At 39.6% G+C, this 72,089-nt stretch overlaps 1 protein-coding gene across 1 annotated transcript; it reads left to right on the top strand.

The window, feature by feature from the left end:
- Window positions 1-22,780: 22,780 nt before the first annotated feature.
- lingo1a (leucine rich repeat and Ig domain containing 1a) lies at window positions 22,781-48,089 on the top strand. Its single transcript, XM_040131946.1, has 2 exons — window positions 22,781-22,865; window positions 44,122-48,089. The coding sequence occupies exon 2, from the start codon at window positions 44,134-44,136 to the stop codon at window positions 45,979-45,981; it is 1,848 nt and encodes a 615-aa protein (XP_039987880.1). The 5' UTR covers window positions 22,781-22,865; window positions 44,122-44,133; the 3' UTR covers window positions 45,982-48,089.
- Window positions 48,090-72,089: the final 24,000 nt, after the last annotated feature.

Genomic DNA, 72,089 nt, shown 5'->3' with positions numbered 1-72,089 from the left:
TGGGAACTGGGTGCCCCGGTGTGCTAGATTACCTTAACCTGAGGAAAGTGAATATAATGGTTTTAAACGATGCAGAAAATACAATCAACTGACCATCCATGTATAATCTGATTTCCTATAACTTCTTCAGTTGCTCCAGATGAATGATCCATTAAACCTTATTGGGACAAAAATGCGCATTAAAATACTTTTTTTTCTCATTTCCATTTCCTGAATAGATTTTAAGATGTTACAACTTACATGTAAAGAATTTTTCAAATATAAGTGACTCATCTGTGCATATGTTCTGTATGTCATAATAGGGTTTATCATGAATAAATATATTTGGCTCATGCACGCAAAGTAATTTAAAAGTTTTGATTTCATGACATTTTTGTGAAGTGCCTCCTGTTTCGGTTCTATCAGTCCTGGGTTTTGATGATTGAAGCTGATGACAGAAAAATTTGTAACATATGATACACAGAGCAAAAACAAAACCCTTTCTCTCTGTGTCTCACTCGCTTACATACACAGAGAAAGGAAAACAAATAACAGCCAGTATTCAGCCCAGCAAGCTTTGCTTATTGCTGTAGCCCATTTTCTGAGGCCAGAATAGATGGGTGGGAATAAAAGAGACAATGATCGCAGAGGTATTCCTCCTCAAGGTCAAGATTAGATGTGTAAGAGAGAAACAGAGAAGTCAAGAAATTGCTTTTTCGTCCCCAGTAGCAAACATAAATCTCCTATGGAAAATTAAAATTTTTTTTTTGATTCTTAACATTTCCTTTACTTTCAGTATACAAAAGTTCAATCAGAAAAGACTGACATTTGCTTTAAAGTGGCAGACTTTGATTAAGACAATACATTTTTTCTGGCAGCTGCAGATTCCAAGGAGAAACTATGGTACAATAAAGTAAATTTGCCAGAATTAAACTAAATAGTAACCATGCTACTTATACTTAACAGGTTTAATTCACAGTAAAAAACAATCTAAATTCAGAGATGTCTGCTGAAAAATTACAGTTGTCGATGGGTAAGGACTTGAGTGTATCTTAATGATCAACATAATTTGTTCTAAAATTGCCGCTTGGAGCTTTACTCAGGTGGAGCTGGACATCCTTTATTCTTTTTCACCCTGGAGAGCAGTGAAGTTTACCAATGCAATGGTAAGACAGTAATCAGATCTTAATTGATACCACCAATTATTCTGTCTGCTGGCAACAAAGTGTTGCACGTTACAGTGAGCAGCACATTGGTTTAATGAGACCAGGTGACCCAGTACTGGTTTCAGTGAGTCTGATTAGGACAACCAACAGGGAGAGTACTGTGGTTGCCTACAAAGATACAAGACACAGATCACAGGAAGAATCCATTAGAACCACAGCCATTGGAAGACCATACAAGAATTCCTACAAAGTAAGTGTGGGAATGCTTGTGGGGTCTTCAAGCACCCCTATCAAGTTGACATCATCTAAGGCACCTGCATGCAGAAGATTTATATGTTCTTTGTGAGGCTCTTTGTGAGTGTTTAATCGCACATGTAATGTTAGATTCTTTATCATGCCCGCTTTAATGTTGAAGTGAGCCTTCAGTCTCTTTCCCCCTTTTCGCTGGGAAACCAATACAGCTTCACTGAAAGCATACATGAACCAGCTGTTTGACAAATAACCTGCCATGGTACCAAGTGGCAATAACTAATGTGTCGCATCTGAGGAAAGTAGCATTGATTGTGAAAGAGCCATTTACTCCCTACTGAGAGACGATTTGTTGGGTGTTGTTTTTGCAGAACGTGAACGATGGTTTCTCGATGATGGAGGTGCAGGTCAGTGGGCGGGGGAAGTTGCTGTAGATGATGTGTGCCACAACAATGTTCAAGCCAAAGGTGCTTTAATGATGTGGAAAAGGGATCATTAAAAAAGGGTGAAGGGCAGTGAATCATTTGCAAAAGAGAAGCATAAAGGTGATCACAGACCAGAACAATCTGAGCATGGCTTCTAATCTTTTCTTCTACCCATGATTGCTTGCAGCTCTGAGCATATCACGGTAGGAAGGTGAAAGTAATGTTAGATAATGGCACTATCATGGGAATTAAATTAGAGCCCTTGAGACTTCAAAATGGGTTTCATACAGAAGCAATTATGGAGCCTGTTTGTCTTGAAACTCTTTCATGCCACAACATTGTGTCGATAGCGTTAAAAGTGAAGTGCTAAGTAGGACTCAAGGGACTGTGCAAAAATGTCACTGCAAGGTCACATTTAGACCTTCCTGTAGTGCAAAGGCTAGTTCACAAGTTGGTAGAAGAACTGAAAGTGTTCTGCTCTATCTGGGAAGTGGAGATTAATTTCAGGGTCACATTTGAGATTGGCACAGCGAAGCTTCAGTAGACACACAGTGCGGAGCCACAGTCCTCTGGAACAAACATCTGCGTAACACAGTGGGAGAGCTTCAGGATAAATTACACATTCAGCCGTTTAAAAGCCACCAATTCAAACAAAAATTTCACCGCTATGTATAACGGACAGTTAATTACATTACTATTTCAATACAGCACCACTATTTTTGATGCCCACCTATCAAGATCAAAGGTATCGCTGTTAATATTATGAATTCCTGCAACGTGTGCACTGTAATAACAAACTACTTTAAATTGAAAAGCATACTTCCTCTCACACACATCCCCTGTATCAGTGCTATTTAGGCATGTCACGAAACCTGAAGTGAGGCATTGATGATGAGTGATTTATATAGTTATATGAAGACACAAGGATATCATTTGATTCTGGCGCAGCAGTACTTTCCAGCAAATTCACACAAAAATCTGAATGTATTTAGTGTAGGAAAAAAATAGATGGAATCCATACTTATTAATCACTCAATAGTGTTTATAAATAAGAAGAGTTTGAAAGTTTATGATGCAAAAGCACAGGAGGGATAAAAATATACACAAGGAGCTGGTTTTGAAAACTCGCAACCTTGGATCATTTTTCAAAGCAATTTGAATCACAAACAATATTGATTTTCTGCAGCAATTGCATACTGATGACACACACATATTACACAAAGGGCCCCTTATTGGCTGTGTCTGATGCCATTTTTCTACATAAATATAGTCCTCCAACCTAAAGAAACGACATGCAAACCACTTGTCATTAGAAGATGAGGGGACAGAAAAGATAAGGAAAAGTACAAGATTGACATGAGTGTTGAAAATGGAAAAATAGTGTATTAAGAGCTTTCATCAAGCAGCTGGCATTAAGCTGGACTCCTAGATTTTGGATCCCATCCAAAAAAAAAATACAGTTTCAGTGTATAAAAACTAAAATGCTATTTTTACTTTTTCAGCCTGCCATGAAGCCTACATGCTTACAGGTTTTCAAGGCACAAACTTTAATCCATTTAGCAACAAGTAGCACTACCATCAAGGGTTAGGGTTCAGTCCTTATTTAGATAGAGAGTTAGAAAAGAATGAGAGAGAAAGAGATGGGGAATGATGTGAGATGAGGAATCCCTGGCTTGTGTCCACTCAGGACATTGCAGTAATAAGTGCCTCAGTGCCCAGGCAACTAGCATGGCCCACTTCCAATTTTGTTAAATGGAGAAACACTAAATTTGTGTTATCAATTTGTGTTATCAGTCTTTACTGATCCTTACAAAGGTCTGTTTACCATTGTAATTATAAGAGTACAACAATAAAGAGTAAAATATATTATATTTGTAATTTATTATGTTTCATCTGTTAGTTAAACTCTTAAATTATATGTAATGTTTACAGTCATAAAACTATTGGTGTGGCCTTTAATACAAACTAGCAGCATAGCAAAGTGCCTTTTGTCCTGCACACTTTCAGGTAGTCTGTTAGACAAATAACAACAATATTTAGCTTCTTCTAGGGGTGCGAAACATTATGAAAGACTTATTTTCCCCTGCATTGTGTTAAAGGAATATAATCACACAGAAATAACAATAGTGTTTTCAGGTGAAAAATATTATACACCAAGGTTAATGCAGGGCGACGCAGCGTGTGTCATTGTACGCATTTTGCTGTGCCCACCTTGCCCTATCAATCGTTGAGGAGACCTTTTAATTCTGCTGCTTCCCTGTGGCATTGGCTCATCTCCAGCTGGGAGCAGCAAGTGTTTATTGGCTTTGGTATCAGAAGGATACTTGTGGTGGCTTGGCTCACTATTAATTCTGAGGTTCCTGCCAAGGCTGCGTCAAGTCCTTCTTTGACTTCAGCCATCAACTAGAAACTCTAGTGGAGTGTGGCTCATAGATAGAGTGAAGCACAGTCATTTCCACTGAATTGTACCAGAGAGCCATAATTTTTGTTCTCCGTGAATTAGAGTGATATCCTCCACAGCAAAATTTCAATTACAAGAAAACAGAGGAATTGTACATCTTTACACTGTGGTCTTCAGAGTTCCAAATACAGCGCCTGACCAAACTGAGATATTATACTTAATGTTGCAGGTTTCAACGCATACATGATGTCACTGAAAGTGTTCTGATTTGACTAACCATACCAGGAAGATAAATATTGGCACAGTCTTTTGGTCTTTACACTAATTGGTCTGATGATGCAATGTGTAATGTGTAATTAAAGGTCAAAACTGAAATTGAAAGGCCTCAACCCTCTTAGCCAGTCATCTTTCCCAGATTGGCCAAATGAGGTTGAGTTATGGCATATCTGCATCATATTGGGGGATGACAATTGTAAATATTTGTTTCCTCCCTGTGAGGGAAAGACAGGGATTTTTTTTCCCAGCAGATTAGTGCTGAGTCAGGACTCCAGTAAGACGAACTCGTGCACGTCTGAAGCTATGAAGCAGTGTGAGAGAACCCATTAAGGAAAAGTGATGGTATTATATTCTGTTTGTTAGGAGACCTGGTTCTACATCATACATATAGGAGTGGGGGAATTTGAATACAACTGGAGAGGAAAGAGAGCTTGAAGTGTTTTTCTGTCTGGCGAGTGACGCAGCAAGGTTGGTTATGTAATGATAAGTGGGCCAGGGTTAGGCAGGAGATTTTTTGGGGTGCTTTTTTGGCATTGTAACATGCCCTTGTCCAACTGAGTCATGCAGCTTTCCTTGGTTACAATACAAGTGTTACTTACTGCTGCCCAGTTCTGCAGTGATTAGACTGACTGGACACAGATTCAGTAACATCACAACCCTTTCAATGACCCCTTCCACTCAAGTGTTCTCTTAAGCAATTTCTTACACAATGTACAACAACATCAAATGTCCTATTGGGTCACTATGTGATAGCTTCAACACTTCATTTAAGGTATGATGCTAATATTTAGTGACATAATGAAACCTAAGTGTTTTTTGTTGCAATGCCACTACATCAAATGTATATATTGTAGATGCTCTGTGATTCACTTTACACACATTCCTAAAAAATCATTGTGACATATTTTGATATCCTTGAGAACTTTGGGCTTATGAGTGGAATTTAAATTAAAGTTATGTGGGATAAACTTACAACCAAATTATTTAAATTTAATCTTAAGGGTAGCCCGTGCTTCCATGTCTGCCAACCAAAAATTAAAGTGATTGATTATTGACTGTTTTCTTTCATACTGAAAGACAAAAAAAAAAAACATGCATAATATCTTGAACAGCATTTACAGAATTTTGACAGACTTTCAGGAATGTGTGTCATTTTTCCTTAAAAACACTTTTAAAGTGTTACCATTACACAGTAATATACATTTTCTTTAGTTTCTTCTATGTTATATGCAATATCTTCATTACTACATATCAACCATTTTCACTTTGATTAAACTTCCATGCATTCCATTACACCTTTCTGGTGCAGTCAAATGTGGACTGATATTCCTAAGAGAGAATCCATCGCTTGTGGTGGATGGCATGATTTCCTTTTCTTGGACTGGTTTAACTTGGTTTACCACTGAGGCCGAGCGTCGAGTATCGCAGGTGCAGTTGTTGGAGCAGAAATGGTTGAATAGTTACATGGCCTCCATTGGCCTCCCCAGTCTTGGCATGTAATTAACCTTCAATCATCGTTTCTCTCATCAGTGTCAACCATAACTCTATAAATGAAATGTAGCACCACAGGGGTTTCCTTGTGCAGGAGAAGCAAGCTGCTATTTTATTAATAGCTCTTCTGAGGCAGGAAACAGTAAATATGTGCTAGATCCTCCTACGATGAAAGGCTTTAATATTTGACAGCATGTGCTGCCTGAGCTATTACTTTAGAATACGTCTACTCACACAACAGACCAGTGAACCTCCCCACTATATACTCATGGGAACATAATACTTTTGATGTCAGAGTCACTATGCCATGCATCAACAATCGTGAAAAATTAGGATCACACCAGGACTGATAAGGCCAAGTAAAATGTACAAAATGTACTGTTAATGTAATGCAAAGTGCATTTTGTGGTGTTAAACATATACCAAGTGCATCTCACAACGTGTTTCTCCAGGGTTTCTGTGCTGCAAAAAGATTCAGAAGAACAAGCTCTCCTAATTTTACTCTAATCATTAATAAACCACAAAAAACAATCATGTAAAACATAATGTAAACAATATATTTGTAAATTAGTTCCTGTGTGTTTTGCTGATCATTTCCGCCCCATTGATATCATGCCCCATTTTTTAACTGCCTGCCCAGCTGTATGTTCATTGGCCTCTTACTATACTGTATACCTGTGTATATCAGTTGTGGTTTCCTGTATCTGGGAAGCCTGTTTGTTCCTGTTTCCTTGTGGTTCTGGCAGCATTAAGTAAAAATCTTTTTCAGGCAACCTCACCTGTCTTGAGTCTCAGTCCGAACCTTGTATTCTACAGTATATTCTGTGACATCACGTGTTATACCCTCGCTGAAACCAAGGAAAAACAACCTGATGAAAGCATGTCTTTACATTTTATAATAAGAATAAACAGTAGAATTGACTGTCGTGTCCGTACTCACTTGCTCCTTGTTTTACCACTTTGTGTTTGACTTTACCACTTCTCTATAATCCACTGATGAGAAATTTTTTCACTTAGTTTGTGTTTTAAGACTTCCTGGGCTTATTTTCTGCACTTGAGGTACAGGTTGTAATTGAAATCAGTCAGACACTGAAAAGGGCATATTTTTCTTAACAGGAACCACGTGTGGGGAGGAAACATTGGTAAGGAACTTCATGACATAGCACACACACAGTGAAATTTCAGCAATTACATCAAGTGTTTCTAAAATATGCAATCTAAAAGCTTCCACGTTTCCTTAGGACTCAAAATTAAATCAACTTATATTTATTCCACTATTGCTGTTGAGGCAGTTCTGTGAATAACTTGAGATGGGTTCAGTTAACAGCCATTATTTTTAGTCCACGATTAAGTTGTTAGTGATATTCTTATCCCCACAAGTGAGCACTACCAGGCAAAATTATCTTCTCTTCTGACATTGGACTGCACTGGGCCCCTCTGAATGCTGAGGAAAGTAATACATCAGAAACTTGAGGAAGGAGCGGGGGTCAGAATGAAGCTCCCTGTATTGTTTCGGGCTAAGGTCTGCTCAGTGTGGTTTAGTTCAGCTCTCTCTAAATACCAGATGAAAGAAAAAGGAGAGTCCTCTTTGACATTTGACCCCTATGTCACTTATTTAAAGTCCAAGCATTCCTTTCAGCATTGGCTTTTCATCACGGAAACGGCTAATGATCCGAATGCATCCAAACCCACTCACTCACACACACACACACACACACACACACACACACACACACACACACACACACACACAAAAACACACACACACACACACACACACAACATCAAGCACACACCACAAGGGGACTGGCAAGTTACTCGGAGTCACACATTGAGAAATGGCCATAACCCTGGAAAAAATAAAGCCACCCAATAGAGAGCTAGCATTCCCCCCCTAATAATTGCCTCAGAAACTGCATGGAAATAATGAGATTCTGCTGACACAATGCGTTGGCCAGACTGAATGTAATATGCAGTATATTGTATCCAGCCTCTCCACAGTTTGCTCGCTTGGCTGTGCCTGTGTGCAGTTGCTCGTATATGCCCAAACATTCATGTACGCATTTGCCTTATGCCTCTACAGGGTAGACAGGTTGAGAGGTTAAATGGTTTTATTTGCCATTGCCTGTTTGGTCTCCTAAAACTCCTATTTCCATGCTCCTGTGAAATTGCTCTTGTATCATAGCTGTATCTGTCCTCTCACCTGTAAAAAGCTGGGAAAAAAACGTTACAATAACAGATTTCATCCCGCTGCTTTTTACAGAGCCTCACGAGACAAGCAAGCCATTATAACACTAGTAGTGTTTCTGAACGGAGAGTGAACTCTGCAAGATTCCTCTAATTCCTCTATTCAAATTCTATATTATTCAAATACTAGCTTTGGCTATTAAATTATATTTTAAATATATTGACTGACAGTTCAACAGCTACGTGAAAAGCTGAAAATGCTAAAAGCGGCACTCTGCTATGGATGATGCAAGTCTACAAACTGATAGTTCTCAGCAGTTATGGGACACACTTTTTTGAATCAGTGAGGGCAGCAGGGACCTGAAGTGAATAGTTTCTGCCCCTCAGTCAGAAGGTAAGGGTTCAAGCCTGAAGGTCAGCAAACAGCTGGACTGCTAAGTGTCACTTAGTGACTAGCATAATGTTCTGTCACTAATAATGACCCTTGTCCTGTCTGTAGATGGGGATAATTAAAAAGAGAATTGTTCTATGGAGATCAATAAAGTGCCAATAAGGTTTTACTTTTAACACTTGTGACGCCTCTGGTAACCCCAAGTTGTAAAAGAATATTCCCTCAGGGTGATTAAAGAAAAACTGTTGTTCTCAGTTGTGTAAATTCTACTGGTTTGTGTTCCAAACATTTCCAGCAAATGTTGGCAGATGCAGCTCTGTTTGACTGTGTTCCTGACAGACTTTGGATCACAGTGGGTTGTCTGTGCTGGAATGTGTATTGTTGTAAATCAAACAAGAAAGGACTGTGGATTTTGTTTTCATATGATTCTTTGTGATTAATGAGCCAGGCACCGTGTTTTTTTTGTTTTGTTTTTTTTTGTGTTAAACTCAGATAGTGGCTAGTAGACTTCTAGCAAGGTCAAAAAAAGAAATACTCAGGGACTTTCAGTAATTTCCCAGATTAAAGATGAAGATGCAACCTAGATGAGCAAACCCTAACTTAATTGCAGGATCTTAAACAACACATTACACTAATCACCAATACAGTAAAATGCCCATACCAGTACCCTAGGGGGTCCGGTGTACTCCAAACAATATCAAATTTGGTTCTCTTAGTGTATGTGCTGCCAAATACTGCGCAGTATATCCAGTGTGACTGCACATCTGTATGTCCAAATCTGAGAGTGGAGTTTGTGAATTGTGGTGAAAGTTATGATAAATTCAGTCCATGAAATCTACTGTAGTGACAAAAATTACTCTCAGTAGTGGCTTATAGCTGATAGATGGGGAGGAAGATGATTATTTAGACCACAGCACAGTACAGATTCGTAAACTCAGAGGGGAAATATGTAACCACCCACGATGCTTCAAAGTAAACTACACTTTTTCAAACTAATCCCTACAGTATTAAGTGAATTCTTAACCCTGAGTTAAGGTTGCAATGCTTTCACCGTGACCACTGGCAGTGCGTCGTTAGCTTAAACAGATGCTACGAGTAAGCGGCAGAAGGTAAGGGTTGTTGTTAGGAGTGTGGGAGGGTAAATTCACTGGAGACAGTACATAACACTGCAGACCCAGAAGAGTCTGTAAAAAGGGGTTCTTCTTTAGTTCTTATCTGTCACTATTTGCAATGCGGCACTTCCTTATGGTCGCAAACCCACTGTTTTACCTTTTAGAACACGGCAAATTCATTTTGTTAAAATTTAAACTATGAATTGCTATATGTTTCGCATTGTATAAATAGAACGGAATAGAAGCAATACACAGCTATTTAATTATACTTTGTTGTTTAGTTTATATTTGATTTTATTAATTCATTGTTATTGTCTAATCTACAGTCCTGGTTGAAATTATTGGCACCCCTGAATTTTAAGTACATTAAGTGTTAAGTACATAATACTGAAAAAATAAACACAAACACAAAATCTATCTGAGACACAGATATCGGCACCCTTCAGTTATATTTGGTTGCAGAACCTTTGGTAACAACGGTCGCCTCAAACGTTTCTTGTAGCCATCTAGAAAGCTTCTTACACCTGTCTGCTGGTAGTTTCTGACATTGCTATGCATTCAAGCTCTTATAAGTATGCTGCTGGAAGTTGTACTTTGGGTCATTGTTCTGCTAAAAGACCCAAGACCTTTGCCTCAATCCTAGTTTTCTGACACTGGGTAACACATTTCGCTCAATAAGAGCCTTGGTAGTCTTCTGATTTCATCATTCCTTTGATACATTCAATGCCTCCAATACCACAGTCAGCAAAGCAGCCCCACAGCATGATAGAACCTTCACCTTGTTTTGCTGTAGGTAGGGTCCTCTTTTCCTGACGGGCTTCATTTTGTCACCTGTAAACAAACTGAAGCACTGCACTTCCAGAGAGCTCTACTTTGGTTTCATCTGTCCATAGAGCATTATCCCAGAACGACTGTGGCTTATCTAAGAAAGTTGTTGCAAACATTAGTTTTGCCTTTATGTGCCTTTCTTTCAATAGTGCTGTCCTCCCTGGCCTTTGCCCACGGAGCCCTACTTGGTTTAATGTGCGGCGTATGGTACGGGCTGAAGTCACCACTCCAGATTGCTCCGGGTCAGCCTGAAGCTCTTTAGTGTCTTGCGTGGTGTTTTTTCCACAATCTGCATCAACCTTTACAGACTTCTCTCATTGAATTTCTTCTTAGCACCCAACTTCTTGGAAACTAGAAGCCTGTTAACAGTTTTATGACTGTGAAACTTCTTGTTAACATTACAGTCCTGTTGAAACAGAGATTTCAAGTTCTTTGGCGATTGCCTTGTAGCTGTTATGTTTTTTGATAATAGCATTTCTGGTGCTGTCAGACAGCTCTCTTGTCTTCGTCATTGTGAAAAATAAACTGGAAACAATCAGCCCCTTTTTATGCAGTTGAATCATCATTCATTGGCTAAGTTAACACTGGAAATTAATCACAGGTGCCACAGGTTTCATTTTATTATTTTGTTTGAGGAAGTAATTTAAATTCATCAAAAGGGTGCCAATAATTGTGTCAAGCTTACATTTTATGTCTGTATTTGGTATTTCACTATCTGGGTTTTTTTTTTTATGTTGTTCAGTAACTTTGGATTTTTTATTAAATATTATGATTTGGTTAATTTGCATTTATTTATGAATACTATTTTAAATTCTGTACTTAAAATTCAGGGATGCCAATAATTTCAACAAGGACTGTATATGTTGTGCACAACTGGTCATCTTTTTTAAGCTCACATCGTGTTTTCCGGTCCTCCAAAATTAATTTGAAAACATTAAAATAGAAGCTGACGTGGTTTTTCAGGGGGGAAAAAAAGTTGCTACGTGAAAGACCTATAAGACATTACGTCAGTGTATTAGGGTTAATGGTGCTTGCCCTAAGAAATGAAATGACAGAGTGGGAATATTCTTGGGCCAAGTCGCCACCTTACTTCAAATGAGGCATCAGATGCAAGCCATTAACCTTGTGCAAGCTCAGGCATTTTCACTGTGAAATGTGTGAGGGGTTAAAAAGTAAGCTGTCATTTGCTTAGTATGAAAATGTCCTGCTAAGAAAACAAATGATTTTTAAAAAGTAATGGTTTTTTGATGCCCCACTGGAGCTCTAATGTACAGCAAATGACAAACAGTTTCAGCGTGTTGAAGACAGTTTGTCATGTTGAAAAGCAATATTCAAGAGGGGAGGGTGAAACAACGATTTGGAATGATAACAATGTAATAGGACTTTGCATTCCAGCGTTGTTGTGGACAGCGTGATGATATTAAGACATCAATACATCAATTTATCTTTTAGGTATGGTACTGTATTTTGTGAGATGGTATGGGTCAACTGATAAATACTGAATGAATAGGTTGAGTGAATTTATGTTACACAAAACATAACAAACAACTTAGAATCACAAAGTAGACACTGACAAGTTTCCCCTGGGGCAGTTGGAAATGTGGCTGAATAAGTAGTTATTTGCATACGGTTACTAAAGGAATTCCAGGTATATTCTTTTCCTCACATTATTCATCAAAAGCTATACTAAAATAGATCCGGCTTGTTAGTGTCTCCCTTTTGTCTGCTAGTGCTCTGATTCATTTCAAAGCACACAATAAACAGGAGAGTGTTTGAGGCTGGTGTGACTATAATCAGTAGTGTTACAACAGTATACAACAATTATTGAACGTGTTCCTTGGAATTCACCAGTTTGGTTTTTGTTTGACATAGCCCTTTTTATGTCTATTTTTAAGCAGTGCAGCTCATATAAATTGCCTCATAAGTTTTCCATGACTCATGCTTTTTAGTGACAATATTAAATGCATGAATAGCATTAAGAGTGCAGGCTTTGGAAAACAAGCCAGAGGCACTGGGCTTCTATAAGCATTTTATGTATGTTACATCAGCAAAATCCACGAACACTGACCATGTACATCTTTATAAGGAGCCTTTGTGAAGTGCGAAGTGACTTTATTGTACTGTGTTGATGTTATAAGACCAATCCTGAATGTATCAGTTGAAAGAGGTTACACTTTTCACAATGGATAGTTTTTACTACTGTATTTAGCACTGTATTAAAGGTCCTTAAAGCTTTCTAGGTTTTAATGATGATTGGTAACTTTCCATACTACTCTTGCCAAATTTTCAACTCATAAAAGGCCCTTTCTGTATGATGAAGCATAGCATCACATAGGGGAAAATACACTGAAGACCTAAACTTTTTGTCTGCTCATTTACAGGTAGGCAGAAGCCGAAGAGAAAATGAGATTAGACCTTTCATTCGATGCAATCACTCAGCGGATTGACATGGATTTGGCTGTCAACAACTTACTAAAGCCATGGTGGCAGCTATAAAGTGATTGAAATCTCTCTACCCTTCGGAATGGTGTGGTGTTGGTGAAGAGTGGGGGGGGGTTGAACCCGAAACGGCTTGAAATAGTGATTACTTTACCAGTGTACACTACTCCCAATACCACTCCCTCACCCTCCTTTACTGTCTGAAAAACAAAAGGATGGGATTTGATTCAGGGCCAGATTAGATTTCTGCGCGTGCGCGTGTTGGTGTGCTCATGTGCTCACATGTTCGTGGCGACTGTGAGTTTGTCTGTGCAGACTTTTGTTTGTAGGTCTGTGTTGCACAGAGATCGAGGGGTGGCAACATCTTTTACAAGGAGCTCTCATGTCAGGAAGCCATTGTCTGTGCGGCGAGATGACAGGCGAGTAGCCCTGGCGATGGATGGTGCCCTGCAAATGAAAAAAATAAATAAAAATGGAGCCATTGTTTCATAGGCCATGAGCAGAATATCTGCAGGGGTCTCAGGCCAAAGTGCTGCTCGTAATAGCTTGTCTATAGGGAAATACATTTATCACATTTGTCTTGTTGGCAAAATGAAAACCCAAATTGCTTTGGTGTGGGTCCTCCCGAAGGGAAGTTCATGCATTTAAAATGCATTTCCTTAAAAATTGAATGTTTTTTTTTATGTTTAATTTATTTTGTTATTTATTTTTGACTAACTATATCTTCTATACACGAATACAATGTTATGTGCCCCGGAGCCTGGGCTGAACTATGGCCGATTTCTTCTACCACCAAAGAATGTCTACAAGTTCAACATAGAGGTTAAAAGTGGTAAATAAAGTGAGTGGCTTTGTTAATGCAATGTTCCCATTTATTTTGTTTGATAAACTGACTGCAAAATATGTACAAATGCACAATGAGGTAGATTTTTTTTCTTAACCATTAATAATTTGGTGCAAGCAGCTAAGCAGCCATGTTGGTCATGTATGCGTAGGGCCAGCTTTGTGTTGGGCTTTTTAAAATGAAGTATTTGCCATATTTGCACCTCCTGAATTACTCACAATATTTTCACAGGTAAATACTGCTTTCACAAGTCCTTACTCCAAATAATGCCATTCCTTAACTCACTTTACTTTCCATCATTGTCTGCCATCTAGGCTAATAGTTTTAGTCTATAAGAGCTTAATCACCCTTAGGACTCAATGCCAACATCCAAATATCCTGATTTAGAGGGCACTCCCCAGGGACTGTCAGCTGTTGTTGATATAATTGGACCTACAGTATTTTGTTGAGTTGCTAAATTACTCTGTCAAGGCTTATACCTCTTAAAGGAATTGAAAAGTGGGTTTGAACTTTTTTCCTAATGACTGGAAAAGATTGTTTTGAAATATCTAGTTTTCAACGTATTTCAATGTTAAACTTTGATGTTGGGTTATTTGCAAAATTTATATTTTAAGTTATATTTTAATTTACATTGTATGTAATGTGTCAGGTAAAACCAATGTTATCAGGGTTCAACCTGGTAATCCAGGCTCACATTAACCCGGTTGCGAGCACCTTTGTCTCTGAATACTGAAAGCATTTGACTACAACTGAGTGGAAATAATAATTATATAACTTTTTAATTCTGTTTGGTTTTATGTATAATGTATGAGAAAACACTATCCTAACCTCAAACTGTGTCAATAAATCCAACACCTGGGTAGTCATTCCCTTAAATCATTCGTAGAACTAATCGTAAGTGACGCTTAAAGGGACATGACACTGCATTTCTTTGTATGCAGATGAAAGTTATAGCCATTGGTATGCCTTTTGAATGTCATGGCCAAACAGGGAGCCCTGTTGTACTAGAAAGTCACCATTGACCATGATGTGTTCAATTTGGTTAATACAGTTAAAATCTCACCTTCTATGAACTGGTAGAGATCCACAAAATTGAAAAACCAATAATGATGAAAAATTTCTTCTAAGCCTAACAAAATAAACACACATTTGTATCTGTGATGTAAATAGACTCATAGGACTGTTGTGAGACTCCCATCCTGCATCAGGTTCTAAATTAATGTTATGTTGTTTGAAAAAATTGTGAAAAAATAACTAAAAACTACCTGCTCAGGAAGATGAAGGGCAGCATCCATGTCCCCAATGAGACAAATTTGTGTACTGAAAAAATGGAGTAGAAATTTGTATTAATGTAGAGCACAAGAACGCAAATTGCAGAGGATTATGCAGTCTCATTTGGGCCTCAGTGATAGATTAAGCCTTAGCATTCAAAGACATTGTATTTTGTTCAAGGGTGGAAGTGACTTTGCCAAGACATTGTGAGATAAGAAGCTAACTGTTATTAGTTTAATGGGAATGATAGTCTGCCCAAAGCAATGTGTGCAAGTGGCATGGGAGCATCATTTTTCTTTGCAGTCTTTCTTGCACAGCACTGAGGCTGAGTAGCAGTGAGGGAGCAGCAACCTGCCAATTGTTTTGTGGGAAATCTAAACCACTGAAGACAAAGTGTTGGTCATATGACCACTGGCCTAACAGAGCTAGGTCCAATTTGTTGCAATTAGTGTGAATAAGCCCCTTCTTATCCCTCTGAAAGGGAGGATAGATTCTTCTTAATGTCTATTGAAGTATTTATTCCTCATTATGCAACGGACAGTTTACACCAAACAATCTGATATAAGTTGACGATCCCAGTGCAACACTAGCGTAAGAGTTAGTAACCAAAGAGCTAGTTAGACTTCTTTCTGGGGGAACTATTGTGTAAAGGCTACTGTACTGAGGAGTTTCTTTTGCCACGATTATGGGTACTTCGATTCTGGGTAGTTAGCTGCTCATTGTCCACATTTTGTCATCTTTATAACCATCACAAAGATTGTCACCTGGTTTGCTGCCACCGTCTCAAACTAATTTTCATAATCTCGATGACTGTCATTATCACAACGGTTCGACACCTTTGCAACATTACCGTTTTGAAATGCCTGTCATTTAAATACCTTTATCCAAGGGCGTCATACAGCAAAACCAAAAGGACCACCGCCTAAACCCTATACAGTCACTGAGCAATACCTTTACAGTGGAGGTGAGAGGATGTTATTAGTGTGTATGACTTTTGGATTTTGAATCTGTATTTGGTCAGGTTATGCATTTGAAAGGATAAAACCAGATGTCAGTAATGCGATACTCCAATTCCTTGCACATTTGGTTGCTGCCTGCAAAGCCCATATCACAATGCTTATTCAGGACCTTGGCAGTTCAAAGCCCATTGAGGGTAGTTTTCCCCTCCAACCTCGCCAAATACACTGCTTTCCATTTTCACTGCACCGGGCATTTCACATAGCAGCACAATAATATAAGTCAGAGAAAATGAGTGACTGCAAGGGTGAGCGTGAGTGTCACTGAGTGAGTCAGTACAGCTTCTGGACCTGTTGGTATACGACTACAATAAGTGTATACATGTTACTGTGCAATACAAAGCATCAAATACCAATATGCTATCTATCCATATATATATATATATCAATCATCGCAATATGTGTTTTTATACATAATGTAAATATATAGACCTTTTAATGCTTGAGTGCATAAATGGCTTTGTCTCCATGTTCACTTTATTACACATGTTGGAAAAAGCATGTTGTCCGCTGTGTTGCTCTATTCCAGAAAACAAAATAGGAATGTAAAGTGCCAAGCTGCTCTTTAGGGCTAATACCAAAATTTGCTTCGGAGGCAATACTGTATTATCATACAACGAATAAAAACATTAATGTTCAAATACAAAAACTAGGCTTATAAACATAAGAAAAGAAAAGGCGATGACTAACGGTTGTGTATAACTGATTAACTGTGATTACAGTAGTGTTTTGATGAAGCAAAATTGGTCAGGCTCCAATGAATTAGTAGTACGTTGCCTGTCTGTTTGTACAGTGATAATGTGAAGTTGATTTGACACCCAAAAATGACAGAGGACGTATCACACTGGAAATCTTCACATTCGTGTGCCTGTGTACATACTGTACAGTTGGAGTAGAGGCAGGCAGAAAGAGTCTGAGTGTTGTTTTTGCCAGGAAACCCACAAGGAAGTACAAGAGTAGTTCAGAAATGCAATAAGAGGCTGTGCCACTAAAGTACATTCAATTTAAATGTCAGAAGGCTAGACGTGTTGCAAGATGGTGCTGAAACTGAGGCTTTTAGGGGGCCGCCACGAGGGGCAGAGCACGGGAACGCTTGAGTGGTCATGTTGCGACAATGCTCGGGATGCTTGTGCAAACTGCCGGTGAAGGTTTTTAAATTCAGGTGTTGATCTAACGTATGAATGAACAAAAACTGATAAAGCCTCGCACATTTTAAAGTGATCCTTGCAATTTTCATGCTGTGTGATCTCTTTAAGAAACATATACTGTGGCAAGACCTAAAAGCTATCAGCAGTGGGAATATTTGTGTTCATGTTTACCTATTTGCACAAGTGCGAGATTGCCTCTCAATTTCCAAACCGGTAATAAGAAATGTAGTGCATTTACAATATGAATCCTGCACTGAGTGTTCGTGCCAGCATCGGTTGCCTGAACGCAACTTTGACATCTACCTGCCAGGCATGAATATTTCTGAAACCTGCGGACCTCGGAAAAACCGTCATAATTTTGACCTGACCAACCAGCCAAATTTAGCATAACCCTATCACACCCGCGAGCAGGACATCAGGGTTTTCCTCCTGTCTGAGTTGCTGCTGCAGGAGGAGAGGCTCTCCTTGTTGTTGCCTGGGATAAATAAAGAACCTGATGGCAAATTATTTGGATCTAATGTATCTGGGCTTCTGTCTGTGCTGCTGTAAAAAGGGAACATGACATTCATGTGACTATGGACCCATCTGCCTCAATCTGTTTATGTCCGTGATGCTGAACAGAAACAGTGAGCAAGCCTTCTATTGTATTCCTCTGCTTTGAATCGGTGACCGGTGCTCTCCATGTTCCAGGAATCACAGCGTACACATAAGCAGCCTGTTACACAGCTACAAAGTATAGAATCTCGACATGCCCATATTATGCAGCCCGTGGCAGTGCTACTGGGAGTAATCTAGTTCTTAACTGAGTATAGAGGAGGCTCTGTTTCTTTTAGTTCCGCATGCTGATAAAAAGGACAAAATACAAAACAGAAAAAATCAAATTTTGTCAGTAAGTTGAAATATTAAAGATTTACCAGAAAAGTCAATAACATGTCTGATAAGAGACCTCGGGCATAAAGAAATTCTCATACTCTCAAAATACGGGTGAAATGTTAACTAGAAACACACCTTCATCGACACTTTCGCATCTCTCATGTCACCCCGACTTAAAAGTGACTCTTCTGTCCTCGCCCGTTCATGACGTAGATACAGCACGTCATAAACTCCGGTGTTGTAGAGTGGTCAAGTATATCAAATATTTACATATTTTAGTCCAAATGTACTAGTGATGGAAAAATATAATGAACATCCGTATAATCCAATGCACGCACATGCAAGACGGCTAGCTGCAACTCGTGGTAGGAGCCAGTCTGTCATGCTTTATTCCAAAAGATACCATGGGCAGAAAAGTGTGAATACTGCTTTCACTTCACGTCGAAGACAATTTGCCTTTCACTCTTAAGTTTCCATTTGTCACCTACTGTGGGGAGCAAATATTCATCCTGAACACCAGAATTTAATTTTGCAAAATGGGAAAATGAATTAAGCTGGAGTGGAAGCTCTCGTCTGTTGCAGAACAGTGTGAATTTGCCTGGAAATGTGTGTGTAAATGTGGCTGCCTTGTAATGATGCTGTGCAGTGTATTAATATCAGAATAGGATTGAAGCTCATTAGAAAGTGAGGCTAATCAATACAGTCCAACTGCAAGACTAACACTCTCGCAGGTTGGTATGCAAAACCATTTACCTGCAGAATAATAAGGTCACCGATTCAATCATAACAAGCAAATGGCTATTTTATCATCTCATCACAGACCCATTTATTTTTGTCCAGAGTGTCCATGTGACAGACACCCATCACACCCAGCATAACAAAAGACTAAGGACAAGCATGCGTGCCAGTGTTGAGGAACACGGCAGAACAAATTAATTATTGACGGGATGCTTTCAAAGCCAGCGGCGTCACTAGGTATCCATTGTTACCTCTGTTTTTGTTTGCAGCTCTTAGCAGGGTAGCGGGGACGGAGACGGGGCAGCCAGAGCTACAGACCGTGAATTTAGCCTCGCTCCTCGCGCCCACGAAGCGCGTCCTGTCAAAGCTACTTTTTTAAGATCATTCTCTCTGGGTTTTATTCATCCAGCAACACACTCAAGACATTGAACCGGCGCTGCTCATATGTCGATAAAGGTTGGTTTATTTGGTTTTACACAGAAAGAATTTAAAAAACCAGATGATGAATGCGTCACATATACCCAGATAAAACATGTTGCCAAACATCAATAAAACTTTAAAAACTTATTTAAATTGTTTAATATTGAATGTCATCTCCTTAAGGAAATGTAATGTCAACTGACTTGTAGTCTAAAGTAGCTGTTAATTTACCTCGGTATCTGAGTTTAGATCTGGTCACCACTAGTGTACTGATCTGGAAGGAAAGAGCCCGCGTCCCCCTTAAGGAGTGGTTTCACGGCCAGGCGTTAGGAAGCAGCTCTGAAATACAGAGGAAAAAAATACCCTGTACTCATAGCAAGGGTGCCTTGGCCATGCGTGAACTGATGCTGATGACATTCACATGTAGCTGTGATGCCTCAGTGGTTTAAGTTGCTCAGAGGGTCCGCGCAGGGAGGCCGGAGGAATGCAGGAAGGACAGAGAGACATTTTAACACGGCTAGACAAATACTTTTTGTGGCATTTCCTCTGTTGTGGGCTAGGAGTGAAAACTTACATGCGATGAGCGCGTAACATCGTCCCGGGTAAGTGTAATTTGGGTTTTAACACCCGAGTGCTGTTTCACATTTAATCTGTACAACGGTAACTGCCAATTATATCTTTCAGTTACCTGTACATTACATTACTTACAGGTCAGAGGTAACTAATCCCAAAAGACCCAGAGCACTTAACTCCCTTTAAGGTGTCAACCGTGATAAACACACGGCAATACTTCCGCCTGCATAATGTCAGCGCTGGATTTGAAAAGTTGCCGCACATGAAATATTTACCCCCCCTTGTTTTTTGAGTTCTCTGTACACTCCACTTCTCTTGATGGAAATAACATGGCAAGTACTTAATCACCCAATAAGCATTTTAAAACGTCTATAAATCCAGAGGATTATATGCTTCTAATAGCCGATATGGATGGAGGAAAGGAATTTATTTTGTATATCACAATGGGAATTCACAAAACCGACGATAAATACGTTTTCGATCAAACTGCATATCATGTTTAAGATATTCAAAGATATACACACTTTAACATCCCAGAGATAAAGAAGATGTTAAAGGTTGTACATTCAATGTTCAGCTTTAAAGAAAACAAAAGCTAAACTTAAGTTTAAATTGACAGTATAAAGTTGGACTAAACACGTGGAACTGATGCTAAAAGTGGTTGGTCTGGCTGGACTGGTATTATTTAAACCGGTATTAATTATAGGCTGCATCTCAAATCAGTCCCTGTTTACTGTGTCCCATTTTATTTGATTGTCCACATTCTGAGTATCCTCTGTATGGATAAATGTAATGTGACTATTAAGACTTTGAGGATGGAAGCACACGTAGCGATGACAGAAAATATTGATGGTTAATAAGTATCTGAAATCTCAGCTTACTTCCCACTACAGAGTAAACGACATGTCTGTTGGGGAGCAGTGAATTAACAACCGAGGAAAAGGTTTCAGCCGTTAACGCAGCGCCGGCTCCACTGCTGGACCATGCACACTTGTCTTCACAGTGTTTAGACCTTGCTAGAACCTGCTCTCTGTGGCTACTTGGCTGTGTGGTGGTGGTGGTGGTGGTGGTGTTGGGGGAGGCTACATTATAAACCTCTTTTTTGTTTTTGGAAATAATACCAATACCTGTGATGAGACTTTTTTTTATTTTAATGTTAATGGTAGTTCTTTGTATGACATTTGCTGTCGCTGGCCTAACATCTACAGAAAAACTCTGATGGGACCATTCTTGTCTTCCTCTCATCTTTCCAAATGCCTAAATTGATGAATAAAAACACCCTTGCCTTTCATTTCCTTTACCTTTTAAAGGGAATCATCTATGCAGCTTGTGTTGTGTTTCTCTGTCCTGACCCCCTACGACGTGCTGCAGACTAATGACTGACTGGGGCTTCTCACGGGCCCAGCAGAGGCTCCACCGCTGGCACACACCCACGGCAACAAGGAGCCCATCTGATTTGCTACCCTCCCACAGACCTTCGTTGATCAATGTACAACATGGGCAGCGATTACAAATGAGTTCCATCATTCACCTGCGGGAATCGACTTGAAAACGCACTTAAAAGTGACTTCGCAGAACATGAATCGATCCGGGGACACTCGCGACCTCCCCCTCCTCATCGTCAATTTAGGAGCAGCGGTCTCGTTCGCCTCTCGCTTTGGCGTCGCGTTAGAAATAAAAGTGAAATGGTGAAATGGTGAAATGACAGCGGATCGGACAAATCTAAGAGAGTGTGCACCTACGGCGGAACTTTATAGCTGCAGCCTCCGACTGAGTGCGCCCGAGACCGCCTTTAAAATACACAGCAGATAGACAAAGGCTCAGATGTGCATTAGACAACGTACTCCAAAGCCGGCCTCCTGGTAGAGACTGAGTGTGTGTGTTTGTCTGCGGTATCTAAAGACCACAGTGCCATCAGGCCCTCAAAAGAGGAACTGCTACTTTCTCATGGACCCCCCCCCCCACCCCCCCGCCCCTTCTCTGTCTCCACTCCAGTCTTACAGACTTAAATCAGATTTTATTTCTTTATTTGCCAACAGCTTGTCGGTGAAACGTTTGCCTGCTGCAAGGGTAATGTGAGCTGTTTCATTGCAGTTTATCCTCGCTAGACATTCCCCCCCCCTTTTTTTTTTTTATTATTATTTTTTTTTTGCTGCGTGTCCTCCGTGGGTGTCTCCGTGCGCGTAAACGTTTGTGTGCGGGGAGGAGGAGGAGGAGGGGGTGGTGGGGGGGGGCGAGGCTGGAAAATCGGTACAGACTAAGCTGGACCGATACGGCTGGTTGACGAAAGGCGCAGTCTAAACAAATAAAGCGGCAGAAAATGAACAGACTGCGTGCGTGCCCGCGATCAAACTCATGACGGCAAACGCAGCACACACACACACACACAAACTGTAGTTTTACCCCACACACACATGCGCGCGCTTGAGTAGGACACCGGGCAGAGTGCGTTCCGTCCCTCCCTCCCGCAAGCGGATCGCCTGTGCTCCCGACGCGGCGCTGAGAGCGCGAGGCTGCGGAGAGACCGGATCGAGGAGCGAGAGCCGCGGCGCTTGCGGTCGGGGACGGCGCGTGGGGAGTCGTCGTCCTCTCTCTCTACCTGCCATTTGCCTTCCGCCTTCGTCGTCCGCGCTCATCCTCGGACGAGTCCGGGCGCACGGGGAGTCCCGTTGCTGAGGGAGCGTCGCGCTGTATGCGTGTGTCTGCGTGCGTGTGGGCGCGTTTGTGCGTGCGTGCGCGCGCGCGTGTGTGTGGGTTGCCTCTCTTAACTACAGCTGTCATCGTAGAACCGCGGTACCGCTGTTGTGGAGAAACTCACTGGAAATCTGCAGGAAACGACCGGCTGTTGTCTGCTCTTCCTCCCCCTTTCGTTTTTCTTTTTTTTTTTTTCTTTTTTGTTGTTTTGTTTTTTTTGAGAGCTGCCTCTCAAGGCGATGGACTTGCGATAGTGCGTCTCTATTTGGGTCCTGGTTGGCTGGGAGTTGCCGTCGGGGAGAAAATGCGAGAGGATGCGTGGAAGCAGTGAAGGCTACAGCAGGTGAGTGCCCGACCAAGAAAAGGTTGAAAAGCGGGGCTCTTGTCAACGCAGATACGTTCTCGCGGTCCGCGCTCATGTTCGCCGCGGTTTGAACGCAGGCTGAGGCCAGGATCTTAGAGGCTAAGCCCCGGTTCTCTTCGGGCGACTTTGAGGAAGACGTCTTTCAGATATGCGAATGCTCGAGTGCCAGCGGCGACGTCGGTTAACGCCGGGGGCTTGTGCCACAACTTCTCGGAGCTCATTCCGATGTCAGATCGGCCAAAAAAAATAATTCCCGCGAGTCCGCGATGATTAGGGCAGGATCGGTTGACAGGACGGAGAAGCGAACGGGGGGGGCTTGAGTGTGGTTAGGCGCGTCCTCTGCAGGTAAAAATGCCTCTAATTTACAAATTGGAAATTAATTTATAGACTTGTCATCGATGCACATTGCGCCTGTACAATCTCCTTTTCTTGTCATTTCTGTGTGTGTGTGTGTGTGTGTGTGTGTGTGTGTGTGTGTGTGTGTGTGTGTGTGCTTGTCTGGGAGGACGAAGGCTTAAGCCATTAAGCAAATTTAATGTCCCGTGAATGTGAGAGTACAGTATGTGTGTGTGAGAGAATGGAAAGTGTGTGTGTGTGTGTGTGTGTGTGGGGATGGGAGGGGGGTGAATTGCAAAATATGATCTTAATCTAGCCTTTATTTGGCCGCGTATAGATTCTGCTGAGATAACATTTCTCATTGTGTGCAAGTGCGAGGTGGTCGTGATCCTCCCCGTGTGCCGTTGTCTTCATCTGCAGAGATGGCTATCTGTTAAATGGGCAGAGTTATGAAAGCAAGCGAGGCTTCGGCTGCAACACAGTTGTGCATTTTTACTCATCCTCAGCAACGGCTTGGGAATCTTTTGTTTTCAACAAGACGACAGTCACGGGATCTATATATAGCTTACACTGCGACTGCACGGGGCACGGGGCAAAACTTATGTGCCGGTGGTGCCACACGCCGTCTGTTGTTTGTTATTCAAGGCAGCGTTGGCAGAGAAAATGTGACAGTGGCCCCTGATTTTTTTTATTTTGTTATTTCGCCCCAGCGCTGCCTCTTACAATGCCACACCAAAACCGTTGCGGCAGAGTACCAGAAGACTGTGTGTGATGCCGAGCCTGCGGACATTCATAAAGTGCTGTAGCTCTGTCGGTTATAAATAGCCGGAGGGAGCGGACAGCCGGAGAGAACAGGGGCAGCCTCCCCGTGGTTCCAGCAGGAGCAACGGGAGCGGCGCATCCTCTCCGGCTTTATCAGGGCGCACGATCCAAGATGATAGATAGCTGATACACTTTGAGATATGCCACAGACACAGGGGCAAGGGTGTGGCACACGCGTCTTCATAGGTGCATTATAGCCTATCGTGCCTTCTGTTTTTTTCCCTCAGCGTGTTATTTGCTCTTGTTTTTAAAATGCACATCTTCTAGTTCCCCTGTTTTTTGCTCTCAAAGCTGTTTTGTGGATCTCAGTAGAGACTTTAAAGTGACCTCATCACAGTAAATGTTTTTCCTTAATCCCTCAAGGTGTCACAACATTCCTATAGGTCTGATCATTTCACTTACAGCCTAAAAAAACCCGTTTGTGTGAGGTTTTGGTGTTGATCTCTTTGATGATTGGGATGCTGCAGACCCATTCATGGCTGCCTTGCTGCGGCTAAGAGGCTGCTGAAGTGTGTGACCGGCTTTTGTCCAGACTCTGGCTGCTTTCATTAAACAAATGTGCGCCCGCTGACCTTGGCCATCTGCGAGTCGTCAATAGGATTCACCTCTTTGCCCCGCAATAGGCTATAGGACACATGTAGCAAAGACACCCCACCGCACCATCACCCCGCCATCCCATAACATTATGCTGCTGTTGGCACACTGTATTGAATTACAATACGTTGATCGATGTTTGCAATAAGCTAAACCTCTACGTCGTGGTCAATATAATACAAAGTGTCAGATATCACAGGAAAATCATACTCCTCATAACAGCGTTATATGTCAGTGAATGTATGGTAAGGTTACATCTTGACAGGGTTTTAATTTGATCACATATTGGAAGAGAGGAACAGCCAACTAAGACAACAACGAAAGAGTGTGCAGCATTGAAATCATTCGTGAAAGAAATCAGCTTCCCCATCATTTATTTGTCGGCGGACCAGGGCAGAGGAGCGCTGGAGACAGAGAGGGTGGTGATGGTGTGGACCATGATGTTAGTGCGTGATGACTGATCACAGGCGTGCCTTCTCACAACACACTAAATGACCAGTAGTGTTAGTGAGCGGGCTAATGCTGGCATATGACGTGTTAGCTTGTCTCTTAGAGACACTCATCCTTGGTGTAAAGCTGACACCTACGGCTCTGACAAGGTGTTTATTAGCTCCCAGTTGTGAGGCCATGATGCCTACATAATGCTACGATGACACAGTGCTGAGAGTTTTCACCCGGGACGGCAATTATCTTGTTTTCATAAGACCCAGCTGCCATTCCACTTGATGCCTACTGCCTTGATGCATCGATGTCCAAGGCTGGATGGCATGTTTAGAAAAGGCCTGCAGTGGGATCATAGTATCTGTTTGATGGGGGAGGGGGGTGGAGGCAGTTGTTCACAAGTCACCATTGTCCTTTGTAGATGTCTTATAAAACTAGACAAGCAGGAAGAGCAGCTGCAAGGGATGTCGAAAAGTCATCAGTATTGTTCGTCTTTGGTCACAGTTTCAGCATTGCAATCCGTTTGAGCATAGGACTTCTACTGTTTTTTATAGTGTCCCAGTCACTGTGACCCAAGCATTTGACAAAGCTTCATAATATTATCAACAAATATTGATTTCACTTGTTCCCCCTTTGTCCAAACTGAACATAACTTATGGAACAACATATGATTGTTTCCTAAAAAGTAGCAGATGGTCGTAAGGTTTGCGCTATGCCCAGCAAGATGAGGTTTTGTTCTTTGCAGCATTGTACTTGCTAGAAGGGGTTGTTCATTTATTGCTCTCATAGTGGTACAGCTTAATGGTTGGTAGGCCTCTGGGTAACCAAAAATCAGAAAGCTCATGTTCCAGGCTCCAAACATATCATGCTGCTTTGACAAAACTCAGTTGAATATGTACTAATTTATCCAGGGTTCCAATAGTAAATACTGCATCGTATAATCACACGTTTGGGCATGCAACCCATGTGTTGCCCTCTACTTTACCTTCATCAGAGTGATAGTGGCTTTTACCGTGTCATTTCTGAAATCACATTTGTGGAACTGTTGATTGCATTGCCCTTAATCCTGTCATGTTGGGCACATTAACATAATTATTGTATAGACTAATCCAGAATTTATACAAAATTGGCAATTCTGTATTCATCACATTGATGATACTGGCCACAGAGCTGCAAACACCACATTGAGAGTATAATATAAAATATAGTCTGGCTTCCTATAGACAAAGCTATTTGATGTAATGAACTGCAACAGAAAAAAAAATCCACATCCTACTGTGACTTAGTTTTTATTTTAAGTGGCTGTATTCCCAAGGTTTATTCTAATCAAAAGCAGCTATGCAAAAAGAAAAAAAAAAGAAGAAAATATCTGAAAGTCCCAATTATGATTATAACTATGTTAGAATATGAATTAATGCTTTAAATGAAATGTCATTGCACAGTGGAGCCTTGTTAAAGGCATATCAGAGGCATGTCTAAATGCCATGTATTCACATTAGCCTGTAGGGTCCATTCGCCTTTAAAGGATTCATGTCAGAAAAGCTCATCCAAGTGCAGCTAATTCTGATCTGCTCTGATCTGTTGTGAAAAATGTCTTTAAAGAATTCCTGCAAAGGTGCCTTCAGAGAGTGATTTCACCTTTTATGCCTGTGTAAAAAAAAAAAAAAAAAAAAAAAATCAAGGTATCCACAAAAAAAAGCTGGATTACCACATGTTTTCCAATGGCAATAGCCAGCAGAAAAAGATGCTTGGCTAGAGTATGGTTAAAACTGCTGTACCTCCACAAGTCTTGATCTCATTCAAACTACATGTGAGTATAGCATCCATATAGATTTCACTCTAAAAATGCTTAGATGATTGCTAGAGTTTCGATGATCCCTTGAATTCACTTACCACCAACTTTCAATACAATTATATTCCAAACCATTTACATTAAACAGATGCAAACTCCTAATCATTGCCAGGCATGAAATAACATCCTGTCATAAACCACTTGGAGTCCCTTGGAGGACGCATCATTAAAAAAGGTATTGATGGAGGACGACTTCATGGGTCAAGGGTTAGGAAGGTTGTATCGTGCTTACTAAGGCTCCTCCCTACCCCCCCCGGAGAGGACATTTGTATTCACTGCATAGTGACTAATCAATGCCTATTCTGCCCCCCCCTGCTGCCAGGCAGAGTTAAAGTTAAAGACATCCATCTTTTGGATGATTGTGTAAGGGACACATATGTCACTCAGTACGTCAACAGTGCTGCTAGTGGTCTGTAAATTACATCGGGCTCGGGCAATCGATGGCCTCAGACTAGCAGCTGAAACACCCGAACAGTTATTGAAGTACACTCCACCAGGCCAAAATGCTCTCTTCAAATTCTCTTGTTTACTGCTGACAGCCACATACATATGGTAGTTACTTTACAGTAATTGATTTTTGGGAGTACACTATGACGGTTATTTTTCAACTATATAAGATAGACACAAACCGGCACAAAACTGAATGTGACGTTTTTTGGGTGTGAATTCCATGTCCCCTTGTTATTTACAATGCCATCCCTTTCTTTCCAGCTGCAGACAGTGAATATCATTATCTCATTTGATATCCACACATGCTTTTATAACTAGAGTCTGAACAAATTGTTTTGCAGTGGTGATGATTTGTATTGTGCACCAAAATTACAATATGTTGCATCTGTACTACTGAAAGCATCTATTCAAACAGTGCTATTCAGTGGCCACCGGAAACACAATAGTGGGACAACAGCAGCTCCACTTACACAGCCAGTATGATATTATCTATAAGTGGGAGCAAGATTTGTGTTTGTGCCCCACCTCTCTGATGTAATGGCTGTTAAAACACCCTGTTGAGATCCAGAGTTCGCTGAGTTCGGTGTTTAGGAACAGTACTAGCACTCTCAGCCCTCTCTTCTCTGTCTAGTAGGCTGATAGAGGATCTACTTAAAAGTGGAGTTGTCATTTACATCTGATCTGCTACAGGTCTCCTCTCGTTCAAAGCTGCGATATCTTAAGATGTATAAATTACTAAATTTATGATTTCTTTTGGATCGGATTTCTGAGATGTACTTGCTCAGGGTTTAGCTAATGAACATGCAGACCGGCAGTCCTTTGCGCTCGTTTACAATGAGCAAATTCATTTTGAATGGGTCTGAACACATGTCTGAACTTGTTTTGTTGCTGTTGCTATTTCACAGCAGTCAAAAGTGCCATTAACAGCCACTAATCCAATTAGAATTCATTAAGAACATGGACACCCCTGTGCAAGTGCTGCCAGGGTGTAGAAAGGCTACCCTCCGTGATACTTGGATTAAGAGTTCTCTAATAATTCAAATATTTTAATGTGCTTCAAGCCCATTATCCCTTCCTTTCGTCAGATGAGCGAAGTTGCTGTTTATCCATTGACAGTCTCGTTCCATTAAAGACAACAGGGGCATTGCTTTGAGGTATAAAGGGGCAGAGGCTTTTAGCTCCCTAAAAGCTCACTCTCTCCATCTTTTTGGTGCTCTCCCTCGATCTCGTTCTCTCTGTTTAACTTTCCTAAAAGCTCTCTCTCACTCTTTGTCAGTAGGTCTTTCTTCTTCCCCTACTGTGGTCTTCTTTCACCTACTTGCTGTCGATGCAGAGAGAGACGGAGAGAGAAGGGAACGACAGAACAATGTAACAAAGAACGGCTAATACTGTTGAGGGAGGACAGTGAAAGTGCAGGTGGAAACAAGAGCTCCGATTTCAGGTTACTGACCAGACTGGGTGGCATGTGGGAGATGTTAGTTTGCTACACGTGAAGAAGCAGCAATAATCCCACCAACAGATAGACCAGAAAAAGAGCTATTTCACATATTGTAGAAATGCTAGAACTTGTGCTCTTTCAGTAAATGTGTTTATATAAACACGAATAATCATATTATAATCAGCATAATCTGCTTTTCAATTTAAGTGGCATATTCTTTTTATATTCTGGGATAAGTCTATATCTTGGAAATGATATACCCGATTATTTCAGCTGGGATATGCCTTCTGTTTTGTCACTTGCATTCCTCATTATGTTTTAAACATGTCCACAATGTATAAATGCGGCAAACACTGAGAAATCCAGAATGAATCGGCGCTGCAACTAGTAACTGTTTTAATTACAAATTCTTTTTTATTTCCAAACACAGTCATTTGCTCAGCAAGACTTTCAAAAATATTTACAAATCCCAATCCAAAGTTCCCAGAGCCAAAGTAACGTGTCAAAATTGCTTATTTAGTCAGACCAACCGCCAAAAACCGAAAGCGTTCAATTTATAATGATATAAAAACAAGCAAGAAAAGCAAGGAACTCTTTACACTTGTGAATCCATATCCAGCTATATATATATACATATATACTAATAAATTACTAAAAGATTGATAATTGATTGAAAATGCAATCAATTTTCAACTTATTAGTTACCATTCAGAAATACCTTGAATCATTTAACATGAATGAACATACACATAGAATCATCTTTTCAGTTGAGGAGGTTGTTTACTGGAATACATTACTAAATGGGCCAATAATACCGCTCCTCATTATATTATCTTTGCTCATCATGCTGTTCTTTAAGCGGGATAATTTGACATGTTGAAATGTATAACATACCAATGATCAGCTTCCCATTTTATTTATCTTTTTAAAAATCTATCTTTTGCCTGAGATATTCAGCTGGGAGGCGTAGTACACTGTATCTAAAAGGCTCACACTGAAGCGTGATTTTTGGGGGCATTTTTGTGTTTATTAGATAGAAGACAGAGGTGACAGGACATCAGGGGAGAGAGAGGAGGGGGGACATGTTCCCAGTCAGAAACAAACCAGTTATGTTGAGATTACATGAACTAGCATCTTAAACCCGCAAAATAATGGGAGTTTTATACACAACAGCATGCTGAAGTGTGTGCAGTGGTAGTGTTGTGATAGATTTCATTTGAAATATGTGGTTGGTTTGACGGAACTTTCCATGAAAGCATAAAACATATTCTCCTCTCTAAGATGAGCGGCACAGTATAGGCAAGGTTGATTATGCAGAGAGGCAAGATGGGCATTCTCATTTAGTCAATATGTTTCAGCTTTCATTCAGAGAAAGAGAATGCAGGGTGCTTCATTCAAGTACAAGAGAAGCAGAATTACTGGTAAAAGGCTTTCAGATTAATGTATGTCACATCTAAATGCACATCATGGTCTACTTGGATTTTTTTTTTTTTTTTTTTTTTTTCATAGAGCCTAAAAGCAAAGCATAGCTCTGAGTAGTTTGACAAGTTGAAGATCGATGGCTCGTTTATTACCTCTGGACAGACATATTTTTAACTTCAGCTACTGCCAGTCACATTCTCCAAATCTGAGGGGGATGAGTAAGGGCAGTTTAACCGGTGAAGTGGCGGCGGCGGCGGCGGTGGTGGTGGTGGTGGTCACGGTGTCCTGTGGGTGGGGTGAGACTGATGAAAGAGCCAAGCAGCGATCAAAGGCGAAAAAATGAAATGGCATTTGACCTTGTTGGATGCTGACGAGTGACGTGCTGCCACAGAAGTGCAAAGTAGTTTGGAACCTGTGGGATTCGAGAGGGGAGACAGATCAGGTCTGCGGAGCGCTGATGTGGGGCGGGGCGATGGTCCAGGCACTTTAACCCTTCCATCTCATAACTGATTTAGCAAGGGACTCAAAGGAGTTCAAAGGTGTAAAGGTGGCAAAAAGTTATTACGATGACCAAATGACTCAATGTCAAGTTTTTAAAAAAAGTCTTCTTGTAGTGAAATATGAAGTAACTCTCGCTATGCATCAAATTCTTGCTTATGATGTGAAGTAATGGGTTCTGTAAATTGGTGAAGCTGGTCTTATGCCCTAAAAGGAAACCTCAGGAGTAATCCCTCCATAATACGATCCTTCCTCACCCAGGTCCTGAAGCTGTGGTAGATATGCAAATGTAAAATAAATAATTCAGCTCTTTTGCATGTCTTTGTGCTTGCACCTGCTATGTTGGCTATAATGAGTTAAAAAAAAACGCTAAGAAAAATATGTACTGTCTCTTCCATTAACAATAGCTTTCCCACCAGGCTTAGATTTCAGGCTTTATGACAGATAACGTATGGGCCCAATCATTTTTATCATGTGCATTGTGCCATCACTGCTGAATATTGTATTGTAGATAACAGTAGATAATAGTCTGCCTTAAATATCTCTGAACGTAATTCAATCAATACATTTTTTGATAAATCAGTTGATTGTTTAGCCTAAAAAATGTCTGAAAATAGGTAACACAGTTTCCCACAGTCCTTGGCGGTGTTGTCCAACTTGGCAAACAGATTAAACCTCGAAGATATTCAGTTTTACAAAGATATTGGAGAAGCTGCAACCAGAGAATGGAATTTTTGCTTGATAAATAGCGGAAATAGTTACTTGATTATCAAAATTGTTGTTGACTGATTTTCTGTTGAACAGCTAATTGATTAATCAACCTATTGCTTTAATTCTGAATGCAACATTTAAATGTCATGGAAATTTGAACTTCTGAAGTACAAGTGTTTATTGCCCTGAAACACAAACTCTGTTTAGTTTCACAAGATGGCTCTCAGGTAGAATGTTGTTTGTCAATCCACCATTCCTGTTATTTCATACCTAGGCCAGCTCTTTAAATAAGAAAGTGGCAAATCCTCCAGACTGCACAGATCCTTTTTTTTTAAACCAAGAGAAATCACGAAAGATGTTACAGCAGGGTTAGAAGTCTTTCAGCACTGCTGGCTTACGTTTCCTCTGTTAATGTCATACAAGTTACATCACTAGAAGACTAACATGACGAGACTACAAAGATGAAACTCTAAAATGCATGTCCAGAAGCATATCTTCTGCTTGTCAGTATACTTCAACAAAGACACTGGTCTTTGTGGGGAAAGGAAAAAGACTCATTAATTAAGGCACAAGTGGCAGAGCAGATCTCGCTTCCTAGCTCTGCAGTTTGACGTCGGATGGCCTTTGATACCAGTTTTACTTAGAATCTAATGAGATTTTTCCAGTGTTAAGAGGTATTAATTCACACATACAGTATACGAGCTTATCAAAATGTACCATTTTAAATCTGTTTTAGCAGAATTACTTCAAGGATCCAAAGCTGAAAGGAATAAAGTTCTAATGTATTTTTCTGTAATGACTTTTAAGTGTTGACAAGGGATTTGCAGGGTCTTTGCTAACCCTAAAGCCATCTGGTAATACTATACAGGGTCACCTTGTCATTGATCCATGTGTAGCATGTGAAATACCTAGATTGTCTTTCTAAAAGTGAGATTCTGCTCCCTCTAACCCTAGGATTAGCAGAGCTAGTGAGATGTGATTCTTTTCTTTTCTCTATCATTATGACCTCCTCTCATTCTACGGGGAACCAACGATAGGGAATGGGAGGATACAAGGACAGCTTAGACAAGTAATTTTGCCTTTAATTGCAAGAACCTCCCATGAGTGCTATTGCTTAAGTACTCCAAAAACTGTTGTTGTTTTCCTCCACATAATCTTTGATTATATGAAGGTCAGCATTTTTCTCTAAGCTTCTTATGAGAGAATTTGGAGCAGGTGGATTGTTCAGAGAGATGAAACAATGTTCCCCTGCTGGAGTTGAGAGTGAGAGTGAACTGCCCCTTTTTTCGATCCACTGCAGTTACTTCGCTAACTGTCTCCCAAGCTCATCCCGGCCATCTTATATACAGTAGTCTTTGTTTTTTTGGGTTTTTTTTATTCAGCTTAGTCCTCATTTCCCAGTCTGTATCAATAGTGTCATTATGTGCAGTTTTATCTGGCTAATTAAGGCCTCATCTTTCTGGGCAATCTCTCAGAGGACATGGATTAAGCTTCCCTATCTTTGCACTGGAGCCATGGTGGGGTCAGCCAGGCCTGCTCCACTCTCTGTAGATTGTGAGGGGAAAAAGAAAGCCTTGACATGTTAAGGTTGTTTTGGTGAAATAATACATTGAAAAGGAGAACAATATAAATATTGCACGTCGAATGCCGTAAATTAAAGGATTTATTGATGAGCTGCGGTATAGGTTTTGGAAAAATCCTTAGTACTATTCACTCACACTTATATATCAGTGTGTAACAAATCCCACTATAACCTATCCTAAACACTGTAAATTATTTTCCCTGCTGGTATGCGCCAATGTCCAGCTTATTTTATCAGCAGAAAGCCATTTGAATCAATAGCCTAGCAGACTTCGGCCTTTTGACATTTATCTACAATCAGTTTGGATACCTCAAAAGACGCCATTTCGTCTGCATATACAATCAGGTGATTCATTTTCGTTGGTGTACGGATCCTGAGTCACTGTTTATCAGTGCAAGAACAGCACTGTATGAATTTCAAATACCTTGTCCTTCCGGGTCCACTCACATTTTAGTGTTGAAAGATGACAGATGAAAGTCGGGGTCAACTCTCATTAAAACAACAGCCACAATACCCTAACCATCTAAACAGAGGGTGAACGGAAAGACCTTAGTTATATACTGCAGACCTGTCACTAATTATTTGGGAGATTAAATATTCCATTTTGATTTTTCTCACCTTTTGTTTTGTTATAGTGCAGAAACACAATCTGCCTCAGAGCTTTGGCTAGCTCACGTGCAGTTCTTATAATGCACCTCTGGTTTTTGATAATGCACTTATGGGACAGTTTTTTTGTCTGAGACCATGCCATTGGAGGAGATAAATTCTAGATGAGTAAATTGAAGTGGCTTTGCTCAGGCACTTTTACACAAGAGTGTGTACATTTGAAAAACCATAAATAAAGAGCTGTGTGTGTGTGTGTTAGGATGTGTGTTTGCGTGGGGGGGGCTTCACTTTCACAGATATCCTACAGTCCATGAAGGGGGTGGGGGGTTAACCTTCATAGATGTCCCACAAAGACGAGTATTTGAAAGAAAAGAACAATGTCTTTTTAAAAGAAAAATGGCCCAAGGCTGAGGCAAGGAAGTTGTTCTGTTGTTTATTTTCTTTTCTTTCATACATGCGAAAACATGATAGTGGTGAGATGTGAAATGCTACATACAGAGGTGGCAGCAAGGCCTTATGAGATGGATGGCATGACTGTCGCTTTAATCTGCTCAATGCCACTGAGGTCTTGCTTGAATAGAAATGGCGGTTGCAATTCACGACTGCATAATTAGACGGCCTTGCAAATGAGATTGAACATGTACCCACTTAGTCATAAGGGAAAATTCAAAGGAAAAATTTGACATTGCCAGTTGTATCATTAAGATATAAAATTTATTGAAAACTTAGAAAATTGTATAGATGCACAAGATATTAGACCCAGACCAGTACTGGATTTTTGAGGCAGATAACAATAGTGATATTTAACATAGTGGTGTCAAATATATATTTTTCCTTTTTACATAAACAAAAACACATTTTTTATAGTGATGTCTTATAGGCTGTTAAAGAAGTTTGAGCAAGATATGTACTGAGCAAAACATTTTAAATTTGAAAAATAAATTTGCCAGCACTGTTTGGTGGACAAGCTAATGCATCACAGTTTATAAATTAAGTCAAACATATCTTTGGCATTTCTGCACTGACATTTCTCTCTGGCATTTACAATAATACTGCTATATCTGTGATAAGCTTAAAAGAGCTGATAATATCAGCCATGCCCTTATATCATTCAGGCTACCACAGATACCACAGTGATCAGTGGTTAATGAAATTATCCAAAAAAAATAGGACTCATCATATTAATTTTTGAAACAGTAAATACTGGGAAACGGGAGTGCATCTATTTAAACATCACCCAGAATTTACAGGCCTATGCATTCAAATCATTTCAGATATAAGCAGTCTACAGTCGATGGGTGGCATAAACACAAACAAGCTACTCATGTGCCAGAGACCCTCAGGTAATAAAAGAAATCAATTGATGGGTAACAAACAGAGTAGAGCCCAACCTATAGGGGATATTTTTAGAACAATAAAGATTGGATGGTCTAAAACATTGGATGGTCACATTTCCTATTTTCGGAAGTCATTCTTCCGACTTTGGTGTGTTCATGCGCCTTTATACAGAATGTGGAGACAACATGGATGTGTTGTATTTTTATTGCTCAGAGCATCCCAGAGTTGGTGCTCTACCAGTACATTCCCTGAAACCACTAAAATATTGCGTTACCTGACTTGTTATCAGGGTTACTGCTAATAAACAACTCTAACTAATCTAGGTCATAACTACGTGGACAGCAACTAAATGTAACCAAAGAAACTGATATGTAATCCGTGAATTTGCACCATTACTCAAAAGTTTCTTACCGTCAACCAAAGATTTACTTTTGTCCGCCATGTTTCTGCGTGTATAACGTCAACAACTCAGCAAACAGTGTACCAAAGTTTTTGCCGACTTTCCGAGTGGCCGACTTGAGGGGGCCTTCAGGTGAATATTCCCAGTCGGGAATTAATTTTTCGGATTATTCTGACACCACATGAATGCACTAATATACACTGATACTGATAGATTGTATCTGATTTACTATTATCATTATCTATTATATTGACCCAGCCAGTTAGTCAGGTGGGGTCTAATACAAAGTCTTAATGCTGCAAGTGGCATCATAGAATATAATTAACTTTTTTTTTTTTTTCGGCATTCTGTTCAGGGTGTTCCCTGTCCCCCAGCCATTAAACAGTAAGCATGGATAGGCAAACCGTACGTCAGGTTGCAATATCTTCATCATTTTAACTTTTCAACCTGACAAGCATTTCTTGGTAATTATTTCTAGTACATAAATACTGACACACTCTAATGAATGTTGGAAACAATCCCTGCATTGTCATAGCTCCCCTTTGCTAGTTATTATGTCTATAATCTATGCTGTTCTCCACGACAGTACGCTATACAGCAGTATCCATCAATGTCTTATGCCAGTGCACTAGCGTGGCATTTTCTTCATCGGGGTCACTTCTATTGGCTAATTACAGCTGATTTCACTTTAAAGGCCTCACTGTGAGCTGCAGGGCTAGCTAAGCAAAAGGGACATTTTCTTCACCGCACTGGGAGGAAAGCCTTTAGATGCCAGTCACAATTAAAGTCAATATGGCCCTGAGACACTGCACACTGTGCCCATCACACTTCCTAGCAGCTGATAAGATATAGCATAAATTATTCATTATGAAATGTAAGCATTTTTAAATGTTGATCCCCTTAATTGAGGAACCAGTGTAGCTTGCTGTGCAGTTGCAGCTATGCAAGCTACATCCGACGTATATAGAGGAGTTCATTTAGTGGTTGTTCCATAGGCCAGCATGAGAGTTTGCCAGAATACAAACCCCTCCTGCACAAATACACACTCGGGGAAACTGCCAAATCCACTCAATTCATCTAAAGAAAAAATGTATTCACTCACAAATTGAGTGAGAAGAGTAATATGTTCAGTCCCCTCCCTCGAAAAACGTTCATTTATCCTCCCTCCACCCTTGAATTAATTTGTCGAGATATTCAGTAGGGTTCTCATGCTGAATTTTACAATTTTAACGTCTTCACTTTTCAAAAAACGATTCTTCCCGTATAGCACTACTTCAGGACTGTTTTGATTTGCATAAGTACTGTCATTCTTAAATTAAATCTGACACTATGTCTCGGCGAATGCTTATGTGCAATAGAAGAGGTAAGGGCTTGATTTAGCTGCATAATATTAACTCATCACTCATGAATGATTAATTCTGAGCAAAAATGTGGATTATTTAAATCAGTTTGGATGCACTGGCAGGATATGTGAGTGAGCTGACAGAGACTTTGTTTGTTTTTGAATTTTAAATGTCTTTCAGCCTGGAGTTGTGAACTTAAATTCCTGAATTTCTGTCTTTACTGCCCTACATAAAGACATAAAGATAGTAATTTTATTCTAAATAAAACATTTAATGTGAGTATTATAAGAAAAAACAACTGGAGCAGTCACGAGTGGAATTTCAGGTTGCCACTGGATCTCTCTTTTAAAATGAGTTTGATTTGATTCTGTTGCAGTTGCAGGTGAAGAAAAGATGGTTGATTACATAAGTAAATGTTTTCATGGCTGCTCATCAAAGCCACAGTGGGAAAACCTGTTTATTTGCCTAAGCTCCTTTGCTTTTTGCACAATAGCCGGTGAATTCATTACAATAATAATGTTGAGACGTCCATGTTTCTCCCTAATCAGCAGCTTGTGACTACATTATGCCAGAGAAGGAAATGGTTTCTTAATTTTGGACGAAGAGACATTGAATAACACAATTTCAGTTCACAAAATACAAATGTGTATCTTGACTACAACTTATCTTAATTGTTATGTGAGCCCATGTATATAGTGCAAACAATCGCAGCATCTTTCTCTTTTAGTACTATCAAAGCAGTTTTGAAGAATAAAAAGTATTTGGGGCTGTTTTGAGTCAAGTTTTAATACTGCTGCAGGGACTATTTTGTGTACTGAAGATCTAAACAAAGCTAGAGTACCATGAACAATTAATTTGAAATAACCTTTAATAAGCTCATGTCTCCCTGTGGGTCGACTAATCGATTAATCAAATTGTCATTGCAGCAGCAGATGTGAGAGTGTTTAAGCATCTCTGGCCTGATGGTCTTTTATCCATTTTAAGTCATCATAAAACAGTATGACAAGAACTGCTGACTGAAACAAAGCATATTCTGTTTGGCAAAATTGCTTGAAACAGACTTTCTAAAAGCATCTCATGGGGCCTCGTCAGTGCTGGACTCTCAATCTTCCAGCCAAACTAAATGAGAGCAGGCCAGGTTCTTCCCACACGCTAAAACATTCATCCATGATCAGTATCCAGTATAAAATATAAAGCCCTGTGACTTTCATTGGTTATTGTCTCTCCTAAATTTATTGCCATGGCTTCAGTTTTTTCAGTTTTGCCAGTGTAGCAGCTAGTGGTGCTCGGGAGCAGTGAAGGTTGGCATCTCCTGCAGTGTTTGGAGAGGAGTCCATGTGTAACCGTGTGCCCCCGTGACATAATCGTCTTGAAGGCTCCGTCAACAAGTTGTCCTCAACCCAAAAGATCAAGCCTCAGAGTAGGGGGGCAAAGCATTATGGGACAAAGCAATACACAGACAAACAAACATTTTATAGCAGCATCTGTGCATGTGTTTGTGTTTGAAACAGCCCTCCTGCCTGTAAAGCATTTTCTCTCAGCCTTAGGGAGAAAGAAACGGCCATTCCAGCACATCTCTCTTGAGGAGCTCAACCTCTCCCAATGTAACTGTTTTGCTTAGCTACTTTGTGTCCCCAAAACAATCCAAATGTACTGCCATAATAAATACATCAGATGTTTTTCCACTCAGAGGTTGTGTAGTACAGGTATGTTTAGACTAATAAGTTAAGAGCAGCAACCTGAAGTATTTGAATTCTTTTTTTATATTTCATGAGACTATACACAATATTAGTATTTTGTTTTTGAAATTTAGTATGGACAAACATGTTGAATTGTAATAACTTGGATGAACCTCTTACTTTTCATAATCCTGATAATATATATAACTGTTTGCACTGCTTGTCAAACCAGTAAGTGTTAACATTGTCAGAACTTGGATGTCAATCGAATTTTGATTTAATTAGGAAATGAGTTCTGATTTTTTCATTATTCCTCTAAACACAACTGTTGGCAGGCTTCTTTTTTATTTTTTGGATGTTTTGAAAGAAGTGTAGGTTCTCATTAGTGAGTGCTGATCAGATTTCTTCCAAAGGCTTGGATCCACTTTATAAAAGTCTGAGATTCTGGAAGCTGTTCCTCTTTGAAAACACATCTCCTTAAGAACAAAAAATTAATGGTGATGCTCCAGACAGAGCTGGGGAGACAAGGCTAATGAGCTTAATAATGATGGAACATCACAAGGACACACACACACTCTCTCTTACACGTAACATCCAACTACATCTATGAAAAAAAAAAAATAGCCCAAATTAGAAGCCTGGGTGAACTTGGGTATAATGAAAGCTTTCAGAGTTTGAACCTGTGAGGATAACAATGATAACAACAACAATACTTTCTATTGACTGCTTTCACTACTACCCTCACCACTCAATAAGGTCAGAGCTGAGGGTCAACAGTCCATACAACTGTCTTACAGACTAGAAGACCTAAAAATGGATGGACAAGAGCGTTTTTTGGGCCAACAGTATTACCCCTGGATCAAAAACATTTACAATTAACACAAGAAAACTGATAAACTGAAACGGAAAAGGAAAATTGATAAATATTTGTGAATAGAGACAGTATATCCACTCAGTTTCCAGGTTATTAAGTATGTCTAGCTAAAACTAATGTTGTCTATCTTGTACAACAACCCTGCAGTAAGGCCTCCCTTCATTAAAGTTATAGTCTTCAGTTTTTTTGTTTTAGACGTTTAATTCACCTTTGGTCATTTTGGAGGCCATAGTTTGTAGTGCTGTTGAATTGTATTGCATTGTTGTTCTAACCTTTTATTATCATAACCTTCAATTAATCGAGATCTTTTTTTCAAAAGAGACCCGAGTACAGTACCTTTTTTGTAGCCGTGTGGCATCAGTAAGCAGAGCACCTGCAAAGAGACAGTAAATGACCCCTTCGGAGGTGAAGTTCAGGAGGGACATGTCAACAGGTTTCATGGCAAAGTTTCGTCAGAACAACAGCTGGCCACTATTGGAATTCTGCACCTTGTTGCACCAACCAGCTTCTTCGCCTGGATTAGGGCTTTACTGTCCATCTGTTGGGAGTTGGCTTACATTTAAGCCCTGCCATTTCACGGACCTGGTTCCAGCCAGCAATCCCAACAGGCAGCTTATTTTTCAGTGACACAAGGGTAACCTTTCTCTTGAAATTCAACTAGGCGACATTATAGCAGTGTGAAAGTGAGCTTACTTGGGGAGCTAAAGGTGAAACACTCCTGGTTAAGATGGATTTAGCTAAATGTAGCTATCAAGGTACTGTACATGTTCTGATGTTCTGTGTTATAACTGGAAACTGCTACTTAGTGTAGAAAACTTAAACAATAAGCATTTTAAGAAGCATTTTAACCAATATTTAACTCATAATCTCAGCAGCTTTTTTTTGTCATCATACAGAATTGAACTGATTAATTTTCAAATGATGAAATACGATGATAATAATGTAATTGCACTGTTACTATAACCTTGATATTTTGTTGAAAATTAATACCATAAAAAGGAATTGTGCTCCTTTTGAATGTGTTACATCTACTTAAAGAGGAGATTGGAGATAGGGGCATCTGCTTACTGCTAAGAAGTCTTACAAATTCTTCTAGGATAGACCTATCAAACTTATACAAATAGTACAGTAAATAAAATTCAGCAGCTGAGTCCTACCATCCAGGATTAGCCTGGCAGCTGACTAAGCAGTTTGTGGAGGAATGGGCTTTGAAGGCTTTTAACACTTTGTGCTACAGATAACGTCAGCATTATCTCAAGGATTTCCCAGAAGCTTACAGGTATTTAACTATAGTATTTAACAAGGCTCAGGAGTGATGTCTTGTGACAGGTAAACTAAAGCTTTGGGTGATGGTTAAGACTTAACAATAGCCCTCCCCACCTATGTTTAATAGTGTTTGTTGTGGAGAACTTGATGATAGACAGCCTCATTCAAATGCATGGAGTGAGATTTAGGGGAGTTATAGCTTATATGTGAAAGCTACATGTAGACAGAAAGCAATCAATGATTTACAACAAGTGGGTGCATTAAACCTGTTTAACATGGAGCCAAAAGGTTTAAATAAGGTTGGTCAAAAGAACAGTGATCCTTCTCAAAGAAGAACAACCTCAAATGGAGAATTATAGGCACATTTATTCCTTTGAGACATGACTGCTTGAAATGGTTTAAAAAATTTTCAATAAACTTGACTTGATGACACCAGCTTGGACAAGAGGCAGTGTAACTGTGTGACCAATTAACCCTCACATAGTTATTTTGTGCAAAGGGACAGTAAAAATCTTACTGGTCGACCATTTAATTATAATTGTACATCCATTGATGAGATGGCTACTCTTATGCCGATCTGTTGTAATAGGAGCATAGGGCAGCAACCACTTCCAGATATGAAGCAACATCTTCAGGATCCCAGTGGATGCTGTCATAAAGGCATTAATCTCACCATTTATTGATGTAGTTATTACTGGTCTTGGACCAGTGGATTCTCATTTATTGAGCAGTGTTACTTCTCCTTTATCGTATTCATTCCTCTTAGAAGCACGCCCCCTCTCACTTCACCTCAATTAATGTAATACTCTGGGAGCTCACTGGAGTGCTGTTTGGAATGAAGAACTGCATTTGGACTACATGCCTGTGAGGGAATGATAACACCAGATCATTAACAAAACAGAGCTGCAAATGTTTACGCGTGGATAGCATTCTTCATCTTAATGTGTCCCTGTCTTTACTTGTTTCCCTGCATATTTGCTTCAAAAGCCATGTGCAATAAATTTTGAGGCTTCACTGTCATGAAAAAAAACCAAAAAAAAAAACGGGAACACGTTTTGAAGAAATGATTGTCAAAGCTTTAGAAACTTTCTTTCTTTATAATGGATCTACAATTGCCAGATATATTATGACTGATTAAATGCAGTGTTATTTTGTGGGCATTTTAGCCCTGTGTAGAGGACTGTGAGGACTCATTGAAAGGTCTGACTGGGCACCGTAACCTGCTGAAGTTGCAGTCATGGAGCCTTACCAACAAGGGATTATGATGTGATAATTTTCCTGATTGGGTTTCAGTGTCACTGGTAATAAGATTGGATATAATAGCATTTCATTGATTTATATCCAATATGTGATAGCGTCATGATAGAGGGTGACAGATGTAATTGAGCTTGTGATAAGGCCACTCCTTCTTCTTAGGTGTCTAGAATTCCATACCAAGCCCCACACTACTCCATCTCACAGCACTCAGCACTGACTTGATCAATGTGGGTTAAGGACTAAGAATGATTTAGCATAGCTGGTGGCAGAAAGGAGCACAGCAGGCTCTGGTGCAGGTCTCCAATCTTGGACACACCATCATCTCTGTCCGTTTTGAAATCATTTGGTTTCGCATGATTACAGATGGTATCATCAATCCCCCAATCTGAACTTTGACTTAGAGGGGATAAATAGAAATTGAATGACGTAAATCTAACACATAAGCCCCCTTTTTTGAGGAGCCTGATGTCCAGTTGTCTGTAGAGTCCAGAGGGAAAAAGTTATTAGTGGTGACCACAGAGGTGGTAACATGTCAGCCCATAATTAACTGTCAACCATAATATCACAGATTTGCCCCCCTTCCCTACAGTCTCAATCTGCCGCATGTAATATGATGTATGAAATCAGATAAAGCACAAAAGGGTGCATTATCCTTCTTCAAAACCATTCTGTGAATCAGGAAGAACCGCAATGTGACCAGTTCGCAATCGAAAGACAAATTTAAAGCAAGAGATGAAACTGCATACCACTGGCAAATTCTACGTATAGTGACAACAGCCATCACACATAAACAGGAGTCCCCCAGAGACATGTCTTTTGTTTTTTCTTGCACGTCATCATGTCAGTGAATAACAATCCAACCCCATTTGCTTGAATTTTTGAAATACCGTCCTTTAAGAGTTCATTAAATACTTCCTTAAAATCTAAATCCTCGCTCTTTTAAGTCCATCTGCAAATCATACCATTAATGATGCTTCCATGTTCATTTTAACAGTACAATTTAACTGGTTCCATTATGGTTTTTTGCATATGACTGAATGTTTTGTTTTGATAAACTCAATTGTTAATTCCATTGTTAGTGGTAGCAATGGATGTACATAAAGATGTGGTTCTGAAATTAAATATGGTTTGTTTTTTGCACTTAAACCCTGTGTTTATCTGTCTGTGTCAAATTCCCTGGTCATGTTTGGTCTGTATTTTATCATAAAAGATTGTGTGAGCTGAGTGTCAGCAACAGCACATACATCACACTTGCCACCATCCATCTTTGCTTGCATCCTCCTGCTACTGCTGCTCTACTCCCTACTGTTTTTCTAACTCATACAGCAAATTCAGGCTAGAAGTAAGAGTGGGGGTGAGTGGGGGTGAAAAAAGACTTCATGGTACAAGAACAAACCACAGATGTGCTCAGCAGATGTGTCTGTGACACTGCATGAATTGGATTGCATTTTGAAAAATTTTGTTAATTCCACTTGAAGCTGCGCCCCTTCACTTCATATCAGGGTGATACATTGACTGACTGATTGCATGCAAGGTGTGCAATGGCAATGGTGTTCAGCATTCCACAGCAGACAAAGAGACGATGCAGTGCATGATGTATGTAGATTACTAAAAACATTTGGCCTTTGATTTTCTTGCTACGATCAGTACTTCCTTTTCTATATCACAAATTGGTCTATCAGAATGCTGTACATTCACAGCAGCAACTTGCATTTGAAATACCTTTTGAAGCTTTGTGAATAAAGTGAACAATGCACAATTCAAAACTGTCACCACTCTCAATTACCCAAACACACACCTTATTCCTTGTAACCATCCATCTCTATTCATCTTGCGTCTGTGGCATGAAAATTGCAGCAGGATTTCTATTCTCCTTTCCGTTAGGAACTGTGTCACTTGAGAATGGAATCCTTTTAGTTCTTATTATTACTGAACTTACTCACAGAAAATAGACACAATGGCCAAAGAAGGTCTTTTAATATATGTTCATATTGCTGTCATTTCATACTGCTGTCCTCCACTTCCACCACGTGATGTGAAATTGCTGAATTTAGCAGAAACCTGCATTTTTGAATATCAGCCCATAGCTGAGTGATATGAACCCATGCCATACAACCTCATTTGAATTGTCTCCTATTGTCCTTGTTTGAGCTGATGTATTTGAATGTTCCACAATCTGCAGTGTGTTTCCATCTTGTTACAAAAATTTTAAAAAATCGACTACTCAAAAGTTTCAAAAAATTATATTAGTCAGAATCATCAGTGTGACACTCGTGTGATTTCATTTTCTAACTAAATGTTTTGCCTTGTCTTTGTGTTTCTCCAGGTAACCGATAAGATGGTGGCCGGGGAAGCGACTGGGCACAGCTACCTGGTGGCTTGCTGGCAGCCCATTCTGATCCTGATGCTGGGCACCGTGCTGTCTGGCTCCACCACAGGCTGTCCATCCCGCTGTGAGTGCAATGTTCAAGAGCGCTCTGTGATGTGCCACCGCAAGAAGCTCATGACAGTTCCTGAGGGTATTCCTGCAGAAACAAGACTGCTGGACCTCAGCAAGAACCGTATTAGAACCATCAACCCAGACGAGTTTGCTACCTTTTCCAACCTTGAACACCTGGAGCTCAGTGAAAACACGATCTCCACTATTGAACCTGGAGCATTCAACAACCTTTACGGCTTGCGGACATTGGGGCTGCGTAGCAACAAGCTTAAGCTGATCCAGCTCGGTGTCTTCACAGGCCTTAGCAATCTCACACAGCTGGACATAAGTGAAAACAAGATTGTCATCCTGTTGGACTACATGTTCCAGGATTTGTACAACCTCCGGTCTTTGGAGGTGGGTGATAACGACCTGGTTTTCATCTCCCACCGGGCTTTTCATGGCCTAAGTAGCCTTGAGCACCTGAGTCTTGAGAAGTGCAACTTGTCATCTGTGCCAACAGAGGCTTTTACCCACCTCCACAGCTTGATCACTCTCAGGCTGCGCCACCTCAATATCAATGTAATACGGGATTACTCCTTTAAACGGCTCTATCGGCTGAAAGTGTTGGAAATAGCCAACTGGCCATATTTGGATACGATGACCCCAAATTGCTTGTATGGATTAAATCTCACCTCCCTAACCATTGCAAATGCCAACCTGACCACAATTCCTTATGTAGCCCTGCGGCACTTGGTTTATTTGCGCTTCCTTAATCTTTCATATAACCCTATCCATACCATTGAGGGGAATAAGCTCCATGATCTTCTGCGTCTGCAGGAATTTCACCTGGTGGGAGGTAGACTGGCAATGATTGAGCCCTACTCTTTCCGTGGTCTAAACTACCTGAAGATTCTAAATGTGTCTGGGAACTCTCTTAGCACTTTAGAGGAGTCTGCTTTCCATTCAGTTGGCAACCTGGAAACCCTTGCCTTGTATGATAATCCCCTGGCCTGTGACTGCCGACTGTTATGGGTTTTCAGACGACGCTGGCGACTGAACTTCAACAGACAGCAACCCACCTGTGCTTCTCCCGAATTTGTCCAAGGCAAAGAATTCAAAGACTTCCCAGATGTTCTGCAGCCTAACTACTTCACGTGTCGCAAGTCTAGGATTAGAGATCGCAAACCCCAGCAGAAATTTGTTGATGAGGGAGCCATTGTTCATTTCGCATGCCAAGCAGATGGAGATCCTGCTCCAGTGATAATGTGGCTATCCCCGCAGAAAAAGTTCATCACCACCAAGACAATTGGAAGGCTCTCTGTGTTGCCAGACGGTACCCTTGAGGTGCGCTATGCCCAGATTCAAGACAATGGAACATACGTATGTATAGCTAGCAACGCAGGCGGAAATGACACCTCTCTTGCTCACCTGCACATTCATAGCTACTCGCCTGACTGGCCACACCAGCCCAACAAGACTTTTGCCTTCATCTCCAACCAGCCCACAGAAACTGGTGCTAATGGCACAAGAGCCAACGTCCCTTTCCCATTTGATATAAAGACGTTGATCATTGCAACCACCATGGGCTTCATCTCTTTTCTCGGTGTCGTCTTGTTTTGTCTGGTACTGCTCTTCCTTTGGAGCAGAGGTAAAGGCAACACTAAGCACAACATTGAGATCGAGTATGTGCCACGGAAATCGGACGCTGGAATGAGCAGCAGCACAGTGGATGCTCCTCGCAAGTTTAACATGAAAATGATTTAACGGAGCTGTGGAATTTATTAATTTTGAACTTAAAAATAAGACAAATGGAAAAGAAGACATTTTCTTTCCTCTCTTACAAACCTGTGGATCCTGGTCTGTTAACATAGAGTAATGTGTTTTTTCCTGACTGAAGGATTATAGAGGAGGGCCATTTCTGACTTTCACCAGTGAACGGGAATGAAAGCTCACCCAGTGCTGTAGGGCATTGGTGGTTTCTAGATGGCCTGTGGGGGCTTTGATTGAAAGTCAGATTTGTCATAAGCAGTTCGTATACCTGTGGATTTATACTGGGAAAAATACATCAGAAAAGAAAAACACTTCAAACAACCAGAATACGAGGGGCAGATCATATTTAGGCCATTGCTCTTTTTTGTCTGTATTTCTTATTTAGTGTTTGTTTGTTGTTTTTTTTTATTTCCAAGGTTATGAATGAGCTTTGTATGGGTTGATGAGCGCATTTATACAACTTGGATGCATTTCTAGCACATCATCATATGATCAGTGTTACAATTGTGAATGCTATGTGCTACATATGGTCCTTTTCTTTCCTACAGTGATGATTGTTCTGTAATCCATCAAATTTATACCTGCGTCACAATACCTGAAAAAACTATGTCAAAGTTGTATGGCCCGGCAATTAGGAGAAATACAGAACTTAGTATGGCACGATGGTAATTATGGCAAAATACAAAACTGTTAGTGATATGTAAAACTTAATTTGAATGTTACAATAACTGATTTGTAGCCATGAAACAACAAAAGTACAATGAACGGTACTGTAAAACAGTTTACACTGGTCATTATGTGACCTGGAAAATTGAATGATATACGAAAATTAGTGCTCCGAAAATGTGTCAGTGACGTAGGGATGCATCAGGGCAACTTTTACTATTGATACCAATTCTCCGCACTGTACTGTAAAAATCTGCCAAAAGTATGTTGCATTGTTAGAAAGGTAAATGTGACAATATTTAGTTTTGAAAAGTAGAAGAAAATCAAGTTGTAAAATGTGTCTCTTAACATAGGATTTTAGCATTGAGGAAATACTCTGATATAGCCTTTTGAGCCCAGTATCTAATATCAGTGTCACCCAACCCTAATTTTCAAATGTAACCCAGACTGTACACGCACACCGATTGAGGCATGGTACAGAGCGCAATGTGAGATGTTGCTGATATGATACTCTCTAACAACATTAGATACAGCATCTATTCTATGGTTCAGCTTTTAAACTAAATGGTTGGCATTGGTACCTTGATACTATAAAAGCTTATCCCTGACCTTTGAAATTGCATTTCAAAAACTATTATGTAATGGTATTATTTTGTGCTCAACATGGTTGTGAGGAATACAAGTTGTGGTGCTCACATTTTTGGACACAGTGTGCTCCTCAAGCTGTAGAATTTTTCTTTCACTGTGGGTTATTTTTCTCGATTACTTTATGAAATCATTGATTTAATTATGCGACCCCCCCCCCCCATTTACAGACATGGAAACATTACCCACCAGGATCATTTACAGGTTTGCTATTCCCCAGAAATGTGCATTGTTTGTCGGGAGAAAAAAAAACTGCCGCATATTATGCTCCCAGTTGGTCCTGCATATACAGTAAAATCTAAGGTTAGAGCCTTACCTTTTCAAGTACACACTGTGGACAGCTGGGCTTTGCAAACTTGTGTGAGGATAAAGGCTAAGTCACTTATGATGGATGACATTACAGACAAAGACACAGTAATGGGCTGGAAGTATGGACTTAATATGCAGGCGGTTGGAGTGACACAGATGGTTTCACCCATGGAGCAATCTGAAGCAGCTTTGGTGTAATCCGTTTTGCATAAAGGAAAAAAAAAGCACTGGATATGGCTCATGGTTCTCCCTCTTGCTGATTATGAATGCTCTCTTCGTTCAAAGTGTGGCTACTGTACCTAGCCTTTTTCGGCCCCGAGTGATCACGGGATTCTGTTCTTTGTTTCTGTTATACCTTTTTTTTTTAATTTCGACCCTGGACTATATTGATCATGTAGTCCAAGCCAACTTTTTACAAAAAAGATACTAAAAAAGAAATCTATGGAAAATACATTCAAATTGTTCTGTGCAATAAAGGTAATATGCAGATTTTTTTTTTTTTTTTTAATTAACAAAATTTTGTTGATGTTGAATTGTTGAGAATATGGTATGTTGTATTAAACATCTATGGACTTTTTTAAACACATTATGGTCCTATCTTGATTTTAAGGGTGTGGTTAGTAAGGACTTGACAGTCTTAAAAAGGGCAGCCAAGTGTCTGTGCGGTTTGGATAACATTAGTTTGTACCGGTGGCACATTACTTTTCCAGGTGCTGAGATTTCTGGCTGTGAAAACTCTTGCTTGTCAGTACTGTAAAACCGTGACTTCATTACTTATTTCACATAATGTTTACTGTACGTTGCCAGAGTCCCATTGATCTTGTTACAATTTCTTCTTCATTAATACAGATTTATGAAAGTGAGATACAGTATTAATACCCCGTTAGCTTGTGCTTGCTTAGCAGAGCACAAAAGTCTAGCTTAACATTTGGGTGTAATTTTTGTGTGTCAGTGACCGAATGACCGATTTAATGTTTGATTCATTTGATTGAATTCCTCATTAAATGATGATGCAGACTGCAAGGTAATTTAACATCATATGTTTCAGTGCTAATTGCTTGTTTACAAGGGAACTGGTAGTACACTTGTACACTTGCCCGGCCTCTAAACATTAATTAACCACCATTAGTAAAGGATCACAGACATTACGATATGTATAGGGAATATTATTAATTTATGCTGCACATTTGTAATCTTAAAGAGACTAAGTTGGTAAAGTAATTAGTTAATGAACTTCAAAATGAAACCAAATTTAGTGGCTGTTTTATTTTGGGATGTTTTTTATTGAAACATGAGCTAATTTGGTACCCTTTGAAGGTTATGGGAAATGACCAGGGATATGACAAGGACAGCCTAGTTTCGTAAACCATGGTGCTGCTCTGCGTTAAGTTTAGATCTCCGTCCCATTCCCTCTCTCCCACCCTTGCTGCCTTGGTGAGGACTCAACGGGGACTTTTGGCGTTCTTTTTTCCCTACAGGCAGATTTGTACATGAGAGAAACTATTCTTTGGGCCTCAGAGCCCCCGGGGAGTAATGGAGACATCCCCCGTTTTCATCCCTCAGATCTTAGGTCTGTGCTTAGAATTCCAGGTCAGGAACAGACTGATGGATTCTGACACCATGCGACAAGTCGCTTCTCCTCAACTGATTCTGAAAATACAGACACACCTCTGGGTGTTCCTCCCAATCATCCAAATCCATGTGCTTAACAACGTGTAGAAAACACTGCATGTAAGAAAACAAAAGTTGGAACTTGCTGCTGGCGGCGCCAAGAGCACATAAAAGGCAAATCACTTGAGATTCATGTTTAGATTGTAAATCTCTGCTCATGGCAGTTGGGCTGTTGCTCATATCCATATCAAAGACTTCAGTTTAAGCCCCTGTTTAGGTCTGTGAGGTACAATGTGTTTCCATATTATACCTACTATATGCTAATTCATCTATAGTATATTAGACACTGTCGGTCAAACCCTATATACTGTATCTCACATTCCTGGCGAACTTCTTTGATATCAAGCTAATACTTACCTAATGGAGTAAGCAAAAGTAGACTGTAAATCAAGGCCATGCATCTAATTATTATGGCTTACATCTTAATCACTTCAATTAGACGACCGCATCAAAACGCCTACTATATATTTGTGTTACAATTGATGCTAGCCCTATCTACGTGTTTGTATGTTTTCGGCAAGCAGCGTATAAACTTTATTATATACTATAATGTCATTATAAGTAGGTATGCAGAAACAACCCTTTTTGTCAACTGTAACCATGATTCATCCATAAACAGTTTTATAAACAGTAAATACATACTTGACATTATAGCTGTAGCACAGTATAATACTTCAATTCATATATATAATATACTGTATGCTGCTTATACATATTCAATTGTTGGGGATTCAATAACTTAACTCGTAACTTTCCTCTATCCTGAGCTTATTTGATAACTGCTCCCAACTGCCGCCCTACTAAAGAGAAATATTCACGAAACATATTCACTGAAAAGCTCTCAGCTTTTAAAATGATGATACCAGTGCCCATACAAGTCCAAATCAATCTGAAAACCTGCTTGGAAAGTAGGTGGTAGTGATGTAAAGTACCCCCAATTAATAGTTAATGGGCTAAAGCATACAAGACTACTACTATGGTCCATTAATTCGTGTTTTTTCAATGGTATGTGCACTGGAAAGAGCCACCAACACATTCAGTGCGTTACAATCGTGAACATTGCAGGACAAGCATCAATTTACACAAATATACTGTAATTTGTCTTCTACAGGTGCTTCAGTAGAGTGATGAAGATCGAGGCCATTTCCAATTCCAAACCCCTACACACAATGCTGTCTTATGTAGTAGGTAAAAAACTAATACCGAAATGCCTGTTACACTACTGTCAAAAACCAGCATGAAGATGTGACTGGATGAATTCAGCTTAGAGGGATAGAAAATATCATGCTCAACTTAGAGTGGTGTGGTTGTTTAGAGTTTATTGCTTCACCGTTGTAAAACTTCATCTGCTGCAGATAGTCATTTTCACGCATCATTAAGGCAAAGGAGGCTACAGCAGCGAACAATTGTCAAAAAATATGGTGTTAACGCTGACATCTGAAAGCAGCAATTTCCCAAAAAGTCACACATGGCTGCTTGTTTTTAACATTTTGCTTTTCTATGTGGATGGGTTACATTATTACTTTGTGATTGGCACAATGTGTATCACAGAACTGAGGCATATTAAAAACGACCCTGTTTGAATTGTTTGCATTTAGATGTACAGTATTTTTGCCAGGAACTGTTCCATAATTATCATCTCATTTTGCAAGGTGCCATATATTTGGACGTTTAAATCGATGAGATGTTGTTGGGCTCTTTCCATAAAGATATTACATATTACAGATTACATAATTTGCTTTTTCACTCATCTCAAGCTAAGTAGTTCATGTACTGTTAAAAAAAAAAAGGAAGGAAAGAAGGATTAAGTAAATAGATTTAAATGTGTCAGATGTTCTCAGACTGACTGTCGAGGGGCTGTTATTACTTAATACAGAGGGTACAGGTTTATGTCCAAAAATATTCTATAACTTTACCCCGAAAACTAATTCTAAGAAACAGTTACTGTATGTAACTAAAGACCCCATTAGTTTTAGCACTGATATCTATGCTAAATTTGTCCTTTGTATTTGGTAAAAAAGAAAAAAAAAAAGTAGCGTACATTTAAGGCCACAGCTGATGGAAAGTAAGGCTTAAGTTCAACAGTATTTGAAATCAACCGGATGCAACCTTACAAACGTGGGCTACATCTCAACACACATCAAATTCAGTATTTCAGCTTTCATGTGAACAACGCAGACCACATCTAACTCCTTTCGTTTGAAGAAAATAAAACCTGTGCTGAACAGTTTTTCTGAGGAAACTGGACATACAACACAAAATAGTAGTGTCTCGTCTTGATTCAGTGAAAGTCAAAAATCAAAGCAGCAACATCCTTTGCTCAGGCGTGAGTAGCAGTGTGTCAGTTTCCGGAGGCTGTTGACTGAATTTCTCTTTTCAGGATTGTTTGGAAAATGGACATGACAGCTGATTTTGTTACTGAATCCCGCTGACTGAATGATAAAGTTAAGAGACCGTACAAGCCAGACCGCATCAGGCCCGCTTTACTAAACAACATTGTTAGCTGGGACACTGCTCGACTGATAAGGGCCAAAGTCCCATGTGAATTTTTACTGCACATCCTCGAGTACGTTCTACTGGATGATTCCAAGGTGAAAATGACCCTCTGTTTACAGCAGGACCCTCACTCAACAGTAGATACTGGGACTGCACAGTAAAGTACAGAATACAAAAACAGGTGTAAACATGAAGTGTGTGCAAGTACGAAAAGTTAAGAAGTTTCCTTTAAACACACACATGCAAATATAAGAAGGTTAAAATTGCACACTACTGTAGACGATCGTTTCTGAAATGAGTAAAGCATCATTTCACTTCCCAGAAAAAAGTAATAAGGGCATTAACTCCCTATACATTTCTGAAATATCCAGAGTAATTACCATATGATGTGTGTGAAAGATGGTTTTCTGGTGGTGGGTTGTCTATTTATAAGTATGACAGAATATTCAGAATATTCATATTTATTTAATATGTTTTAAGTTCAATAGTGGGTGAGACTTTGATCCTTCTGGGTTCACGGGTTTATGTCTGGTGTGGCTCCCATGAGGGGACTTAGCTGTTGCTTTGATGTTGAGCAGACGGTTCTGCATAGTCAATAAACACCTCCCCGAGCCCTGCTGCTAAAAAAGAAGCCACCTGACTCCCCTCTGTTACTCGCTTTTGACTGCTTTACTATTGTTTTACGGTCTTGGCCGGCTCGTGGCTATCGAGCATGCACCAGGATGGGGTCCAAAAAAAGGCGATCTGTCGAGGCCCATTTTTGCCTGGGCCATATGCCACAGCCCACGTCTCTGTAGGCGGCTCAATCTACCCTCCTTATTTATTTAACAACCCCATGAAAGAGTCATGAGTTCCCAATTCGAAAAAATGTGAAAGCCAAAAGACTGCATCTGTCTGCCATTAAAACCATCTTTTTGGCAGGCTGCTAAAACAGCATCACTGCTGGCAAATGGCTATACGGACCCTATAATTTGTGCTCCCTTTAGGAGACAGCAGATTGTTTGCAGGCAGATGTATGAACAAGGTGAGCTGGGAAATTATTATCAAGGTAAATAGGTGGGGAGGTAAAGGGCTGATCCATCCTATAATTCTGTTCTATTTCCACTTCCCTTGCATAAGGCCTCAATATGCCACTGTGAAATGATGGAGAGCTCCGTTGTTGTTTCACCTTGAAATGGCTACCCAGTCTGCAAATAATTTGGCTTCTGCCTACTTGCCTCAAGGACAGCGGGCTGTTGAAATTTGATGGGGCAGCTGAGGCAGGTGGCGTTGCGAGACAGACAATGTGATCTGATGAAAACAGCACAGCCAGGCTGCTGCCCCCATTTGTCAGCATTGTTCCAAGATATCTGTGAGTATGGGTTTTATTTTTCATTTTTTTTCTCCATCTGCCTTCTGATATTGTGTTTTTGTCTGTCTGGGTAGTTTTCCAGAGGGCCCACCATCGTGTTATCTCACTGATGATAAAGGCTCATGATATTGTACATGAATACCACAACAAAAGATAGGATTTGTGGAAGTGAAGTCAGAAATGTTGGAACATTTGGTATTGTCTATCATAGTTTTGCTCTAATAAAATTACATCCTGTAAAATATGATCCAGTTAGTTGTTGTTAATGTGATTGTGATTCATGTTAAATTTGTAAACATACATTTTTATGTCTGTGATATCTAATATTCTTGCACAATGTAAAATTCCTACTGTATGTAACGCTATTACTCAAAATAGCCCTTTTGTATTCATATTAAAGGAGCAGTACTCTAATTAAGTGTTACACAACGTTGGGGGGGGCTTTCAAGAGACAGATTAAAAGACGAATGGTGAAAATTGATGCATCAGTGGCTGAGATATTCTGACTTCTAGGTTCAAAAACACTTGCCATCATGCAGCTAAATAGCATCCTTTGTTACACAACTGTTTTCACAAAGTCTATAGTACATCCTGTAACCTAGAGATTGACATTGAGGGATATATTTTTCTTTCAATTCAGAATCTCATTATCAAAAACAACAAATGCCCCAGGGATCATTTCTTTTAGGTATAAATTGGGCCTGTTTGGCCATGAAGGCCATATTTTCATAAACCCAATACGTGTAATACATTTAAGACATGCAAATTCTATATAATGGAAGGGTACAATGCATTTCCTAGCTAACCTCACAGTGTCTTAAGGCAATACCACAAAGCTATCTAATTCCCAAGTCTCAACACTATTAGAGCAATCTCTTTACCAGGTAACTCATCATCAGAAGTTATTGACTGACTTGGATGTTCACTAGCATTTCCAGGTGTATAACAGTCCCAGAGTAGACAGGAAGAGCAATAATCACCTCAAAGGCTGTGCTGGTGATGTTTGAGTGTCTTGGCCTTTGCTCGCTGCTCACTGAAGGTCCAAATGGTCCTGAGGGGAATAGGATCAAAATTCAGACACAGAGCGCCCTCCTAACTGCAAACAATTCTTCATGTTCTGATTGCATGAACCAAAACTGTAGCTGAGTTGGATTTTGCAGTATGTGTTGGCTATCTGTCAACTAGGAAAATAAAGGGTTTACAGTTGTTATTTAAGAAAATTCACCTTATATGAATTTTCCTCCAGCACTTTAAAAACTCAGACTGGGTCATTCGACCATTAACAACTAGACAATGATATACTGTAGACATATGACTACACTGTATGCTGTAGTTAGTCAGCCTAAACAACCCCTGAACAGTTGATGGAATTGCTTGAATCACTGATGGCTTGTATTCTATGAATAAATAATTCCTAAAACACAGCTGTGCCTAATCACAGGCATGTTTTCAAAATCGCGTACATTCAAAAATTCATTAAAATAATGATGAGCTGTATTAAAAATTCTCCCATCATTATGATCAATTGTGCTCCCTATATTAGATGTGCATATAAGGTGTTTGCATAGAAGTGAAAGGACTCCATATTGATTAAATTTAATTACATGCTGCTTCAAAAAATGATTGATTTTGGATTCAGATTTATTTAAAATCACTTACTCTCGACAACACCATAATTATTGCTTTATTAGGGTGCTTTATTACATGCAGCAGTTTCCTGAGGCAGCTACTCATTTTCTATAGAGGTTAATAACTGTGTGACACAGTAACTTAGGAAGATCAATTGATATCTTAAAGTTCCAATGCAGAAATGTTCAGACAGACTTAAGAACACAAAAGGGACTGTGATCAATCCAGTTGTTCCGAGACCCAAATCCCTTGGAGTAGATGTCAGAAACCAGTTGAATGCCTCAGAAATGACTTTCTCTTTGCAAAGCCCTGGGGATGAGCAATACGACAATGGCAAGGCGCCACGTAGCTGCAGAGATATTACAAATCTAAGCTGTTTTGGCTTTTCCTACAGTCTCACTGCAGGAGCCCACAGAAGAATTTTCTCTCATTCAGTGGGACAGAATTGCCTGGCTTTGCTCAGCTTTCAATTATTTAAAAGGAGTCACAAGGAGAAAGATGAGGGTGAGAAAATCCCATCTCCCACATTACACCGCAGAGGAGAGCCCTTGAGATGCCTCAGTTGTCTTATAAAATAATATAGAGCGCCCTGAAATCCTTTTTTTTCTATCAGTCATTGCTTGACTGTGAAATTACTTTTTTTATTGTATCAAAACCACATCAATACGACAGCTCATGAATTGTACTCAAAGGTATGTTCATTATCAAAAGTCAGATGGTACACTGAACTTCAGTATTTTATAAATCAACCAAAGGACATCATAATTTTCAGTTATTACTTCAGCATGAGATTTAAAAGCAGGAAGTAGTATCCAGTAGTCATTACTATTAAATGGCTGGCACGCAGCCAACTAAATGCATATTTTGCCCACAGATCCAAATGATAGCAGAAAACACGCTGTGGGGTATTAAAAACTCATATTTATTTATATATATATATCATAATATTAAGGCAGCCAGTAGAAAAGTTGGCTCAACTAATTAGGGCAAAATAAGTAAACATAAAATCTCCAGGCAGTTAATTAACTTGTTTGTACTGGTTAGAATGCTCTATCATTTTTAGCAGAAATAGAAAACAATTAAAAAAAAAAAAAGAAACTCCATCTAGAATATAAAAGACAAGATTTTCCACAAATTATGTTTGATTATTGATTCAATTCAATTCAATTTTATTTATATAGCGCCAAATAATAACAGGGGTTATCTCAGGGCATTTTTCATATGGAGCAGATCTAGACCGTACCCTTTATAGTTATATTTACAGAGACCCAACATTCCCCTTTGAGCAAGCACTTGCCGACAGCAGAAAGGAAAAACTCTCTTTTAACAGGTACAAACCTTGAACAGAACCCGGCTCATGTTGGGCAGCGTCTGCCCCGACCGGCTGGGTTGAGAGAGAAGGGGGTTGGGACATAGCACGGTACAGGTACCACATAAAGCTGTATAATAATAATTTGAATAATAATAAAACTAATAATTATAATAGTAGGGTGGATAATAATACTAATAAAACCAAATACAATAACAATAATGATAATTTAAAAAAATGAAGCAGTGGGTGTTGAGCAGGATCATGGGGGCAGTAGGTGGTTTGCAATCCAGACCCAGACTCTCTAGCACCAGGGGCAGAAATACCTCCAGAAAGCAACAGGAGGAGAGAGGAGAGAGACGAGAAAGCACAAAACTACGGGAGAGAGAATAAGCCAAGTTAGTAACGAATTCTGATGGGATATGGACCGTACAGATGGAGAGGAAGAGGAGCGTGGTGCATCACGGGTCCCCCGGCAGTCTGGGCCTATAGCAGCATAACTAGGGCGTGGTTTCAAGACAAGCCTGAGCCAGCCCTGACTGTAAGCTTTATCAAAAAGGAAGGTTTTAAGCCTACTCTTAAATGTGGAGAGGGTGTCTGCCTCCGTGACCCAAACTGGAAGATGGTTCCACAGTAGAGGAGCCTGATAACTGAAGGCTCTGCCTCCCATTCTACTTTTGGAGACCCTGGGAACCACAAGTAAGCCTGCGTTCTGGGAGTGCAGTGTTCTAGTGGGGTCATAGGGTACAATGAGCTCTTTAAAATATGGTGGTGCCTGACCAATAACAGCTCTGTAGGTGAGGAGGAGGATTTTTAATTCTATTCTGGATTTTACAGGGAGCCAATGCAGAGAAGCTAACACAGGAGAAGTTTGATCTCTTGTCTTAGTTCCTGTCAGTACTCACGCTGCAGCATCCGGGATCAGATGGAGAGTCTCCAGAGATTTGTTGGGACAACCTGATAATAAATTGCAATAATCCAGCCTAGAAATACCAAAATCATGGACTAGTCTTTCTGCATCTTTTTGAGAAAGGATGTGCCTGATTCTTGCAATGTTATATGTGTATGTTAACGTGCACAAACTGAAATCAAACTGATAAATAGGACTTAAACCAGCTTAGAGTGGTTCCGTTAATGCAATTAAATGTTCCAGTGTCTTTAATAGGATATGATGGTCAATTGTATCAAATGAAGCACCAAGATCTAACAAAACAAGTACAGAGACAAGTCCTTTGTCCGATGCAATTAGAAGATCATTTGTAACTCTCACCTTTGCTGTCTCTGTGCTATGATGCACTCTAAATCCCAAATGAAAATCTTCTAATAAACTATTATTATGTAAAAAGTCACAAAACTGGTTGGCAACAGTTTCTTAAGGATCTCAGAGAGAAAAGGAAGGTTAGATATGTGACTATAGTTGGCTGAAACATCTGGATGAAGAGTAGGCTTTTAAGAAGTAGTTTAGTTAAAGGACTCTTTTAAACGACTGCGGTATATCGCCTGTTAATAAAGACATATTGATTATATCTAGTAAAGAGGTACTCACTAAGGATAAAACTTCCTTAAGATGCCTAGTTGGGATGGGGTCTAAGAGACAGGCTGACGGTTTAGATGAGGACATTATTGAATTTAATTGGCGAAGGTTGATGGGAGAAAAACAGTTTCAGTATATATCAGGTTTTACAACTGTTTCAAAGGTTCCTGTGTTTGAAGATAAATCGGTGCCGGTTGAGGGTAGGAAGTGGTGAATTTTGTCTCTAATAGTTAGAATTTTCTTCATCAAAGAATTTCAATATGCGGGTTTGGGAGTTAAACCATGGAGCTAACCTCCTTTTTTTTTAAATGATCTTCTTTTCTGGAAGGGCAATAGAGTCGAGTGTCATTCTGATTGAGCCTGCAGCACTATCAACAAGATGATCAATTAAGGAGAAACTAAAGTTAGCATTGGAACCCTCTGTTATAGTGTAATATGGCAGTGAATTAAGTGCTGATGGAATCAATTCCTTAAATTTAGCTAGAGCACTATCAGATAGACATCTAGATAAGACATAGTTGCCTAATGGCGTGTAGTCCAGCAGCATATTCATCACGATACAGCCAGGTTTCAGTGAGACTAAATATATCAATATGATATATTTAGTCTCTGATATTAGATCGTTTACTAATACAGTTTTGGATGGGAGCGATCTAATGTTTAAGAGTCCATATTTAATTCTCTTATTTTGTTGTACTTCTGCGGCGGTGGTCTTAATTTTTATTAGGCTTTTATGTACAACTCCTCTTCTGTTTATTTTTGAGTTAATTAATATAGGTCGTCAGGGGGCAGACACAGTCTCTATGGAGATCTGGGTGAGTTACAGCTGTAATGGAAGCACAGAGAAGCGTGCAAGACTGCAACTCTGCCTCCTGCTCTCAACTCTGGGTTGTCCTGGTTTGGTCTACTAATAAACTCAGTCAGATTTCTAGATATGAGAGCTGCTCCATCCAAAGTGGGATGTATGCAGTCTCTCCTAATCAGACCAGGTCTTCCTCAAAAAGTCCGCCAATTATCTACAAAGCCCACGTCGTCTGCTGGACACCACCTCGACAGCCAGCGGTTTAATGATGACATCTGGCTATACATGTCATAGCTGGTCAGATTTGAGAGGGGCCCAGAGAAAACTACAGAGTCCCGAATTGTCTTCGCATACGTACACACCGACTCAACCTTAATTTTTGTGACCTCTAATTGGCATAATTGGGTGTCGTTACCGCCTATGTGAAGAACAATCTTACTGTATTTATGTTTATCCTTAGCCAGCAGTTTCAAATTGAATTCTATGTCGCCGACTCTGGCCCCAGGAATACATTTGACTATGGTCGCTGGTGTCGCTACCTGCACGTTCCTCCAAATAGAGCTGCGAGTAACCAGAGTGGGTTTCGCAGCCCATGTGTCTCTGAGTGAGGAGTATCTGCTTTGAAACATGAACTGGTCGATGGTGAACCATTGGCTTCTGCTTGGGGCTATGCTTCTCGTTACGGACAGTCACCCAGCCGCCCTGGCTTCCCGGCTGCTCAGGAGCTCCATTGCTGCAGATAAACTACATTTATTACACGTACCATTTTCGCTAAAGGAGGCAGAGGAATAAGTAAACATAAGACACACCCAGCAAGAGAGAACAAGGAAGAAGGACAGAAAGAAGCCATTGCTAAGCTAAAGTAACTGGCCGATCTGAATAGCGTGTAAACAACTGTGAGGTAGTGAGAAAATCGCTTAAAGAAGGAGAGAGCTAACGGTGCTTAGGCAGAACTAATGCAGGTTAAAATCTACAGCAGGAATTAGCTGCTGTAATGAAGGAAATAGAAAAATTAACTGGTTAGAGGCAGAGAGGCAAAATTCGCTACCAGTCACACAAAAGCCGACAACCAGAAATGAGACGACACCCTTACCTTAGCACGTCCACGGGGATCCGTTCATTATATTCAATAATAATTATATCATTATGTTAAAAACTAAGAAAATCTAGCAATTAGCAACCGACCTTCATAGCAAAATTGCCACGGATGTCTCCACAAGAATACAAATACGATGCCCATATTAGTTATATGTTACTGGGACATGTACAGCACATTAAAATAGCATTACAATACATAAACACTGACCATTAGTAGTACTTTTGTTTGCCTTTCTTCTCTGTTTGAGTGACAACCTGAAAAAGATGAACATTTCAGGAAGGATGTAGAAGGATGCATATCGCAAATCTAACAAGTAAACACCGAAGACTGGCAAGCAAACAAACAGGGGTGATAAGGTAATTTGTTGGTAATTGTGCAAACTGCATTAACTGACATCCTATTATAAACCTAAACTATTTCAAGAACAGTTGGGTAGTAGGGTAAAAAATACAAAAAAAAAAAAAAAAAATGTTCTCTTAAATTTACAGTCGAAAAGGGTGGAAGAACATTAGCCAAGGAAGTTTGTACCCAAGATGTACATTTACTGTACAACCATACAGTACAACCTGAGCTGAAGTTTCTAAGGAAACACAAAAGCAGCTTTGGCAGATTGGTTCTGCTTGTTGCACAAACACAATAAAAGCCTCTCACCAATGTTTCGACTTCTGCTCTTTGATTTAATTCAATTTAAAGAACAAGTGTCCCCTTTTTTCTATTGCACACAGCAGATTTTTTGCAGAGCTTGCCTCTTAAAAACGGACAACACCAGGTGTAGAACAAGAAAAACACATACAGCATTTGGTGCTTTTCTTTGTGCATTTGCATCGACTGCTGGTGACATGGGTTGTTTTTTGCATTTGTTCATGTGCTGTCTGTGTGTGTAATTGTGGAATACATATGCAGCTTTCTACGTATGCTCTTATTTTGTTTATTTGTACAGAGAGGGGCTGCCTGAGCACTTGTGGTTCTTATTCTGCAACAGTCTAATTTTGTGATAATGCATTCTCATCTGTGAGCTGCCTACGCCAGCTCATCTGATGTTTGCCCCTGTCTCAATGTGGAAAAACTCAGTTGTGAGAAATTTTCCCTGACGTATAGGTCACTGTTGCCCCAAACACTTTATACAGCATTTGACGTGAAGCTTGAGGAACCACCTGGTGTTGTCACATAAAATTAGATTGCATGCTACAAGAAAATAATAATTATTTGATTTTACAGCTGCTGATAAGTATGCAGCATTTTGCTTTCCACTTGAGACGTAAGGGTTGGACACTTATTAATCAAAGAGGACGGCTTTTGCAATTTATGTTTTGAAACTCCAGACTAATACTACTAAACTATAAATGGAATTAAGGCTGTGCAGTATAGGGGAAATATATCATGATTTTTTTTCTTAATTTCCAAGGAATAATGCCAAATCACATTACATTGCTCAAAGGCATCTAAACTACTTTTGAGGAGCATTTGGGCTCAAGTGGTAAAATGTGTGCATGAGTTCATCTCCAGCAAACATTGTGTGGAAAACTAAATTTTTTGGAAAACAAGCCAACTGATGAGGGCCCTACAAAAAAGATGTAACTTTTGACCCCATTAAGGATGTGAGCAGCCTTAGTCTCTGCTGCACGGCTTTGCCCTGGAGACAATAGATCTGAATTTCTACCTGCTGGCTGCATACCGTATCTCATTCTCAGCAATCTGGAACAATGGTACAAGCAAGTGAGGAATAATCTGTTCACTAATCCAACACTCCTTGTTCTGACAGGATCTGTGACACATCCGACTGCAGAAACCAAGTGCTCCTGGGGTGGTTTTACCTGAGGACTAGTTTCTTGACACATTAAAGAGACTCAATAGACTCAAAGCTCTATGATCTCTGAAACCAAGAAATTATTATAAACCGAGAGCTTGCAGCTCTTGAAAGTACAGTGGGAAAAAAACAGGTGTTATGTTACACGGCTTAGCACTTCTGAAACAGTAGCAGATTGAGATATAGTATTAGTAGTAGTATAGCAAGGTATTTATTCATGTGCAAATGGTACAGAGGTACAGATGCACAGAGACAAATAATTCGTGACAGTTGCAGAGTTGTACACCTGGTAGAGGAAATAAAATACAAAAGAAAAATACAGATTAAAAGAAAGAAAAAGCACTGGAGCACTGTGGGGCCAAGTGCTCTATGGAAAAGTATCTACAGTATTTCTTTCAGGTGGGCAGTGTTAAGGCAGTGCTTCCAAACAGCTGAGTTAACTGCCATGGTTCTCTCACATTTCAAATAAAATTCCCCAATTTTCATTTTATCAGTAACGGACGCTTAAACTTCTCACTGTGCCAAATAAATGAGAGCAGCATTACAGGCATCCTTGAAACTGATGCGGTGATAACAAGGTTGTAGAGAACTATGTGGGATTCACTGCAACGTCTCCTCTGTAATGATTCTGGATATAACAGAGACTCAAACGCACAGAAACTCACAGGAGTCGATGAAAATTTCAAAAAGGCAATGTCTTCACTGGAGAGCCAGGGGGTCATACACAGGTAGTCAGTCCGATACAGGCAAACACTAATGGGCAGGGAGTAGGGCAAAATCCAGGAACCAAAAAACAAGGCAGAGTCACAAACCATTGAAACATACACGAGGAGAACGCTGGGAAGCGTTGAACGCACGAGGTAGAACAAAGACAGTCTGGCAGGGACCAGAGGGAACAGCGGAGTATATATACTGGGTGAACTGACAGGGAACACCAGGGGCAGGTAAGTTGACTGGGAGCAGGTGTGGATGATCAAAGGGTGGGAGACACACTGGGACAGGAACTGAAACGACGGAAAAGGTGAGAATTTCAAAATAAAACAGGAAATAAGACGTGAAACTTGATGTAACATTAGTTCTTCTCGTTTTTAACAGTACAGCTTGTATTTGGGAAGATATTCCTGAGGTTACAGACAGCGTGACTTCAGTGGGAATAGAACATATTTTTACAGAAACTATCATTTGATTACAGTTTGAGTGCCAATGTGTTGGTTCGGAGCTGTGTCAAATACAGGGTTTTGTTATTTAGCAGTGTGATTGGCTTCCAAAAGCCCAGGTTTGAGTCTTTTTGTGGCCTTAGGCAGGATAATTCTCTGGGGGTCCCCTAATCATTTCTCTCTAATATCAGTGCTATTTGCACCATAACAATAGCACTGATATTAGCCTACTGGAGAATTAGTCGTTAAATCTGTCACTAGGTGAGGTTAAGGCTTCTCTTAATTAGCTTGAATTCTGTTTGGTGGTGTTTTTGAGCAGTAAGTGTCCAGTCTCTGTGCTTTGTTCTCGGGCATATACAGAATAAGCTTGACAACCCCTCTTTTTTGCCAGTGTCCTTCTCAGCCTCTTAACTTGCCAAGTTCTTCTCTCGTTTCCATGGATAACTGTGTACAGCCATTGCCAGAAATGTTTGGGCTACACCAGAGAGATGCAGCCTTTTCTTGTTCTTGTTGTTGTTTTTGTTAATGAGCTATGTAAGGGAGAACCTTAGTCACTGCTAGCTTCAGATATAAAGAGCATATGGATATACAAATATATCCAGATATACAGTATAAGTGGATGGATGTAAAAATATGATGATGGTTCTGAAATTACTCCATTAAATTACAATAAGTAAAGTTAAAATCACATGGGCAATAAAGTAAGATTGTGCAAAAAAACTAAATCATTATGTGAACTTTTAGAGATGTGGACAAGTCATGTTCAATAAGGATCTATAATTAACTACACTAACTACCTCAGCTATACTGTAATTATTCTGCTGTGATTGTAATAGTAGAAATAAGTATTTGCACATACAGCAGCACATTAGAAAACTGCATCCTAAGTAATAAATATAATTAAAAAATGAAAAACACACACCCTCACAGAACTCGAGAAGACTGTGAGAGACTGTGAGAGACTGTGACACATTGCAAGAAAGGTGACCCAATCTCATCGGTTCAGAGTTTGAAATACCTTTTCCGCTTTGTGCTCTGCGCCACAGTGTAAACATTCAGACTTGGTGGTTGGCAAAAGTGAAAAAGTGGGCTTGTGTCGCTTTGGTGACCATCGGTGTCTGTCTTGTTTTTCTTGGGTAAAGTTACTTGTTCTGAGTATTTTGTAGCGAGCAGCTAAATGCCAACAATGGAAAGTTTTAACAAAAATTGTAATCAGGTGAACCGTTTGCAGGGCAGGCAATTCATCATTGACAAAATATTGGCATAACCCATGAAGATTCTGATCGGCATAGAGCAAGTGTGGAGACAGACCTAGCATGGCTGCATGAGGTTGTGAAGTACAGAACTAAACCCAGTAATTGAGGTAAACCCAGATTGATGTGACTAACCAAAAACAGCACCAATAAGCTGTAACTGACACACTCAAATGAAAACTACTCCTTAATTTTCTTCCAGACATGCTCATTAGCCTGCTGATAGTCTTGGCAGGTTAGCAGACTAATAAGATTAGCTTGCAACTGCCGTGAACTATACAGTAAATAATTAGCTAGATTACATTCTTCCTGTTAGCAGTGTGAGAAGGTTTTACAGCATTAGTTTCCTCCTCTCCTACTTCTTGTCTCTTTACAGGGCTACAGTGTAATGTTACTTAGCCAGAAAACATGTGGGTGGTGGATTTCTGGTTGCACCCATTTACACTTAATTCAGCCAATCAGAGTGTCTGCATAATTTGAAACTCCAATCTGCATGAAATTTAATGAGTTAATCTTGCCAGTGTCATCCTTTCCCACATTAGACCTCACATAGAGCATGCATTATGTGAAGAGATGTGCTATTGCGATAATGTTCCACTATCTAATACAATAACTTAATGTAAGATGTCAGATTTGTGTCTGTATGTTAATTTATATGGAATTTTATTCAGTTCTCTGCCCCTACGCACCTGCACATCTGATGTATTTATTTTAACGTATCTGAAAACGTGTCCATCCTTCAGGGTGTGCATGGTTATTACACAGGTTGATTACAATTACTTATAGTCTGTCTCAGTGGATAATTGCTCTGCAGACTAATCAAAACAAAATACCACAGCAAACTCCATTCTCTGCTTTTCCGTAAATGACACAGGACATTTACTTGCCTTAAGCACCACCTCCTACCCAGGCCTCACAGTATAATGAATTTATGAGGAATGGACCTTGTTTCTCACCAGATATGCAGAGCCTGACTTTGCCATTAAAGATAATTAAACTTGCTCAAAGAAATGAGTCGTGGGGAGCTACCGGGAAAGGTCTGATTGCTTAGACCCCATGTTATATAAGTTTAATTCGAAACTAATCTGTGCAAGGTAAATGCATTTGCTCTGAACTTGAGGCCAAATAAAAAACGTTGCATCGACCATCAATTATGCTTGTCCACCAACAAGGCCTCTACAATAAGACTATGGTGAATGTAAAATTAATGGAAAAAAGAAGGAGTGCAGAGTTGTGTTTAAATTACTATGATGCAGGAAACAATAATAAAAACACCCCACGCATTCCTGGGACTGAACTGGTATCTATGGCCTTTGTGTCATTGAGCTACATAGCTAATAGTGGAAGCACTTTTGGAACATAATACTATTTTTACTGGAGGCATACATTCAGGCTGGGTGCTGCATTGAGAGAGACATAAAATAGTGAATCCCCAAATGTGAATTTACCGGAATAGTTCAAAATTTTTTAGGAAATATGATTTTTTTCTTTCTGAGAGTTATGTGAGAAGGTTGACACCACTCTCATGCATCAACTATAGAACTGGAGGTAGGGGGTGACGGTTAGCTTAGCATAAAGACTGGAAACAGGGGGAAAGAGCTAGCCTGGCTTTGTCCAAAGTTCAAAAATACACCTACCAAAACCTCTGAAGCTGACTAATGAAAACACTGCATTACATTATATTAATTCATAACCAAGAGAAATGCAAAAACTATTTACACTTTTGGGAGGACTTACATTCCGTAACCTTTTCTTTTCCTCTCAACAAATTAACTTAGCATGAGCATAAGTTAATCATCTTATAGTTCAAGTTATGTACTCAACAAAAATGAGAATAGTTTCAATCTTCTAATTCTGGAAGAAAAACCCCTGATAAGTGTATTTCACAAAATGTTGAACCACTGCGTTTAAACACTTTTATTGTTTTGGATACATGCTGTATTTTAAATGGCAGCTTTTTTCTATTTTTGTCTTATATCACATCTAGCCTGTCATGTTGATGTTGACCATTTTTGTCAGTTGTTCAAGGCATCTGATATGAAAATTTGACCTAAGAAAGATAAAAAGACATTTATCATGATCTGGAGTTGCTGTTAATATCAGTCAATTCTTGGGAAAATTTAACACATTTGCTAGTTATACACAGCAATTGTAAATACAGTAATTCAGCAACCAAGCTCAAGATTGATAAACACAGGTTCTTCCTCTGCGCTGGGGTATTAGGCCTGTACACTTTCTCTTGCATTTTTGTGTATGAAGCTACACACAATCCTCTTCAGCACCTATTTATAATTCATAGGCGGAGAAACCACACAACATTAACCTTGATCTGTCCTACAACAATACATCACTGTATTGCACAAATTTCTAATACTGAAGCTTTAGAAAGCATCTGTTTTTATTTATATTTTATCACGGCTCAAATTTAATATAAAGAAAATACACAAACTGTCCGGAGAAATTATAGGAAAAGTGACAGAGGAGTCTGTGTAGGTGGTTGTTTACATAAGAGATGCATACAGTGAGGATGGAAGAGCCTTGCTGCATGTATTATGGGTTGGGGGAGTGAATGGGTGGGCTCAGTACAGCAAATAAGAAATGGACAAAAAGGATGAATTGTGTTGACTCTCTCAGCCAAAGATAGAGATCTCGTCCCATTCAGACATTTCTGTTTCAGGAACCATCCACTTATAAATCCCCCCCAGATTTCAAATGTACCAAATTAAATTAATAAAACGTATTCGGAACAGAGAGAGGTGTTATTAAACACAGATGTGCACAAGAGACTTGGAATAAACTCAGAATGAGAGAACATCAAGGAGCCATTATTGTGTTCCCCCAGTAAATATTTGCTTTAAACTTTGCTGTGTTAAGCAATGAGTGTGTTGCGCATATGTTTGTTGGGTATGATGATAACAATTGTGATTAAATTCTCAGAATGTCTTAAATGCTAAATTTACTGTATTAAATAAATTATCGCAGAAAAATATAAAATATATATAAATGAACCAATAATTTGTGAAATGTTTTAAGCAAATGTTATAATAACTTCATCCTCACCTATGGCTAATCACATGCCCCCTGTCTCTTTTAAAGAGTAACTACGCCCTTTTTTTACACTGTTCGTATAACCAGTTTTTTTTGTTTGTTTAGTTTTTGCGTATGACTGATAGCAGCTGCTATGCCTCGTACAAGAAGCAGCTGAATCACCTATAACTGATCTTTATTCGGAGCTTAACAAGATATTTAGGGCTGAGAGACAGTAACGTTAACCACAATAAACAGCAGGGCTACGGTTACATACCGGCACTCCCCGGACCACATTGGAGAGCCTCTCGTAGCTAGGTCGTTGAGCTTGCCTGCATAAGACTGGAGGCTGAGGGCAAGTGATTGGCTGAAAGGTGAGGGGTCGGGCACTGGTGACACCATGAAAAGTGGAATTATGAGACAGCAAGTGACATTAAGAAATAAAATGTCACTGGGAAAATTGTCATTATGTAATAAAAAACATACTTTTTAAAGAAATAAAAATAAAGATTTAAAAAAAAAATTCAATTCTAAAATGAAATAAAAATAAAATTCTAATATAAGAATGAACAAATAACATTCACTATAATGAGATTAAGTTTTAATGATTTCACAATATATTGGTTAATTCAATACAATTTATTCATATGATTATTTTTCAAATAGTGTGTTTTTGAATTTAATTCTAAATGCTATGGGACTCTATTGCAATAGCCATACTCTTTGTTTCAAAAGAGTTCAAACAGATCAAAATAAAACCTACCACAATGCCAGCTTCATTCAGTGGATCAGCCAACCAACAGGGAAGAATACGTTCTAATATTAGATCAGCTCAAATTGGTGCTTGTGTTCGTCAATCCCCAGTACACTACCCGCTTTCAAATTGAACCTAACTAAACTCTTACTCCAAGCCATGTTATTGCTACCTCTTTGGGTCACTTTTTAAATCTTAGGAATTATGTATGTTAAATTTGCAATATAACTTATGTTGTTGAAAGTTTCAGCACATACTCTTTGAAGCAGTGACTGCCCATTGTTACTGTCATTCACGTTGAGTCCTGCAAAAAGTCGTTTTTTAGTAGCTTTGTTTGGACTCCTTCAAACAGCCGTTTCATACGGTAGTTATACAAGACTGTTTCCTCGGTTCAGTAAGAAGAGGAAAAAGAAAGATTAAAATCATCTTCAAATTGCAATTTCAATTTGAAGATGAGTTCAAGGTTGCTAGCCTGTAGATATATTGTAATGTCTGGAAAGCATAAAGTGGAAAGAATGAGCCCAGCCATCTGTGCTCACCTCTTTAACATCACCTAACAGGGAAACTGAAAGGCCCAAGGGGAACTTGGTTCTTCTGCCTCTCTCTCAAGCCCCTTCCTATGTTTGGTAAACCAGCTCCTATGGAAGACAATTTGCATCCACTTTCATTGGAAGTCTTGCCTCACAAACTCCTCACGAGCTACTGGCATGCATTCATCTGTTCAAAAGGCTCAGGGGTAAAAATTCATTCAGTCTGCAACATCTGGTATTTTTCCGCCATGAAAACTCCTCTTCAGGCAGCAAATATCAGTCATTATAGAAAGTCAGTTTGTTCAGACTGTGTTATTGTGATAGAGGTTTAGAAAGCACTTGTATGACGATGACACACTGCTGAAGCTGGATTATGTGCAACTAAATAAAAGATTGCGTAATGTAGGAGCTGCAACTACAGATCATTTTGATGATCAATAACCTGTTGATGGGTATATTTTTTGTTTGTTTATTTGTTTCATCAATGAATCTATAAAATGTCAGAAGAAAAAAGCCCATTCACAATTCCCAAGGACATCTGAAAACGGCTTGTTCGTCTGACCAACAGTACAAAAACAAAAAACCAGTTGGATCCAAAAGCCCAAGCAAGTCAACATATGAATATGTCCAACACCACAGTACAACACTACAATAGCACCACAAAGTGAGTATATGGCTTTAACAATCTCAACAATTAATCCGTTTTAGAAGAAACTGAACACCCAGGGTGTTGCCGATATTTTTGTGCAGAGACCACAACTTTCTATTCATACCATTAACGTGCCACAGTGGCAATCTCACCCCGTGGTACTCTGTCGTTCAGTTCACATACTGAACTCCTCGTCTTTATACTACACACTATAAGTACACATGAATACTCTCATGTCTCTGATGAGAATGTGTTGCTGCAACTGTACAGTGTATTACACAGTTTGTAGTACTACTACTTTTTGTTAGTGTATTTACTGTAATATCTTTTTAAAATACAACTAACGTTGATGAATAAAATAATAAAAGTTATATTTATGCTGTCACTGAGGGTACTGAAAGAATTAGCATTAGTGATCTAAAAGAAAATAATCAACAATTTCAATAAATGATCAATCATAATCGAACGTCACAGATAATTTGTAGATGTTAGTTTGGGCTCTGAAAACTTGATGGCCATTTTTCACAATTTCCTGACATTTGACTTAATAATTGATCAAAAGAAACTTGACAGATTAATTGAAAATGAACAGACCTGTTGATCAGGTAAATTAAGTAATTAGCCTTAGTGTCTTCTTCATTGTCGCCTTTCCATTGTAGATGATTAGTTCTTTACCAGAATATATCATAAATGATTGTGGACAACTGAGTAAACTATTGTGCATCCGTTGCTTAAACAGAATTAGTACATTTTGTGCGTTCTGCTTTGTACTGTTCGATATGACAATATTTTATTGACCGTGACCTCTTACTTTTCTTCCCATTACTGACACCCTGATACTGATTTTTCTGCCTTGACAGACCCTTGCATGACTTCCTTCTTTGAATGCAAGTTGTTCAGAGAGGTAAACACCACTTGAATACAGGGTCTGACAAAACATTTCATGGCAGTTTCTTTGATAGGATGTTATCAGTGCCCTTGTCTTTCTTTGTGCCACTGCAGCAAACCTTATCCTAACCCTTCCATAAGTCTGATAGGTGAATAACTGTGTTTTTGTGCATCTTATCTTGCTTTAAAAAGAAAAAATTAGTACATCTTTGGCATTCTTTTCTAAATTGATGTTACTGACCCTGTAGTTCAAAGCTAAGACATGTTTGTCAAAAGACAAGCTGTGTGTATTTTGTGTGTGTTGTAATAATTGCCAGAGGTACTTTACAGATCTCGGGCTTCTTATGAGCTACCGCTCTTTTCTCACCATGGAATAAGAAAACACTGTGGAATTGCTCCTGAGTCTGCCTGAGGCGGTGCTTTTAAATGTGACTGGAAAGGTGTGTGTTTTTTGCCTTCCTGAGTGATACCGAGACACCTTATCTGTCACTAATTTCTCTGAAAGGGAAGGTGAGATGTGAAATCAAATGATACAAAAAGTATTTCCTCCGAAAACCTTCAGCAGAACATGGATTAGCGTAACATTTACATAAACTATTTTTGAAGCTCCATTATTAATTTCCATATTGAGAATTGACAAACTAAAATGACAGAGTGGACCATGGCCTGCCATTAAAAAGTTGTGCAAACATTGCCTCTTCAAAACAAACTTTCCAGTGGCTGTCCTTGGCTGAAATGTGTCTGTCAAAAAGGAGTGCTGGTATTCCGTGTAGGCTAGTGGCTACAAAGCAAGAAAATGTCACAAATTATTTGAATCTGTTTGTTAGTGTATGCTAGACAAGAAGATAAACAGCAAAAGCACAAAGGCCAGTCTCCACAAAGAAACTAGATTCTCGTGTTCTGCAAGGAATAATTCCATGTTTTGTTTTGTTTTTTTGTACAACCAAGGGGAAAATCCTACAAACAAAAATACCGGCCAATTTTCAGCTTCAATCATACCCCGTGTTTTATGTTTGTCCGTGGAAACCTGACATAGTTGCAATGCCAGCTGTTGTTTCTTCTGTTTTATAATCTCTGTTCTTTGCATTTGACAGAATTGTACTTGTGGCACCTGTTTATCGAGTTTGAGATCATGTCTAGTGAGTAGCTCTGGTACAGGATGCTTTGGGATCTTTGGATGTGTCAGCAGTTGTGGTCATACCGGTTGTCTCACAAAAGTCGACTCCTCACCGTAGGCCACTGATGCAAACTCAGCGGAAAACATACTAAAATAAAGATGAGTTGAACAAAGACCAATAAAAGTTGGCTCTCTAACTTTTACTTTGCGTTTGCACACACAGTAAATACTTTAAGAAAAGCCTTATTTCAGACCAACAGTCTTGGATGGGCACTCAGATGGAAAACAGCCCTTTATTAAAAAAATATGCAATGGGGTGCGCGCTGGTGGGGATGTGTTGCTTCAGTTACAGGTGAGTCAGTGAAATACGATCCAGGAAGCCCCGTTTGAGTAATAAAGCCACAAGTTTAAAGCGTTTTCCTGCGCCAAAACACTGCACATCATTTTACAATACTGTGAGAGAGGATTTCACTGCCATGGAAAGTTTTCACGGAGGCAGTAACATTGCGCCGATCATGAGGTTAACATTTGAAATACAGCATATAAATTACAAAGTCATCTAGCAGCAATGATGCTGCCTTGGGACCCGCTCAAAAGTGCAGCCCGGCCTTGACTGATTGTGCCCTAATCAATGCTCACCTAACCACTGGTTTGGGTACTAATGCTCATGCATGGGTACTAAAGTAACCCATGCATGAGCTGCTCTATGGAATGGATCTGTGGGAGGCAGAGAAAACTAGCTGATGTCAAACAGTACTGATGAACTTCTGCCACTGCCCGTCTAGCATGAATATTTTGAAAAACGTATGACCTTGCACCTGACTAGCTTCATTCAGGTTGTCTTTTGAAGATGAAATTATGGATACAGATTCTTTGTGAACCCCTACACATGAACTCAAGTAGCCTGATAATCAGACTCAATTACCATTTCTTTCAACTTCAGTAATGAGTTTGATAATGTGTTCATTTTATTCGATTTGGATAAGATGTTATTTTATTTATTTATTTATTCATTTATTTATTCTGCCCTAACCAATAATGTATGTAGCAAGTAACTTATTCAACCCACTGACATCATATTCAGCTGAAGGTTATATTTTATATTTTATTCTATTTAATATAGCCAGGTAGCTAACTAGATTTGTAGGAACTTGATTTCCCCATTCTTTATGCCATGTACAAAGATCTGATTGTTTCTCCGGCCAGGGGAAACCACAGTGCAATGAGCATAGCACTAAATTATTATTATTATAGTAAAATAGCTGACTAAAGCTGAGATGCGGGTGGTGACATAAAGATATGGAAGCAGTCTAGAGCTGAAAAATGCATGCGTCTGTCCTTATAACAGACATCAATCTGCTCTATGTCACTAATTGGTATTGTTAAATATGTATTTTTGCTGTAATGAT

Source organism: Xiphias gladius, chromosome 8 (assembly GCF_016859285.1).
Source record: "Xiphias gladius isolate SHS-SW01 ecotype Sanya breed wild chromosome 8, ASM1685928v1, whole genome shotgun sequence".
Lineage (NCBI taxonomy): Eukaryota > Metazoa > Chordata > Actinopteri > Istiophoriformes > Xiphiidae > Xiphias > Xiphias gladius.
The sequence above is the reverse complement of the archived record's forward strand: the minus strand, read 5'-3'. Positions and strand labels throughout refer to the sequence as shown.

Excerpts from the sequence above, each read along its gene's own strand:
- lingo1a (XM_040131946.1), top strand. The coding sequence starts at position 44,134 with ATGGTGGCCGGGGAAGCGACTGGGCACAGCTACCTGGTGGCTTGCTGG.